This window comes from Megascapheus bottae, chromosome Y, assembly GCF_031878675.1.
Source record: "Megascapheus bottae isolate mThoBot1 chromosome Y, mThoBot2.hap1, whole genome shotgun sequence".
Classification (NCBI taxonomy): Eukaryota; Metazoa; Chordata; class Mammalia; order Rodentia; family Geomyidae; genus Megascapheus; species Megascapheus bottae.
Genome location: NC_143548.1, coordinates 1,499,079 through 1,571,167, shown reverse-complemented (window position 1 = coordinate 1,571,167; position 72,089 = coordinate 1,499,079).

The following is a 72,089-nucleotide window of genomic DNA, read 5'->3' as shown; positions in this document are numbered from 1 at the left end:
TTGGCCAAGCATTGACTCCTTGCGTACCTCTCTTAAGGTATCTCTGTGTACGTGACTTGTTTGAGCCCCTCGCGGTTTTTCGGGTCTTGCAACAGCGCAGATCTTGCAGGCTTTCCTGCACCTGCCTCACCCTGTACCAGAAAGCGCCACCCAGACCCTTAGTGATAGCATGGTGGCCCTCTCCCTATTGGCTAGCTTCCCGGTTCCCACCTTCTCTCTCCCCAACAGTATATAACTAATGGCCTGATGCAATAAAGAGAGATTTGCTGCACTTTCATAGCTGACACAATTCCTGACTCAGCGTTTTTTTTCTTTCCTGGTAATTGGGGGAGGGCTGGGTCATCCATACTTAACATCTTGCTCGGCTCCGGGGAACTACAGGCTGGTCTTGTGTGTCCCTCCCCATTCCTGAGTTGCTCCCCAGAGAAGCAACAGCTGGTGCCCCATGTGAGGAAATTTTGCCGCCTGTGTGAGGACTCCACGTGCTCAAGAACTCACTGCTGACCAGCCAATTGGACTGCAGGTAAGTATACGCCCATAAAATATGGGAAAGATCCTTTCTAAGAATGACCCTTCCCTTGACTCTCTTAAGCTTTTCCTTAAAAATCAAGGGTTAGAGATTTTAGCTACACAGACATCTAAAGGATACTCCAGTTAAAATCGCCCTGGGGCTGCCAAGTAGCAACTTATTATACTGGGATACTTGGGACAAAATTGAGCATCTAATCAGAAAAGCCCAGATTAATCAAGGGGAGAATCCTCCACTAGGAGTTTATCCAGTCTTGTATGCTCTAAAGACTAGATTTTTTCCTGGGCATTCCAAGCAGAGGGCTGAGTCCCCCGGGGACATAATTGACAGAGAGGCCAGATGCCTCCCTTACTCCCTACAGGGATAGTAATCTCTCATTATCTACAGAAAATCCAAGTTCCTGTCAGAGATGTGAAGGAGCCACCCTCGGCTCCTCCCCCATCATACTCAGACCCTGAGGCCTCCGCAGTCTCATAGGAGGGTCTGGGCCTGGGCTGCCCTGCTAGTTTCCCAACCCCCATGGCACCAGGGCTCCATCCACCAAGTGGCACAGTGTCCTGCCAGCTTTTCTCAGTTAATATTGACCTGGGTGATAACTGCCCTGCAGCCAGATATCCCTAAGAGCCTGGTGACCTTAAGAAACTCAAAAAGGCTGTCTTAGAAGTTGGCCCTAATGCTCCTTGGATGGAAACAATCCTCCAAGGCCTTGCTCATCAACCATGTACTGTGGACAATTGGATGGCTCTGGCCAAAGCAGTTCTTCCAGGACCACTTTTCATTAAGTGGTATTCCCCGTATAAAGAAGAATGCCTCCAACAGGTGGAGAGGAACCAACATGCCCAACCTGTGATCCCCATTACTTTGGGGATGCTTGCAGGGACTTCTGATCAGTACTCAATGGGGGTCCAGCAGGCAGCCATTCCCCCTCCCTATCAGGATCAGATTAAAGCTTTGGGCCTAGTGGCCTGGAGAAAACTTGAGGGTCCCTCTGAGTCTTATCTCTTCTTAACGAGGAGGCAGGCTCACTTTTCTATGTATATATGGATGATATCATTATAGAAACCCCGGACACTCAGCATTTGGATTGTCTTTTTAATAAATGTCTCCAACTGTTAAAAGATAATGGCTTCCAAATTGCCCCAGAAAAAATCCAAAAGATACCCCCCTTTTAAACTCCTGGGATTTGTCCTAAAACTGGATGTTGTGTCTCCTTTAAAACACCAATTATCTATCCAAGACACTTACCCCTGCCCCAACTTCAAAAACTTCTTGGTGAAATTAATTGGATGAGACCATGGATCCCCTTAACCACTGCAACCCTTACACCTCTTTTTGATCTCTTAAAGGGTTTGGATCTGACCTCCATAGTAATGTTGTCAGCTAATCATAAAGAGGTTCTAAATAAAATTCTATTAGCTTTAATGAAGCAGCCGTAAAGAGGTATGATCCTGCTATGCCCCTAACACTCTATGTCCTATCAGGACAGACCCTTGTTTCTGCCCATTTAGGACAGGAAGGGGAACCTCCTCACTGGATTCACCTGTCAGGTGAAGGAACACCTAGAGCTTACTCCATTATTGACCAAATGGCAGATTGTATTGTCAAAGGACAAGATTTATCCACTCGTCTTTTTGGAAGTGAACCCCACTCTCTTATTGTCCCCTTTGGATTAATGATTTCTCTTGGCTACAAAGAAATAATGCTAGCAATAGCCATGGAAGACTTTCCAGGTAATGTGGATTGTCATTATGGTCCCCATAAATGGATGAGCTCCTTTAGTCAGCTGGAGTGGCGAACTCCAAAACTTTTCCTAAGTGAAGCTTATCCCTCCTTCCCCACCATATTCACAGATGAAGGCAAGAAGGGGGCTTCTGTTGTTATTTTCTCCCCAGGTAAAGGCAGTGACCCTGTCTCATGAAATACAGGGCTCAGCCCAATTTAAGGAACTTTATGCTGTGGTCTTAGCACTATCTGAGGTTACTGGTCCTCTTAACCTATTCTCAGATAGCCTTTATGTGATCAATTTGTTACCTAACCTCATAGAAGTTCATATTAAACTTGATAGTAATCTCATCACTCCTTTGATGATTCAAGCTAGATATTTGCTCAAACAAAGGATTTCTCTTACGTTTATTCAACATCTGAGGGGACTGTAGAGAGCCATTGCAATCGCCATTACAAGATGGCGCTGACATCCGCCTCTGTGGTTGTTTTTCTGAGTTGTTTATCTAAAAGTGTCCAGGAAGAGATTTGACTGTTCATGCCTTTAATGCGTGATCGGAAGTATGCATGTAGCCATATTGCTGTGTGTCCGGAGTGTGCTGGAGACATGCTTGTAGTTGATTGGATGTTAGTGTTAAGGAAATAACTGTGATTGGTTAATAAGCCTATTTAAGGTCTATGTTTGAGGAAGTTGGGGTCGACCCAGCATGGCTGTACTAGCTTGCTGGATAAACTGCTGCTCGAGAAGAAGTTATCTTTGTCGTGTCCTTCCTTGCCGGCCGAGGGAGTCGCGACAGCTGGTGGCTCGTACGGGGACGCCCGTACGCCAAGACCTTCATTTCCAGCAGACTTCAGAACTCGAGGTGGTGCACCGGTAAGTTTCCCAGGTAAGGGAAACCAATTCAAGTCCCGGTAAGGGGGACCAATTCAAGTCCTGGGTGAGCAGGACCAATTCAAGTCCTGGGTGAGCAGGACCAATTCAAGTCCCGGGTAAGGGGACCAATTCAAGTCCCGGGTAAGGGGACCAATTACTTCTGCTCTTTTCTGTAGATAAAGAAAGAGTGGGGAGAAGCTCCAGTTTTAAGATGGGAGCCTCAGAGTCATCTCAATTAGTTACAGCCTTGGACGCATTATTGCGTGCTAAGAATTTAAAAGTGAAACAAAGTACTTTGAGACTGTTCTTGTCAAATGTGGAGGAGGTAGCTCCTTGGTTTTCAGTCTCAGGAAATCTATCTTTGCCAGCTTGGGATAAATTAGGAAACGATTTAGGTAGCACTGACGAAAAGAGTAGACTGGGGCCTGGAGTGAAACCTATATGGAGGTTAGTCAGGAGTTGTCTGGCCGATGAGCGCTGCTCCGGCGCTCTAGTGGAAGGAAAAATAGCGCTGGAGGAATTTAAAGAAGAGAGAACGGCATCCAGGCAGAGTAGTGTGAAAAGTGAAAGGCATATACCCTCTATCTATCCACCACTGCCAAGAGACGGAGACTTGGCGGAGTCTGACCTTGAAGAGTTTCCCGCAGACCCAGGGCCATTGCCTCCATCAAGGTCGAAAAGGGAGGAACTTGGAGAAATGCCCAGTTTTTCAAGGAGCCTGTTTGGGTTCCTCAGTGGCCCCTCCCATCCGAGAAATTGGCAGCTGCCCATAATTTAGTAAAAGAACAGTTAAAATTAGGACATGTACGCCCCTCAGTGTCGCCTTGTAATACTCCTATATTTGTTATTAAAAAGAAATCTGGGAAATGGCTACTATTACATGATTTGCGAGCAATTAATAGTCAAATGCAAATCATGGGGCCTGTTCAGCGAGGACTGCCTTTACTTTCTACTTTGCCTCAAGAATGGCCCATAATTGTTCTGGATATAAAAAATTGCTTTTTTTCTATTCCTTTAAATAATAAAGATACTTGTAGGTTTGCATTTACCCTGCCCTCCATTAATCAAGAGAGCCCTGATAAGCGATTTGAATGGGTTGTGTTACCTCAGGGAATGGCCAATAGCCCCACTTTGTGTCAATTGTATGTACATGCAGCTTTAATTCCTGTGCGGGAAAAGTTTTCATCAGTACGGTGTTTACACTATATGGATGATATTTTGTTGACTTTCAAAGATCAAAGGGTATTGAATGAGGCTTTTATTTTATTAATAAAGTGTCTGGAAAATAAAGGATTATTTATAGCCCCAGAAAAGGTACAGAAGAACAATATTGTACATTATTTGGGAAGTAGAATAACAGCCCAAAAAATTATTCCATTAAATTGGCAGTTGCGAAAAGACAATTTAAAGACCTTGAATGATTTCCAAAAACTTTTGGGAGATATAAATTGGATTCGAACCTCCCTGCCTATGAGTAATCAGGAGTTGCAACCTTTGTATGAGTTATTGCAAGGCCCATCAGGTTTGGATTCGCCTAGGGAATTAACCCCTGCAGCAAGAAAAGTTTTAGAAACTTTAGAAGAAAAGTTACAACTGGCCTTTCAAAAAAGAATAGAGTTGGAAAAAGAAATTTCTTTAGTTATTTTGGCTTCATCTCAACAGCCTACAGGGGTGTTGTGGCAGGATGGTCCCTTAGCATGGATTCATCCGAAATTATCTCCTGCAAAATCTATCGAGTATTATCCCACTGCTGTTGCCAATCTAGCTATTTTGGGAATAAAATTTAGCGTGCAGCATTTTGGCACTCAGCCCAATTTTCTTATAATTCCATATAACAGTCAGCAAATACAAGTTTTAAGCTCCACCTTTACTGAGTGGGCTGTTTTAATTTGTTCATTTACAGGAAAAATTGATAATCATTATCCAAAAAGTCCAATTTTGCAGTTTTTTAAGGAACACCCTATTATTTTCCCAACTATTACTGCCAGACAACCTATACCTGGAGCCATCAATATTTTTACGGATGGTTCCAAGAATGGAATGGGAGCATATTTGGTTGAAGGCCAAGAGCCAGTTTTATGCCAGTTTCAGCCTGGATCAGCACAGAGAATAGAATTGCAGGTTGTAATTTCTGTTTTTAAAAATTGTCATTTTCCTTTTAATCTTATTTCTGATTCTGCATTTGTAGTTAATACTTTGAAGTTCTTAGAAGCTGCAGGACCCATAAATAAAAATAGCACTGTATGTAATTTGTTTATTCAGTTGCAGGAATTAATTTGCGCTCGTAGAGCCCCCTTTTTTCCATTGCATATTCGTGCTCATACTGGTTTACCTGGGCCCTTAAGTTTGGGCAATGATGTAGTGGATAAATGTACACGTATGCAAATGGCCTTTGTTGCTCTTACCCCAGAAATGCAGGCACAAGAATTTCATCATCAATTTCATGTTAATGCTCGCACCTTACAATCTCAATTTAAGCTGTCTCGACAGACAGCCAGACAAATTATTTTAAATTGCCCAAAATGTGTTACCCATCTTCCAGTTGTGCCATTAGGTGTTAATCCCCGTGGTTTACTTCCACTAAAAATTTGGCAAATGGATGTTACCCATGTTATGGAATTTGGAAAGTTAAAATATTTACACGTATCAACTGATACATGTTCTGGAATTATTCATGCTACCCCTTTGGGTGGAGAAACAGCTCATCATGTAATTACTCATTGCTTGGAAGCCTGGGCTTCCTGGGGAATGCCCTACTTATTAAAAACTGATAATGGCCCTGCCTACACTAGTAAACAATTTCTTGCCTTCTGCCAAACCATGGGAGTACAGATTTCTCATGGATTACCATATAATCCTCAAGGGCAAGGCGTTGTGGAACGTGCTCATCGCACCTTAAAAATTTATTTACAAAAACAAAAAGAGGGAATTGGGCAGAATAGGATACCAAAAGAAAGAATTTCCTTAGCCCTTTTTACCATAAATTTTTTAAATTTGGACACTCAAGGCCACTCTGCTGCAGAGCGGCATACTATTCCAATTGTGGGACTATATAAAGGAATGGTAAAATGGAAAGATATATTAACAGGCCAATGGAATGGGCCAGACCCCGTGCTCTCCTGGGCACGAGGAGCTGTTTGTGTGTTTCCACAGAATTCACAAGATCCCATTTGGGTGCCGGAACGCCTGGTGAGAAAAGCGCAAGAAGATGGATGCAAAGAAGATATTACTGATAATACTACTTTGTCCGCTGGTGGAGCCTCGCCTACTATGGGCAGTAATGAAGACCTTCCCGCTTCCAATGCCTGTGACTAATACCTCCAGAGTGTTTCCATACCTTTTTACCAGTAGTAACTTCTTGAAATTGCCATTTTTACCTTATAGTTATGAGAAAGGAAATTATTCGTTATCTGTAATGTTATCTTCATCCTTGTGTTTCACCCTGAATCAATTTTATAGTGATATTTGTATATACTTACAAGAGCATAAGGTAGGAAAGTTTAATAGTACAGAATATCCTAGTGTTAAGAATGGGAATGTGACCAAAACTGTAGTGGTAGGATTTAGTGCTAGAATCCCTATATTTTCTTATAAAACTTGGAACCCTCCTCCTCCCTTAGTGTATCTGAAATGTGTTAGTCCATTGAATTGGCCCTGGGAATGGACAGGGTGTCAAAGCCCGCGATATTCCTCGATAGGATATGGATTTACCTTTTCTCCTAAAATTCATACTGCTGGAAATACTACTTTTATTCATGAGTCTAAATTTAATTTTCAAGGTACTCGGGAAGATGCCGAAAATCCTTTTAATGCTTGGCTGTTATGTGGACAATTTGCCTGTACTACAGCAAATGCTTTGGGATTTATTCAAGAGGGAGAAATTTGGTACTGTAACTGCTCCGTTACAGTGAGTAATTTGGTTATACAGAAAGGAGCTGCCCTAGTAGGAGAAAGCTTAAATGTTACTTTGGAAGATAATTGTAAATTAAAGACTAAGTATAAAGCTAGTCCTGTGTGTGTTTGGCCCCCCTTTATGTTTTTAGTTTTTGAAAGTAATTGTATTGGAAATAATTCTTTATTGAATTGTTCTAGTTGTCCCTGTTTTTTAAGTCAGTGTTGGAATGCTAGTGAGTTTAATTCTGTTGTAGTTATGCATTTGCCAACATTTATTCCTGTTCCTGTAGAAGTGTCTGAGAAGGATTTAATTGTGCGGTTGAAGAGACCTCGTCGTGATCTTGGAATCACTGCTTTGGTGGTCCTGGTTTCTTCATTACTCGCCACCGCCGCAGCCAGTGCCGCCGCGTTAGTCACCACAGTTCAGACCGCAACTACCGTGAATACCCTGTCCGAGGCGGTATCTCAAACTATGGACACGCAGTTACAGATTAACCAGCATTTGGCACACGGTGTCATGTTATTGAATCAAAGAGTGGACTTACTTCAGGAACAAGTTGATTTGATGTTTTCCTATGCTCAATTGTCTTGTGTGGGTATAGGCACTGGGTTGTGTATTACTTCTTTACCCTATTATAATTATTCTCGAGCAGCGAATTTGTCCAGACAATTAGGAAATATGTTGAGAGAATCTTGGTCCAAGGATTTTGAGAATTTAACCACCCAACTTCGCTATGAAATTATGATTGTAAATTCTACCCGTGTTAATATTGCTACAGTTGAAGATTTTGTAAATTGGATTTCCAACTCCTTTAATTGGATCAAGGAGTGGGCTGGATTTGTGTCTTTAATTGTAATATTATGTGTGAGTTTTGTTTTATTTTGTTGGTTTGTTGTAATCATGTATAGACAACTTCAGGCACAGAGGAGACGTGATAAGTATATTGTGAAGCAAGCTCTTATTGCTCTGGAATCGAATCTCTCCCCCCAGGTTTGGCTGGGTATGCTGGATCAGTAGTCAAGGACGGGTAAGTGTAGAGATTGATCTTGGTATCAACCTAAGACAGACTCCGATACTTAAGCATCGGATGTTGATGACGGGTAAGAACCAAGAGGCATCTCTCCAACCTAAGACAGGCATGATCCCTTACCTTCTTAAGAGCAAGAGGGACGTCCGAAGGTTCGGCCGGCCTCCGGATTTCCACTCTGCTTTTGTTTTATTTTGGCCAAAAGAATAAAGGGGGAGATGTAGAGAGCCATTGCAATCTCCATTACAAGATGGCGCTGACATCCGCCTCTGTGGTTGTTTTTCTGAGTTGTTTATCTAAAAGTGTCCAGGAAGAGATTTGACTGTTCATGCCTTTAATGCGTGATCGGAAGTATGCATGTAGCCATATTGCTGTGTGTCCGGAGTGTGCTGGAGACATGCTTGTAGTTGATTGGATGTTAGTGTTAAGGAAATAACTGTGATTGGTTAATAAGCCTATTTAAGGTCTATGTTTGAGGAAGTTGGGGTCGACCCAGCATGGCTGTACTAGCTTGCTGAATAAACTGCTGCTCAAGAAGAAGTTATCTTTGTCGTGTCCTTCCTTGCCGGCCGAGGGAGTCGCGACAGGGGACATCAAAGCCTTCCAAGTATTTTGACCAAAGGCAATGCCTTCGCTGACCAGTTAGCCTCTAATCCTGAATGTTACACTTTACAGGAGGTTATCTCTTTCCATCAGCTCACACATATCAACTGGAGGGGACTACACCACCGAGTTCCCCAAGTTGCTATTGAAGACCTAAAAAAGATTATTAGAACGTGTAAGTCATGCTACCATTTCTTACAGGTTCCACCACTCCAAATGGGTGGTGTTAACCCTCGAGGCCTTAGGACTAATAATCTGTGGCAAACAGATATTACACATTTTGCCTTTTTTGGAAAACTTAAATACATTTTTTTAACAATAAACACCTTCTCCCATGCCTGTTGGGCTACACCCCATTCCGGGGAGAGAGCTAAATATGCTATCAGTCATTTTCTTCAATATTTTGCTACTCTCGGATTGCAAGACCAAATAAAAACTAATAACGATCCATGTTTGTAAGCAAGTCTCTTGATGACTTCTTTAAACAATGGCAAATTGCCCATACTATTGGCATTCCTCATAATCCCAGAGGACAGGCAATAGTAGAAAAATACAACCATGTCCTTAAATTGCAATTAACAAAACAAAAAGGGGGAACACTCCCCCCATTGATCAGCTAAAGATGGCCTTGTTTACTCTCAATATTTTAAATTTTGCCAAAGCAGAACATCTCTCACCCTTCCAGAAACACTGGACAACCTCTTCCCTATCGAGCTGTCTAGGTTCGATGGAAGGATCCCCTTAATGTGGAGTGGATGGGCCTCGATCTTCTCATTACAGCTGGAAGAGGATTTGGTTGTGTTTTCCCCACTGATGAAACAAAGCCAATCTGGGTCCCTGCAAGGGATCTTAAATATTGTCCCCAAATGGGAAAGGACCTTAATAATATTGATGAGGACTCAGAAGGCTCTTGGCCTCCTGAGGATATCTCTCTCTTTTTTTTCAGAATAAATAATGCACCTTACAGTACTGTAAGGTTCTTCTTGGAGTCAAGATACCCATCAACTTCCTCTGGACCGGACTGCACAGATGGCTACCCTATTTCCTTCCATTTCTTGATCCTATACTCCTCTTGTTCTTACTTTTAACTTTTGCCCCTATGTTATCAATAAGGTCATACAATTCATTCAAAGCAGGACAGAATCCATTCAGTTGATGAACGTACAGATGCATTACCAGAGGCTTGTTACCGATGCCAATGACCCCTATGGCCAATGAGAGCACTATGATGAGGAGGGATCCCTCGACTCCCCTTAGATGTCCTCCCGAGAGCCAATGACAGTTAAGATCTCTGGAGCAGTGCCAACCTAAGACAAGCCCGGGGGTGATCCGTACCATGGGACAGAAGGCCGCAGAGCACTCAATGACAGGTAAGATCCCCGGAAGGGGATGACTTAACATGGGGCTTTGCACACTTGTCCCCCCTATTCTAATAAACAAAAAGGGGGAATTGTTGGGGCCTGACCTCCATCATAGTTTTTTATATCTATATAGTTATTTTTATATTTCCATTACCATGTCCATAGCTTTGGGTACACAGTTATTGAGTACTCGCTCTTGTACACTTTTGATTTATAGCCACATATTAAGGATACCATGCGCCTTTTGTTCCGTAGGCCTTGACTTGTCTCACTCAACATGATTTACTCTAGATTCATCCACTTCCCTGCGAATGCCATTATTTTATCTTGGCTATGTAGAATTCCCATTGTGTATATATAGCACATTTTCTGTATCCATTCATCTGCAATAGGGCATCTGGATTGTTTCCATCGCCTGGCTATTATGAATAATGTAGAGATGAACATAGCTTACCTGGTGTCATTATAATATCTTGGGTCATGATGTTCAGGATAGATGCCCAGAAGTGGTATGGCAGGATGATAGGGAAGGTCTATTTTCAGTTCTTTAAGAAACCTCCACACTGATTTCCAGAGTGGCTGAACTAGTCTGCATTCCCACTAGCAGTGTGGTAGGGTTCCTTTTTTCTCCACAACCCCTCCAGCAACTGTCATTGTCTGAGTTCAAAATCTTGGCCATTCTTGTTGGGGTAAGGTGGTATCTTAGGGTTGTTTTTCTTTGCATTTCCTTTATGAACATAGATGATGAACATTTTCTCATATGCTTTTCTGCCATTTTAATCTCTTTTTCTGATAGGTCTCTCTTTAGTTCCTTTGCCCATTTAGTGAATGGTTTATTTAGTTTGGGGCGGGGATTAGTTTCTTGAGTTCCCTGTAGATACTGGATATTAAGCATTTGTCAGATATATTGTTGGTGAATATGTTTTCCCAGTTGGTTGGCTATCTTTCTACTTTTGTGACTATGTTTTAATCCGTACAGAAATTTTTATTTTTAGGTGGCCCATTTATCAAGTCTCTCTCCAATCTGTTGTGACCCTGGAATTCTGTTCAGGAATCTTTTGCCTGTGCCTATGAGTTCCAGTGTCTCTCCTACTTAATCATGTAGCTGTTTCACAGTTTCTGGTCTGACGTTGAGGTCTTTGATCCACTTTGAGTTAATGCTTGTGCATGGCAAAAGGCTAGGGTCAATTTTTAGTTTTCTGCATGTGGCTGCCCAGTTTTGCCAGCACCAATAATTGAATACACTGTATTTGTTCCACTGTATATCTTTGACACTTTTGTCAAATACAAGTTGCCTATAGGTATGTGGCTCTATTTCTGGGTCTTCTTTTCTGTTCCACTGAACTTCTGGTCTGTTTTTGTGCCAGTACCAAGCAGTATTTGTTATTATGGCTCTATAGTAGAGTTTGAAGTCTGGTATTGTAATACCCCCAGCATTGCTCTTTTTCCTAGAATTGTTTTGGCTATTCTAGGTCTTTTCTTGTTCAATATGAATCTTTGGATTATATCTCCTATTTCTGCAAAGAACGTCTTTGGGATTTTGATGTGGATTGCATTGAATTTATATATCAATTTTGGCAGTATAGCCATTTTCACTATGTTGGTTCCCCCTAGCCATGAGCATGGGATGTCTTTCCATTTCCTAGTGTCCTCTTTAATTTCTTTCATTAGCCTTTTATAGTTTTGATTGAATAATTCCTTTACATCTTTGGTTAAGTATATTCCTAAGTATTTTTTTTTCTTTTGGGGCTATTCTGAAGGGTATCATTTTCTTGATTTGGCCTTTTGTTTGAGTATTGTTGGTGTACAATAAGGCTACTGACTTCTGAAGGTTAATTTTGTATCCTGCCACTTTTCAAAAGTAGAAGTTTGGGATTGGAGTTTGTGGGTCACTCAAGTAGAGGATCAAATCATTTGTAAATAGGAATAGTTCAATTTCTTCTTTCACTATGTGGTTCCCTTTGATGTCCTTTTTTGGCTTTTTGCTCTGGCTAAGGGTTCCAACACTATATTGAAGAGAAGTGGAGAGAGTGGATATCCCTGTCTAGTTCCTGATTTTAAGGTGAATGGTTCCAGTCTTTCACTATTTAGTATAATACTTGCTATAGGATTTTCATATATGGCTTTCACTATTTTGAGGAATGTACCTCTTATTCCTATTTTTTCTAGTGTTTTCATCATGAATGGATGTTGTATTTTGTCAAATGCATTCTCTGCATCCAGTGTAATTATCATATGATCCTTATCCTTAACTCTATTGATGTGATGTTTTACATTTTCCGAATGTTAAACCAGCCTTGCATCTGTGGGATGAAGCCTACTTGATTATAGTGTATGATTTTTTAAATTTGTTTCTGGATTCTGCTGGCTAATATTTTATTGAGGAGTTTTGCATCTGTGTTCATTAGAGAGATAGATCTGTAGTTTTCTTTCTGTGTTGGGTCATACACTGGTTTGATGATGAGAGTAATATTAGCCTCATAAAATTAGTTTGGTATTGCTCTTTCTGTTTCTTTTTCTTGGAAGAGTTTCAAGAGTATATATGTTATTTCATCTTTAAATGTCTTGTAGATTTCTGCAGTGAATCCATCTGGACCTGGGCCCTTTTTGGTTGCATTTCCCTGATTGCTTCCACAATTTCTTTGTAAGAGATAGGTTTGTTCATTTTGTTTACTTCATTTTTGTTCAGTGTGGGTAGCCTATATTTATTTAAGAAATCATCCACTTCTACTAGATTTTCTTGTTTCTTTGAATATAGGCCCAGGTAGGACCTATTCATTATGGACTGAATTTCTTTTGAATCAGTTGTGATTGTTCCCGTGGGGTCTCTAATCTTATTTATTTGTCTCCCCGTTCCTTTTTTTGATTAATCTTGCCAGGGTTCTGTCTAATTTTTTGACTCTTTCAAAGAACCAAATTTTCATTTATCAATTTTGTGTATAGTAGATCTTATTTCAATCTCTGATATTTCTGATTTCATTTTTGCTATTTCTGTCCTTCTAGTTGTTTTAAAATTAACTTTTTCTTGATACTCTAGGTGTTTGTTTTTTTTAGGTTATTTACATCCTCTTCTTCTGTCTTTAATATGCACTCCTAGTGCAATAAATTTGCCTCTTAAAAATGTCTTTGCGGTGTCCTATAAGTTCCTTTGTGATGTTTCTTGATTTTCATTACATTCAAGGAAGTTTTTAATTTCATTTCTGATCTGATCTGTTACCCAGGAGTTATTCAGAAGTGTGTTGTTAAGTTGCCAAGGGATTGAATGTCTTTTGACTTTGACTGCATTGTTCAGAATTAGTCTGACGCCACTGTGTCTGATAGGATGCATGGGATTATATCAGTCCCTTTGTATCTGCTTAAGTTTTCTGTGTGAACTATTATATGTTCTATTTTGGAGTGTGTTCCATGTTCTTATGAGAAAAATGTAAAATGTTTCATCGTTGGGTGGAAGGCTCTATGTATATGCCAGCTGGGCTATGGTGTCTTTAAGTCGATGGTGTCTTTGTTTAATTTTTGTTGAGTTGATCTGTCATTTGTTGAGAGTGGCATATTGAGGTCTCCCGCTAGGATTGTGTGTGAGTCTATCTTGTTCTGTAATTCTAAGAGATTTTGACAAATTTATGTGCTCCCATATTAGTGGAGTAAATGTTTAAATCTGTAATATTATGGGTATGCATTATACCCTTTACTAATATGTAATGGCCATATCTATCTTTATGTATTGATTCTACTGAGAAGTTATTTTTGTCAGAGATTAAAATTGCTACTCCTGCTTTTTTGCATGGTGCATTGGAGTGGAAAATTTGTTTCCATCCTTTCACTTGGAATTTTTCTCTGTGTTTGGCAGTGGGTCTCTTGGAGGCAACATATGGATAGGTGGTTTTTCTTAATCCAGCTTGCTGTTCTGTGTCTTTGGACTGGATTGTTCAGCATGCTTATATTTAGGGAAATTATGAGGAAGTGGTCTGTGTCAATTGTCATTATTTATTTTTACTTCTAAGTTTCTTTCTATCTCTTTTTCCCCCTGTTGTGTTTAGTGAATTATAGATGTTTCCTTCTTGATGGGGGTTCTTGATGTTCTACAATTTGTTCTCGATTAATTAATATTTTTGTAATGCCGGTTTAGTGTGCACATATTCATAATGCTTCTCTTTGGAGTGAAATATTCTTGTTTCTCCCTCAAATGTAAATGGTAGTTTTCTGGATATATCAGCCTGGTTTGGCAGTTGTTGGTCTTCAGGACATGAATACTGTTTTTCTATGCTTTTCTTGCATTTAGGGTTTGCGTGTAGTGATCTGATGTAATTCAAAATTTTGCAGTATTTAAGATCAATTTCTTGGTATTCAAGTATCCTGTCTTTACTATGATATGTCTAGACGAGTTCCTTATAGGATCTTGCCTGTTTGGAGTTCTGAAACCTTCAATAATGTGTATTTTCCCTTTAGAGATTGGGGAAGTTCTCTGCTATGATTTTGGTGAATAAGGTTTGCATTCCTTTGCTCATGGTAATTGGCACTGTCCTTTTTTAAAATTGTAGGTATGTCTACAAACCTATGAAACTACTTATTAGTATTAGGAAGGAAACAGTAATGTGTATTAGTTTCCTTTTTACAAAAATAACTAACAGTGTTATTACTTATTTCCTTGCAAAAGAGATTCATCAAGCAAAGCACATGTGTAGAAATTATTTCTCCATTTCTTATGCATTAAAATAATAAATATATTGTGACTCTCAAAGAAATAAATGAATTTTTATTTATGCTATCAACCCTTACTAATTTCATTGGAAAACATATTGTTCACACTGAATCCTTCAAGGAGCCCAGGTGTGTTTGTATTTTTAATGAGTCTCCCATTTCCGTCTGCATGGCAAGCCAGAAATGAGGAAACTTTGGTAATGAAATTGAAATTGAAAATTGCCTAGGTTTCTCTGTGGATGTTGCATCACTGTATTCTTTTAATTTACTTAAGTTTGTCTTTCAATGTCAAATGGTATCTTATTTTTTACTCATTAACTATATAACAAAGTGTAATGATATTAAAACTCATATACAAATTTCATATCAAGTCCTTGTTTGGAAAGTTTACTAGTGTCTAAAAACCATATAGAACTGGGTAAATTTTCTCACTCTACAACATTATCAGTCATAAGGATTTGCATGAGTAAATGATTCTCCCTCCAAAAGTCTGTGACTTTTTCTGAATAGTCCTTGCAGTTAAAAATCAAGACATTTTTGAATACACAAAATATATCTGAAATTCATTCAGTATATGGAAACTTGAACTTCCAGACAAGGAAGTGTGACAGTGAGACAAATGATCAGCATTGATGGGACAAGGTAAGGTGTGTTTTTTAGTATTTACAGGTGTAGTTCCAAAATGTTGAAGGTAGAATGGACTCACATTAATTGGGAGTCTTTAACGAATTATTTTATGCTGAGTTTAATTTTATTATCAACTTCTACATTTGTTTTCCATAGTTAGTTGATTTGGGATCTTATGCACACTGTTTTTACTACTAGAAAGGATAATCCTTCAATATGTTCTAGGATGTTCAAAGATATCAGAAAATTGATAGATTTTAAATTTGATAAATTTACCAGTTATCATTATTGGTGAATTATTGTAATACAGATAAATATAGGAGAGTCCTTTTCACATTGATAATTCGTGTTAAAATGCAGTTGTTTCCTTGTAAGACAATTCTTGGTCAGCAACATTTTTTGGTTGCTCAGTATTCAAGGACTTTTGCAGTCTCTCATACTGTCTGATCCCCTGTGATAGATTAAGGGGATCAGTGCTTGATCCCCTAGTGCTTGAATGATGCCTTTGATCCAGTAGCCTATAGGAATATTCATAGCAGAACAATAAAAACACATCTGACATAGAATCAATGTTAAATTTTGGAGAAATTAAAATGTTTATATTGACAATTCTCTTTGTTCTTTAGGGCAGTATCCAACTCATAGATGTATCATTTCACACAATATATTACAGGTTGAATGCTGCATGTTCATAATGAAAATACTATCAACAAGAAAAATCCTCTGACCTTGCTTCAGCATTTAAATGACATCAATATGAGATGAAGAATTGGAATCCTCTTCCTAAACCGAAGTTGAATTCTTCCACAATTGAGAAGGAATACACTTTCTCAATCTTCATAAAAATATTTCTTCAGAACAAAATAGGAAATTTGGCAGGTAATTTTGGGTTCTACTTAATGCAGGTCAATTTCTTTCCCACTTTTCTATTGTTCTGATGTCGATGTCTTCTCGTACTATCCTCAAAATATCAGGCTGACATGTTACCTTACACTCTCAGTACAAATTGATTAAATGTCAGATAATAACAAACACCTTTCAATTCAAACCCACATTATCAATAGACTCAACCCTTCATTCAAATAATACAGACTGCTTATCTGAATCAAAAATTGACATCATTTTGCTTCACTCAAGAGACCCATTTGTTCCCCTCCCCTGAAAAACAATCTTAAAAGTTAAAGGGTGGAATCTATCAAGAAATAGCTCCCATAAACACAGTAGAATTGCCATCCTTATATTAGATGAAATAGACTTCAAATGCAAATTAGTGAGAAAACGCAAGCACAGTTTTTAAATACTAATAAAGGAGAATATGAACATTTTAAACATCTAGAAAAAGAATGGCAGAGCACCAAAATTGATCAGATATTAATACAGTAAAAACAAAATCAGAGAGATCCAAACACAGTGATCATTGATGACTTTAACACACCACTATCACCTTTGGATATCTAACAATGCACGAACTCCACAGAGTAACCTCAGAAATGCACAACTGCATAGAACAATTACACCTAGGAGGCATTTGCAGATCAGTTCACTGCACGCCACCAAAAGTTTCATCCTTCTCAGCAGCACATAGACCATTTTGTAAAAACGATCATATTTTAGGACAGAAAGAAAATCTGTGTAAATGCAGGAATTCTAACATTTCTCAGACCACAGTGGTATAAAATTGGAACTCAGCACCAAATGACAACATAGAACATCCATTAACTCATGCACTTTGAACAATACATTGTTGATTCACCAGTGCAGCAATGAGGAGCTAAAAACAGAAATTCAAAACTTCATGGTATGATGTTGAAAGGATGCTTTGCAGACGCAGCTGTTGTTTTTGGTAATCAGCTACCTGCCCTGGTTAATCCATCATGTTCTTTGACATTGGCGCTACAGCACATCTGCTTTGAGATATTTCAGATGTTGTTCTGAAGACCACAGAAAATTTTAGTGCTCTAAGCACTGGAGATAAAGAATTTGGTTATAAGTGGTGCTGGCTTCCACAGGATAATCCCAGGATTCATGTGCCAGTATGTGATTCACATGCCATAATGGCACTCATGGTAAGTCCATCTATGGAGAGAAAGTTGAAGATGATAATTTAATCCTGAAGGATAAAATCCTGTCCTCTTCTCCCCAGTGAATTCTGGACCAAACACAAATGGTTCCTAGTTTGTCATGTGCATTGTCCAGATTGGATGTCAAGCATGTGTTTTTTGGGATGATGGAAGAGGACAGGGAAGTAGTGTGTCCACTCAGGGCTTTGCTTCTTGGAATGGCAAGACAGCAAGGAGGTCATTATTATTCACTGCAGAAAATCTAAAACACTTGACTTGGTTTATCTTCACCATCAGATCCTTCCTGTGTAGCTCAGGAGAACACCCTTACACCAAATTCTCTGTAATCTTTGTGTTCTCACTGCAGTTCTTTGGCTTCCATAATTTTCTTGATCTTCTCCTATTTGAACTGGATGGCAGAACAAAAAATTAAATTTTAAAAGAACATACAATAGAAAAGTTCATTTGGGACACAGCAAAGGTAGTAGTCAAAGGAAATTTTATTACTCTGAGTGGCTACATCATGTAATTGTACAATTCTTAAACCAAAATTTACTGATGTACTTTAATGTCCTGCAAATAACTATGTACAATAATTCTGAAGTAAGTGAATTACAATCCAAAAAGTACAGTATCAACAAAACAGTTGGTTCTTTGCATAAATTAATAAAATTGACAGAAACTTAGCTAACATATAAGAAAAGAAGAGAACACTCCCAAATTAACACAATCAGACACAACCAATGAAAGTATCAGGACACAACACAGCAAGAACCAGAACATAATAAAGAAGTACTTTTCAAGCCATTGTGCCAACAAATTTGAGAATGTGGAAGAAATGGAAATATCCCTAGCAAATACTGATAAACTTAAATAAAACTAAAAAGTTCTAAATTAACTTACTATATGCTTTTCAAATAAGGAAATAGAATTGCCTGCAAAAGATCTTGCATTTAAGAAAGGCTCAGGGTGTGAGGATTCACAGCCTAATTGTATAAGTCCTTCAAGGCAGAACTCACACCGATACTCCTCAATCCATTCAATGAATTTGAATCTGAAAGTTCTACACCAAACTCTTTCTTGGAAGGTTGTATAATCCTCAATCCAAAACCAGAAAAAGAGCCATCCAAAAAAGAGAAGTGTAGATTCACTACTATAATGTACATGGACACAAAACTTCACATCAAAATCTAGGAAAACCAATATCTACCACGTATCAAAAATGCAGGGAACAGGGGCTGAGTGTTTGGTCTAGTGGTAGAGTGCATTTCCAGAATGCACGAAGATCCAGGTTTGATTCCTAGGTACCACATATATAGAAATATGTTGCAAGGTGTGATTTGGCTAAAGTGATAGAGCTCAAGCCTTGAGAAAAGTTCAATGACTGTGTTCAGGCCCTGAGTTCAAGGACCACGACTGAACAAAAATGAAATGCATGGAAGATCCCTTTGTATAGTAAGGGCCATATAGGCCAAACCTAGAACTATTGTTGTAATTAATGATGAATAGTCAAAGCCATCGCCTCCAAAATCAAGAAAGAGACACAGTTTTCCACTTTCTCCATCCCTCTTCAATGTAGCACCACAATTTCTAACTAGGACAATATGGCAAGAAGGAAGTGTAAATGGATTAAATATTGGGAAAAAGAAGTTACATGTTTCCTATTTGTGGAGGACATGATTCTGTAGTTAAAGGGCCCTCGAGTCTCCATTCCTAAATTAGTTGAATTGATGTTAAATGTTAGTAAAATAACAGAGTATGAAATTAATAATCAAACCAATGTCTTTTCTAGATGCCAACAATGAGAAGGGAGAAAATAAAACCAGAAAAACCACTTCATTTGCATTATTTTCCAAAAGATACTGATGAAATAACTTTCTTTTAAAAGAGAAGGACCTGTATGATGAAAATATTAAAAACCAAAAGGAGCCAAGCTAAGTGGAAAAATCTAATGTTTCTGGATTGGAAAGATTAGCATGTTTGAAAAGCATATGTACAAAGGTGTTGCAATACCCATAAATGATGCAATACCAATCTTTAGATAGATTAAGTCATCCAAAATGATTATATTTAATCATTTAAAAGTGAAACTCTTTAGGAAAAGCAATCTCAAGAAGAATTGGGCTGGAAGAATATCACCACCAATCTTCAAAGTGTAGGCAAAGGTATACTACAAAAAGCCACTTAGTATTGGCACAAGAACAAGCCTAAAGACAAATGAAATAGAACTGAATATCCAGATATGAACTCACAGAACTATGACCAACTAAATTTGACAAGAATGCCAAACATTGGATGGAAGAAAGAGAGCTTCTTCAACAAATGGCTTTGGAAGAATTGGATAAGCAACTTTAGGAAATTACAGTTGAATTGTGCTTTGTCACCTTGCACCAGAATCTACTCAATTTTGGAGAAAACAAAAGCAGGAAGGAATAAGTTCTTAGTGCAAGTCCTAACTTCTTTAAAAGGGGCAGAAACAGAACAAATCAAAAGAAAGTATGGAGTAATGCTACTGCATTAAACTGAGGAGATCCTGTATGGCAAGAACAAAGCTAACAAGATGAAGAGAAAGGCATAATCTCGTTAGCCATACAACAGAAGGGAGCCTCGTTTATAAATATACATGCAGCACAAAAAATTGGTTCTTTCCAAAACAGGTCCATAAAGTACTAATTAGCCTATGACAAGCTGTACTAAAGATTTAAAGAGAGGTGCCAGACTTTGGACCAGGGGGAGAATGCATGCCTGGCATATACAAAGGCCCAAGTTCCTTTCCTACATACCACATACATCAAAAACAATCAAGACATGGTGCTAAGTGATGATGTGGTTCAAGCTGTAGAGCTCAAGTTTTCATAGAATTTTAACTCTGATTTGAGCAAACCAAGTGAAGAGAGGTATTTCTTTCACTGACATTTCGGAATGGATTCTTCCTTCTCATAAGAGATAAGTAACAATAAGTAACTTTTTATTTTCTCACACATTTTTATTGTAATGTATGCAGAGATCACAGTTACATTCGCTAGAGTGTACATCACTTTTCACACACTGATATGCCTCATGTTTTGTCACGATTTCCCTTCCCCCATGCATCCCAATTATCATGTTTCCCCCATCCTTTGCTATTTCAAATAAATAATATACCTATATATAAATTTCTAAGTATAAAAAATAAGCAATATGAGATTAACCAAAGGAAAACAAAAGAGAAGAGAAAAAATAGTGGAATAAGAAACAGTGATCATGGGATAGAAAGCTCTTGTTTCCATGTCTTGGAGGTACATTCATTTAGGTTTACCATATAAAGCCTTAAGTTTCTAGATTTTGCACTATTGTAATCCTCCACTACAAGAGTCCTAGGTGTGTACTAATTATTAACAAGGAGGGAAACCAGTAAGCCTATGTTCCTTTGGGTCTGGCTTATTCACTTAATATGATTTTTACCAAGTCTTTCCATTTCCTTACAAATAGGGCTAATTTTTTCTGATGGTAGCATAGAATTCCATTATGTACAAATATGACATCTTCATGACCCAATCATATGGAGGGGCATCTGGTCTGTCAAGACACATTACAAGGGAATTCATGTGACACAGCAAAGGCAGGTCTGAAAGGCAAATTTAATGCACTAGGAGCCCATATTAAAAAGAAAGAAGAAGATCATTTAAATAACCTAAAGAAGAAATTGAAACAACTAGAGGAGCCAAAAAAGTTAATTCTAAAACAAGTACAAGGACAGAAAAAACAAAAATAATATCAGAAATATCAGAGATTGAAAAATGATCCACTATAATAAAAATTAATAAATCAAAAAGTTGGTTCTCTGAAACAGCCAAGAAAATTGAGAGACTCCTCGCAAGATTAATCAGAAAAAGGAAAGGGGAGACTCAAATAAAAAAGATAGAAGCACTAAGGGAAAAATAATGACCAATATTCAAGAAATTCAGTCCATTATGAATAAGTAATACCAGCTTGTATATGCAAAGAAATAAGAAATTGTATTAAAAAATGAATAGCATATTAAAAAAGTATGGGATACCCACAATGAACAATGAAGAGATAAACAAATTGAACAAACCACTTTTACATAATGAAATTGCAGAAGCAATCAGGGAAATGCCAATCAAAAAGAGCCCAGATGAGTTTCTTTGCACAATTCTACAACATTTTTAAAGATGAAGAAATACCTATACTCTTGAAACTCTTCACGAGATATAGAAGCAGAAGGAGCAATGCCAAACTCATTTTATGAAGCTAATATTACATTCATCCCCAAATCTGGAAAACACACAACAAAAAATAAGAACTACAAACTTATCTATCTAACGAACCTAGATGCAAAACTCCTCAATAAAGTACTAGCCAGCAGAATCCAGAAACAAATAGAAAAAAAATGTATTCTGGAAATATTTATTTAAAAGAATGATTCTCAAATGAAGTGTCTCAGCCCTCTACTCAAAATCATTTGGTCATAATTGTAATATTATTTTATCCATCTTCTGTCTCTTTGTGTGATTATAACCTACTATCTTGGTAACCAGGACATCATAATAAATTTAAAACTTAAAAAAATTTATACACTCCAATTGAGTAGTCTTCATCCCACAAATGCAAGGCTGATTTAACATTTATCAATCAATATAATACATCACATCAATAGAGCTAAGAATTAGAATTATCATATGATAGTTTCTACACATGTGGAGAAGGAATTTGAAAAATACAACATCCATTCATGTTGAAAACACTAGAAAAAAATAGGAATAAGAGCTATATTCCTTAAAATAATTAAAGCCATATATGACAAACCTACAGCCATTATTATACAAATGGTGAAAGACTAGAATTATTTACCTTAAAATCAGGAAATAGACAGGGATGCCCACTCTCTCCACATATCTTGAATATAGTGCTGGAACCTTTAGTCAGAGCAATAAGGCAGGAGAAGGACATCAAAGGGATCCACATAGGAAAAGAAGAAATTAAACTATCCCTATTCTAAGATGATATGCTCCTCTACCTCAGTGACACAAGAAACTCCACTTGTAGAATTAATAAACCACATTAACAAGGTGGCAGGATAAAAACTTAACCAACAATACACAAACAGAAGGCCAAATTGAGAAAATGATCACATTTGCAATAAACCCCAAAAGAATAAAATACTTAATAATTAACTAAACCAAAGATTTAAAGGCATTACCTAATGAAAACTATAAAAGCCTAATGAAAGAAATTAAAGAGAACACAAGGAAATGGAAAGACATCCCATTCTCATGGGTAGGGAGAACCAATATAGTGAAAATAGGCATACTACCAAAATTGATATATAAATTCAATGCAATCCCCTTCAAAATCCCAAAGACCTTCTTTTTTTTTCAATTTCTTTTTTTATTTATAATTTTTTATTGTAATTAATAAAAGGGTTACATGATATTTGCCAGATAAAAGGTGCCTTAATTCACATACATTGATATCCTTTCACATGTCTTGCTACCCATCACCCTCCCCTCCACCCACCATCCACCCCCCGCCAAAGAACTTCTTTAAGGAAATAGAAGATATAATCCAAAGATTCATATGGAACAAGAAATGACCTAGAAGAGCCAACACAATTCTGGGCAAAAAGAGCAATGCAGATGGCATTACAATACCAGACTTCAAACTCTACTATAGAGCCATAATCACAAAAACAGCTTGGTATTACCACAAAAATAGATCAGAAGATCAATTAAACAGAACAGAAGATCCAGAAATAGACCACCTACAAATAGTCAACTTGTATTTGACAAAGGAGCCAAAGAAACACAGTGGAACAAACACAGCCTATCAATTATTGGTGCTGGCAAAACTGGGCAGCCACATGCATAAAATTAAAAATTGTACCTAGCCTCTCACCATGGACAAGCATTAACTCAAAGTGGTTCAAAGACCTCAATGTCAGACAGGAAAACTTGAAACTGCTACACGATAAAGTTGGAGAGACAAAGGAACTCAGGTACAGGCAAAAATTCCTGAATTGAATCCCAGAGTCACAACAGATTGGAGAGAGACTCAATAAAAGGGAGTACCTAAAAATACAAAGTTTCTGCACATATAAAAGCATAGCTATTAAACTAGAAAGACAGCCAACCAACTGAGAAAATATATTTACCAAAATATATCAGACAAATGCTTAATATCCAATATCTACAGGGAACTCAAGAAACTAATCCCACACAAACCCAACAAAGTATTCACTAAATGGCAAGGGAAGTAAAGAGAGACTTTTCAAAAGAACAGGTTTAAATCACAGAAAAGCATATGAGAAACTGCTCACCATCATGGTCATAAAGGAAATGCAACTCTAAAATACCACCTTACCCCAACTAGAATGAACAAGATTTTGAACACAGACAATAATGGATGCTGGTGAGATTGTGGAGGAATCTGGAATATATATACAATGTAATTCTACATAGCCAAAAGACAAGATAAAATAATGGCTTTTGCAGGGATGTGGATGAATCTACAGAGAATCATGTTGATTGAGACAAGTCACGTTCAAAGGAACAAAAGGTGCGTGGTATCATTATTATGTAGCAATTAAATCCAAATAGTACAAGATGGAGGACTCAATATTTGAGTAGCTAATGCTTTGGACATGGTACTAGAAATATAAACACAACTACATAAATATAAAACTATATGACTCTATACATATGTGTTATTACATGTATAATGTTTATTACTATGTATCTATAACATTCAAACCCTCAGCCTAATTTTAATTATGTTCTCAAATCTAAATGCCAGTGATTGTATATACAGATCCCCTTCTTGAATACTTGTTTGGTAACAATGTGATTTGATATATGATGTAAAAATCAATGTTAATACATTCTTTAATTAAAAATGAAAAAAAGAATAATCATAGAGCTCCCCTATAATACAGCAATTTCATTGCTTGTATTAACTGAAATATAAAGAAGCAAGGATATACTAAAGCAACTAGCATTATTTACCATAGCAAAGATATGGAACCAATCCAGATGCCCCTCATTAGATGATTAGATCAAGATGATATGATATTTATACAAATGCTGCCACAGAACTCAATAGAAAGCATAACATCACCCCATTTGTAAGGAAATGAAAGACTTGGAAAAAATCATATTAAGTGAATAAGCCAGACTCAAAGGAACAGAGGTTCGATGGTTTTCCTCATGTGTAATAGTTATTACACATCTAGGACTATCCTGGCAGAGGATTTCAATAGTGCAAACCTAGGTACATAGGTTATATAGGATGAGTCTAAATGAATGGATCTCTAGGATATGGAAATAAGATCTTTATCTTTTGTTAATTTTGTACTTAAGGCACTGTTATTTCTCTTCACAGTTTTGCCATTTCCTTAATCTCCTATTGTTAATGTATCTGACTTTGTTATGTGGTATATTATATATGTTTATCTTTTTAAAATAGGAAAATGAATGGACCAAAACAAGACTATTAGGAGTTGATGGGGAGAGAGAAAAAATATGGACAAAAGCAAGAGAAAATGTAACCATATGTAAGAAGAAACGCACCTACTACCTGGTGAATGTAAACTTTAACTCCTCTCTAATTACCCTGACCATAAAGAATAAAAGAAAAAATGGAGCCAAAAATACAAGTTTAATTCTATGGGTATGTTGCTGCTCAGAATGTCTCCTAATTTATACCTAATGACATCTGTTTAAGCTGTCATGCACATTACACAAAATCCATTTTTGCACCTTAATAAAGAAAGAGGATTCTTTTTATATATTTTATGGTAATTGATAAAAGGGTTACATTAAATTCACCAGATAGATTGTGAATTAATTCACAGACATTGGTACCCTTTCTCATATTTTGGTCCCCATTTTCCTCCTCTCCACCCTCACCCCTCAACTTGTTTCCCTGCCTTCCCTATACAATTTCAAATAACCAAATACAAATATATCCAATATATCAGATAACTAAGTGAGATACTGTAACAATATGAGATAACTAAGGGACAGCAAAAGAGATAAGAGATAATGTAGTACCTTAAGAACAACAATCACTCATTTTGTGGCTTTGTTTCTATATCCTAGAGGTCCTTTCATTTAGCGTCATACTATATGGCCTTTGATATCAAGGTTTTTGCTCTATTGCAAATCTCTGCTAGGAGAGCCCAAGGTTTCTATTGATTATGACAAATGAGGGACACCATTGATCCTATGTTTCTTTGAGTCTGGCTTACTTGAATTAATACGATTTTTTCTAAGTCTTTCCATTTCCTAACGTATGGGGCAATGTCATTCTTTCTGACAGCAGAATAGAATTCCATTGTGTACAGTACTATATCTTGTTGATCCATTCATCAACTGAGGGACATCTGGATTGGTTCCATATCTTTGCTATGGTAAATAGTGCTGCAAGGAACATTGTTGCGCTGGTAGATTTACTATGCCTTTATGGATGATTAGGTAAATGCCAAGTAGTGGAATTGCTGGGTCATAGGGGAGTTCTATGTTTAGTCTTTTGAGGAACTGTCATACTGCTTTCCATAGTGGTTGAATGAGTTTGCACTCCCACCAACAGTGTAGTAGTGATTCCTCCTGGTCACATCCCCTCCAGCATCTGTTGTTATCAGTTTTCTTGATCCTGGCCATTCTAACTGGAGTAAGGTGGAATCTTAGAATTGTTTTGATTTGCATTTCTTTTATGACCAGAGATGTTGAGCATTTCTTCAAGTGTCTATAGGCCATTTTTGTTTCTTCTTCAGAGAAGACTGACTTTAGGTCTTTGACCCATCTTTTAATGGGATGCTTGTTCCTTTGGAGATTAGTTTTGGATTGATTCAATTTATTGATCTGTTTATGTATTTTAGATATGAGGCCTTTGTCCATTGTATGATTGGTGAAGTTTTCTCCCATTCTGTAGGCTTCCTAATTAGTTTACTAGCTATGTCCTTTGTCAGATAGTAGGTGCATTAATTCACATATATTGATAGCCTTTCTAATGTCTTGGTCACTATTTTCCTTCCCTCCACCCCCACCTCTCATCTTGTTTTCCTCCTTCCCTGTCCAATTTCCAATAACCAAATACAAATATATCCAATATATCAGATAACAAAGTGAGATAATGTAACAACGTGAAATAACCAAGGGCCAGCAAAGGAGATGAGAGATAACATAGTACATTAAGGACAACAATAATTCATTTTATGGCTTTTGTTTCTGTATCCTAGAGGTCCTTTCGTTTAGAGTCATACTTTATGGCCTTATGTAGTAACAATGGATCCCTTGGCTTCAACATTATAGACTATACCTGTAAATGATCAAACAGCACATTTTTACTTGTCATGTCAATGATGTTTACTTACCAGTTTCTCAGCATGTAAGTGTAACATTTTCAGCCAGTTCAAGTTTCCCCACACTGAATAAATTTTGCATGATATTTTGTGCATATATAAAGTGTCTGGTGTTTGCGTTCAAGTAACATTCAGAAGTAGTCACAGAGTTCTTCAGCAGAATCAAGAACACATATAAATCCTAGGGACTGGTCAGAATCTTGTAGAGTAAGAAAATTATGGCATAACTATACAGATTTCAAACACTTCTAATCTGTCCAAGAATAGAACAGATATCGGATTTGTATGAGTTTATATTTTGTCATGTGCTAAAGGTTTAAAAAATCAAAATACAATTTCATATCCACAAATAACCTAACTAAAATAACAATACAATGGTTAGTACTTCACAAATAAATCTAGGCAGATTTTGATTTCCTCACAAAAACTTCCCACTTCTATTTACCAATGCAAAACTGCAATGTGTGATTTATTATAAATGCACACATCACTGGTTCAAAAAAAGTCATTGTCAGCGAGTATTTACCAATGAAATTGATGAGGATTGATAGTGCCGAACAGATATCCCACTCATTTATTTGAGACTCATAATGTACGTAATATTTTAAGTGATAGCAACAGTTCAAAAGATTTGGACCCATATGCTATGCCCCATGAATATTTTCTGCATGGAAATAAGAAACAACACTAGTAATCATTTCCATGAGAAGGAAACTAAATTAAACTTTTGTGTATTGACTAGTACTATCAAAAGCTTCATTAGTTGTAGATATATGTGTATACATATAAAATTTTCAAATACAATAATATAAATTATCTTGAGGAAAAATAAATGTTTTCTTAACATTCCACTCCATGGAAATTTTTAACTGTATCAACAATGTCTTAGGAATTGTACTTGGACACTCTTTGGATATCTTCAAAATTAGGTGAATATGTTAAATTTGACCGTAATCAAAAAAATCTGCTATTTTAACATTTTCTGCTAAATTCTTCAAAGTATACTCAACTGAAATCCAATAATGCTCACCATAATATTCTGGGTATTCTCTAAAGTCTCTAAGATACAGAAACATCATATTTGTAAAACATCACAAAAAAGTGAAATTAATCTGACACTCTATAACAAATATAATAGATATTATCACCTGATCGCAGAATTTATTTCTTTCAATTTGAAACTTCTATGATAAATTTCGTACTCGAATTCTAAGGCATGGAAAGTATAAGGAATGCAGAAAGATTGGTGATTCAACAAGAAGTAGCACCCAAATTGTTATAAAGCAATAAAGAGACGACAAATGAGTTTAGAAGGGATTGATTACCAAAAGGGCAAGACTGAATTATAAGAAATTGGCAATGACTTCAGGGTCCACCCATAGGAAAAAAATCAACTCCTGTTCCACTTGTACGTGTGAGAATCAAAAAGGTTATGAGGAAATATCATTTGCAGCTTGAAGGGATGGCAGAGTAGTACGTTCAATTGTGTGGAAAAATAAAGCATCAAAAATGCATAACTAATGAAAGAATAAATACTAATACATGAATACAAATAAATATGAATGCATAATTATCTTTGTCCTGATACAAACAAAATTAGACTATAATGCAGAGAAGTAGTGCATCACTATTCATAAGAAATATTTGAGTAAGGCTCTGTTTAATTAACTAACCATAAATAACGTGGAGGTTTCAAAATTCCTGTCAAGAATGACAAACTTTTGATAAGTGATTGAATAAACTTTAGACAAATGATTAAATAAACTTTGATAATTTTAAACATGATTACAGCACTTAATACTATTTAGTGCAAAATATAACTAATGATTGTAACTGCAAATAATGGATATTCTCTAATCACATAGAAAAATTTACTGACAAATGTTTAATTGTAATATTGGCTAATTCTCAAATAAAACAGACAAAATTAAAAATAACAGTATTGTAGTCTCCTAAGTGTTCCCATTTTCTCGACATTCTATTAACTTTTCCTGTTTCTATTGCAGAATAAACGTGACTCAACATGTGACTGACAGCACAAGGAATATGATTATTATGATCATGGTAACTTAATTTGCATAAACCAATAGATGATGTTCTGAAGGCACTCGTGGGTTTCCATACAAAGAACACCATGGTAGGTTATTTTTGACTAAGGTGAAATTCACAAATGAACACCAAAAGATAAAATGCCAATTTAACTGATTTATAATGCATAATGCCCAATTCACTCTACACATTATAGCAAAAGCCAGAATACTCATTCTGTGCAAATACGTATATGAAGAAGAGTTCCAGTTCCTTCTCTGCACAAAATAAATTTCAAAGTTATTATTTGTGGTCGTTGGGGTCTTTCTCCGATGTCTGGGAGAGGGTGTGAAGTGGCAATGAAGCCCGCGAATAATCCCAGGAACACAGACTCAAGATCAGTCTCCATATGCAGATTTAAGTTTAAAAAAATGTGACGCCATCTCCTACCAAAAGAAAATAGGGATCTTTCTAATGCAACCATAAGCCAATTGTGTTCTGAGACACTGGGAGTTTCTAGGAGCTCCTGCTCATGGTGGACGCAGCCAGGACCCTCAAGTTCAGGACTGCTCATGTCACTAGGTGTGCCCAGAAGTGCATGTGCCTTTCAGCACAGAGAAATATAATAAATCTAAGTTCTTCATAGCTTTCACAGTATAAATGAGGTGACGTTTCCTGTGTTATTCAAGGAAAGTAGGGTTACCTTAGAATATTAAATATTTAAAAGTAAAATAGAAACAAATCCTTATAAACAAAGCCACTTGCAGCTTCACGTGCTTTTATTTTTTCTGTCCAATCAAGCAAACTGATCAGAAAAACTGCAAAGCCAAATTGGAAGTGTTTGACTCCCGAATTTAGTTGAGATACAAGCTTCTTATCTTGTCTTCTACCAAAAAAATGAAGTAAAATATACCCCTTCTTGTTAAATCTTTTTTTTCTACATTTTTTCATTTGCATTGTTTTTATTTTATTTTATTTTTGCCATTTTGCCTCAACCTTTTTTTATGTTATGATTTTGCCTTTTTTCCACTCACCCCCGCTTTCCTTCTCTCATTGTAGTTGTTCCTAGAAACATAGTGAAAGCACTGGGTAAAGACTGAAGGCAAATGATATTTTTATTGATACAGTCACCTGCTTTTTAATCTCTGGATTCTTAGCTCTAGTATTTATTGTCTAAGAACTCACAATTGTGTGGGATTTCCCCACAGCCTTTCTCTGGTTTTATTTTTCGTTTGAAAAAAATTTTATCATTGAATTCTCCTATATAAACCTTCTTCTTTACATATTCTTACTACTCTTCTTATTTTCATAGGCTTTATCTTATTTTTTTGTAAATTTTGTACACAATTATTTTACATTTCTCCCACTTTGGGTTAGTTATCCTTATGCTATACCTTTCCTTCATTACTGTATTAATCTTACACTCCTACATTACACTTTTCTTACCATCTCTCTTGTCTTTCATACTATTTTTCTATCTCTGGTCCTCTGTTCATCCTTCAAATTTTATAATGCATCGATCTACAGTATATCGTTGTTGAGCAATATTGTATATCTAGGTGTTCATTGTACTAAGTAGGTCCAGAGGGACTTAAATACAATATAGATTAGATTGTGGGGGGTTTTTTGGTTATAAAATGGAATCAGTGGTGCTAATAGATTCGTCTGTAAGTGCACAAAAAGAGAGAGAGAGTGATAATACCCACCTAAAATTGTGAGCTTCTATTGTCTGGCCAGTTAAAGTACTCTTAAAATTATAAAATTATATAAAGTGCTCTTAAAAATCATAATCTTGTGTCACACATGGACAATTTTCCAAAATAGACCACAGTTTAGGGCATAAAGCACATCTATGCAGATTCAGAAACACTGAAATTATTCCCTGAACTGTCTCAGACCACAAGAGCATCAAATTCGAATTGAACACCAATCTTTACCAATGAAAACCCTGTAACACATGGAGACTGAAAACACATTGTTGAATCACCAATGGGTCATCATGGAGATCAGAACAGAAATTCAACAGTTTATGAAATTTAACAAAAAGCATACAAAATATCAGCTCCTTTAGACACAGCAAAGGCAGTACTCAGAGGAAAATTTATAGCTCAGTTTGTTTATATTAACAAATTGGAAAAATTACAAATCAAGAATTTAATGACTCATATTAAGTTCTTGGGAAAAGAGAAACAAATCGACCCTAATTCCTGCAGAAGGACGCAAATTATTAAAAATCAAAGGAGAACAAAATGAATTGTGGTAAAAAAAACTATAGAATCAACAAAACAGGGAGTTGTTTCTTTGAGAAATTCACAAAATTGACAGACACTTAGCAAATCTTACCAAAAAAAAAGAAGGGAGCACACTCAAGTAAACAAAATCACAGATGGGAATAGTAATATCAAGACAGAAATTACCAATATCCAGAGCATCATGAGGGAATACTTTTCAAAACTTTAGGCCAACAAATTTGAGAACTAGAAAAAATGGATGAATTTCTAGCCAATATTAACATACCCACACTAAACCAAGAAGACCTAATCCAACTAAACAGGCCTATTTCAAGCATTGAAATAGAAATGTCAATAAGAGACCTTCCATTCAACAAAACCCCAGGGCCAGACAGTCTGCAAAGCAGAACTCACAACAATACTCCTCAACCTCTTTAACAAAATTGAAAACAAGGGTGCTTTGCCAAACTCATTCTATGAAGCCACTAAAACCCTCATCCCCAATCCAGACAGAGATTCATCAAAAAAAAAGAAGAAGGACCAGGAGTTTGGCCTAGTGGTTAAAGTGCTTGCCTAGCATGCATGAAGACCCGGGTTCGATTCCTCGGTACCACATACATACAAAAAACCTGGAAGTGGTGCTGAGGCTCAAGTGGTAGAGCTCTAGCCTTGAGAAAGTCCAAGGACAGTGCTCAGGTGTGAGCTCAAGCCCAGGACTGGCAAAAAAAAGAATTATACACCTATTTCTTTGATGAATATTGATGCAAAACTTCTCAACAAAATACTGGCCAAACATCTTCAAAAACTCATAAAAAAATCATACGCTATGATCAAACTGGATTCATCACAGGGATGCCAAGCTGGTTCAACATACACAAATCAAATAATATAATTAACACATCAACAGGAGCAAGGAAAAAAAAACACGTGATTGTCTCAATAGATGTGGAAAAGGCATTTGAAAAGATCCAACACCCTTTTATGTTAAAAGCTCTGTAGAACCTAGGAATCCATGGAATTTTCCTAAACATAATAAAGGCTGTGTATGACAAACCCACTGATAGTATTCCACTTAATGGTGAAAAGCTAAAGCCATTCCCTCTAAAATCAGGAATGAGACAAGGATGCCCACTCTCTCCACTCCTCTTTAACATAGTATTAACATAGCCCGTGCAATAAGGCAAGAATCAAGCATCAAGGGGATCAAAGTAGAGAAAGAGGAAGTAAAAATATTTCTCTTTGCAGATGACATGATTCTGTATTTAAAGAATCCTATAGACTTCCTTCCCAAGCTGCTTGAGCTGATTCAAAATGATAGCAAAGTAGCAGGATATTAAATTAAACCTCAAAAACAAACTGCCTTCCTGTAGGCCAACAATGAGAGGAATGAGGCAACAATCAGGAATGCAATTCCTATTGCAATAGCCTCAAAGAAAATAAAGTACCTAGGAATTAACTTAACTAAGAATGTAAATGACGTTTTTGATGAAAACTTTAAAACGCTGAAAAAGAAAATTAAAACAGCACTGAGGAAATGGAAAAACTCCCATGCTCCTGGATTGGAAGAAGTATCATTGTGAAAATGGTTATCTTGCCAAGGGCTATCTACAAATTCAATGCAAAACCCATCAATATCCCAATGCCATTCTTTAAAGAAATAGAAGAGACAATCCAAAAACAATTCTTAGCAGAAAGAACAGTGCACCAGGAATTTTAATACCAAACTTTATACTCTATTACAGAGCTATAGTAACCAAAACTCCTTGGTACTGGCACAAGAACAGGCATGAGGACCATGGAATAGAACTGAGGACCCAGATATTAATCCACACATCGATGGCCACCTAATCTTTGATAAGGGAGCCAACCTAATAGAATGGAAGAAAGACAGCCTCTTCAACAAGTGATGCTGGCACAATTGGTTAAGCATTTGCAGATAACTGAAGTTGGATCCTTCTTTGTCCCCCTGAACCAGGATTAACTCCAATGCACCAAAAACCTCCAGGTAAAACAGATACCATGAAAACAAATCAGAGATAGGCTGGATAAGTGGGACTTCATTAAATTTCAGAGATTTTGTTTGGCAATGGACATAGCCAACAAATTAAATAGAAAACCTATAGATTGGCAGAAGATTTCATTCACCATACAACAAAGGCATATATCAACAGCTCAAAAAATTGAATCACTCCAAAACTAGTCTGCAAACAACCATCGCATTAAAGGATGGGCAAAGACTTAGCGTCTTCTCTGAAGAAGAAACAAAAATGGCCTATAGACACATGAAGAAATGCTCAACATCTCTGGTCCTAAAAGAAATGCAAATCAAAACAACTCTAACTCTCACTCCAGTGAGAATGGCCATGATCAAGCTATCTAATAACAAAAGATGCTGGAGGGGATATGGCCAGGCGGGATCACTACTACACTGTTGGTGGGAGTGCAAACTCATTCAACCACTATGGAAAACTGTATGGCAGTTCCTCAAAAGACAATATATACAACTTCCCTATGACCCAGCAATTCCACGACTTGGCATTTACCCATATGTCCATAAAAATGAATATACTAAAGCCACCAGCACATCAGTGTTTATTGTATCACTATTTACCATAGCAAAGATAGGGAACCAACTCAGATGCCCCTCAGTGGATGAGTGGATCAACAAGATGTGGTATTTGTACACAATGGAATTCTATGCTGCTGTCAGAAAAAAATGTCATCGCCCCATTTGTAAGGAAATGGAAAGACTTAGAAAAAATCATATTAAGTGAAGTAAGCCAGAGTCACAGGAACATAGACTCATGGTTTCCTTCATTTGTCATAATCCATAGAACCCTTTGATGTTCCTAGCAGAGATTCACAATGTAACAAATCCTAGATATAGTATGATGCTAAATGAAATGACCTCCAGGATATAGAAATAAAAGCCATATAACTGGTGATTTTTGTCCTCAATGTACTTTGTTATCGCTCATCTCTTGCTGTCCCTAGATTTTCTCATATTGGTTCAGTATTTCACTCTGTTATCTGATATTTTGGATATATGAATATTTGGTTTTATGAAATCAGTTATGGAAGGGGGAAGACAAGATGAGACGTGGGTGTTGGGGGAGGGAAATAGGATCAAGACATGAGAAAGGTTATCAATGTATGTGAAGTAATGCACCCTCTATCTGGTGAATACAATGTAACCCTTCTATTAATTGCAATTAAATATTTGTGAACAATGCTATGTTCATCTATATCAACTTTGGAAGTTCCATTTCAAAATTAGTTCCTGTTTCATTCTGTAGTGTATGGTTTCTATTCATTTCATGAATATGAAAATCAGTTATGTGGAAGAAAATTTACATTAATTTGAGTCCTGGTTTCTTTGGGAGTTCAACAATATTCAAACTCATATCATTTCTCAAATATGAGAAAATGGAAAGAATTCCTCTGCAATCACTTACATGTGTTTTTCCAGATTAGAAATCATGTGGTTCTAACATGATGACTGTCTGTCCTGAATACAATTCAAAACTGAGTTCATCAGTCCTGGTGATTTCAGGACTGACCTTAGAAGAAAATATTTGAAAATAAAAATAAATTTAGCATGAAGAAGGATTAGGACTGATGTTGTGGTCAAAGAATCTGAATATTCTGAATATCATGCAAAAATACCTAGTAAGCTTAGTTAAGTCCTAATCACTTGTTATATTTACAAACATGAGATTACAATGTTCAATCCTTTATAATGTGCAAATATCTATGAAACATTTCGTATTATAGAGAAAGTTAATATAAGTACTGAAAAACACACTCATAAATTTTCTTGGCAAACAGATATAATACTATTTCCAATACTAAATATCACATTTGTGTTTTCTGTATCCCTTGTATCATATGTGTTTTTCAAAATTCAATACCATGAAATAGAAAATTATGTATATTACATTTTAGATGGGTATATTAAGTCCCTTCAAAAAGTTCATGAATAACTTACATAAAAATGATTATAGGATCCAGTAATGAAGAAGTTACAATTAATTTCATAATGTTCTATTTCTTACTAATATTGTGAATGGAGATGCTCCATAAGACCTATATATTTATGCTGTTAAATAATACTTGGTCCATTCATATTTTCAGTTTAAAAATTAGTGCAATGAGTTTAGAAATATTGGCTTACTTCTAAAATCCAATCTATGTCGGACCTTGAAATAGGAGGATCATTGGTTAAAGCCACCCAGACAGAAAAGAACAATTAAGCCCCACAAATCTAGAAGGGGCTCTGCAACTCAAATCGTAGGTCTTGTTCAGAGGACCTAAGGTACAGCAACCATGCCCAGAGTTGAATCCAAAATCTTTCCACAACAACAACTGCAAAACTCTATTCAATCACTGCATAATTAGAAGATAGAAACTTAAAGAACAAACAGTATATCTGAAAGAATGAACATTATCCAATATTTTCCTCATCTCCAATTGAGCAGTACATAAAGAAATTAACCTTTTGTGCTGAAAAGTCTAGTTTTCTTTTTTGGATGATGTTCCTTAGTGGATATTGTGCATCATTTAACTAGTCACACTGTGAGAGAGCAGGAAAAATCATGACTTATACATAGAAAATTTTATGTATATTGAATAACGGATGTTCCACGTTCATTGTCCTGTGTTTTATTTTATTTTTGATAAAATAACTGTGTAAGATGAAGTCAAGGATTCTCTACCTCTTTTGGCTTTCATTGTGACCCAAATAAAACTTGAGCTATGTTGTTCAAGCAGTTTAACAAATGGAACCATGTATATTTTTTGAAGATTAGAAAAGATTAAGTCACTGTTTTATATTTATTTATATATAAAGAAATCAAAATGTAAGATAAACACATCCATGTTATATTCACCATCTTAAGACACTTAAATTAAATTCCACTTTGATTGGAAAATGAACATAAACGTTTCCTGAGTATTGAAAGTTTTATTTTAAAATGTCATTTTTGACATGTATTTTCAGTTATTTCAACCCGTCATTTCTTCCTAGGAAAGGATAAATATACTTTTGTACACATTACCACACAGGACATAAATTATATTTGTCAAAACAGTTCATCTGTTACTCCTCTAGGAAAGGACACATTGCTTTATTCCTCATTCAATTTGGAATATGGCATGGCAAAATAAATATAGAAAAACAATTCACCTTCATCCATTTTTTCTCAAAGGAAATAAATTTCCCTATATTCTCAGATGACTAGTCATGACCCTCAGAATGATTGATTTTTCTCAACAGAAAATAAGACATATTGTATTCAAACTCTATTAAAGGCTTACTAACACAAGCTGATTTGAATTATGTTTTAGATATTAGTTTAGCTAATATCTAAAGTAGTAGTGATATGATTAGTGAGTTTACCTTATAGAAATTGGTGACCAGCATTGAAGGGATTCATAGAAAGTTTTCCATTAATATCGATATGATTCTGTGTAACCATGATTAAATACACAAAATTACCATCAGCTTTTATTTATATGATCTGGACAGTTTGACCATGGATTCAAGTATCAGTGACAAACAAGAGATGAATTCATACAGCACCGAAGGTAAAAGATATATGAAGACTTTCACATAATGGAGTGTCTTCTCATATTTGGATCTTCCTTAAAAAGGAAACGGGATAAGATGTGTCTCTTAAAGACAGGAGAACTATGGCTCTTGCTTTTTGATCCAACTAGACAGCCTATGCCGTTTAATTGGAGAGTTAAGTCCATTCATATTGAGAGTTAGGATTGAGAGATATTTATTAGTTCCTACCATTTTTAAAAGCTTTTATTTGGGCCTGTGTCTTGACAGTTCATGTGGTCCTTAGATGGTATGCCATTTCTTTCCCTATAGTGCATTAATTTTGGTTTTCTATTTATAGAACATCTTTCAGAATTCTCTGTAGTGTTGGTTTTGTTGTGACATATTGTTGCAGCTTTTCCCTGGAATGGAATGTTTTTATTGTTCCCTCAGTTATGAATGAGAGCTTAGCTGGGTACAGTATTCTTGGTTGGTAGTTATTTGACTTCAGGGCATGACATATACGCTTCCAGTCACTTCTTGCTTGTATGGTCTCTGCTGAGTAATCTGGGGTTATTCTGATTGGTTTTCCTTTATAGGTTACTGAACCATTTTCCTTGGCTCCCTTTAGGATCCTTTTTTTGGTTTCTATTGATCCAGTTCGGATTACGATGTGGCGGTGGGATGTTCTTTTCTGGTCAGGTCTGTTTGGGGTTCTAAAAGCTTCTTGTATCTGGATGGGTCTGCCCTTCTGGATATTTGGGAAATTCTCTGAGATGATTCCCTGAAGTATATTTCCAATACCATTGACCTCTTTCTCCACGCCCTCCTCAACACCAATAAGCCTTAAATTAGGCTTCCTAATTGTATCTTGTACCTCCTGAAGTGCTCTCTCATTTTTACTAGATTTGGATTGACTAATTTTCTGTTCTTTATAATAACTAAATTATCTTCAGCCCCGGAAATTCTCTCCTCTGCATTGTCTAAACTGCTATCAAAGCTATCTACTTTATTTTTCATCTCCCTTGCTACTAATTGCTCATTTTTGATGCCTTGCATCTCTTCTTTTAGATCATGTATGGATTTCTTTAGCTCCTTGAATTCCATTTGAGTGGTTAGCTCAGTAGCTTTATTGTCTTTGAACATTTGCTTGAGTTCAGTCACCATCCTCATATCAGATAAAATAGACTTCAAACTAAAATGAGTAAGAAAAGACAAAGAAGGTTACTACATACTACTAAAGGGATCTTTCCTCCAGGAAGACATAACGATCCTAAATATTTACACACCGGAGCTCCAAACTTCATCAAGCAAACTTTACTTACACTGAAACCATACATAGATCAAAACACAGTGATTGTTGGTGCCTTTAACACACCACTCTCACCTATGGACAGATCAACAAGGCAAAAACTCAACAGAGAAACCTTAGAACTGAACAACTATATAGACCAACTAGATCTAACAGACATCTGCAGAATATTCCACCCAGCAACAACACAATATACATTTTTCTCAGCAACACATGGAACATTTTCCAAAATAGATTACATCTTAGGCCATAAAACAAACCTGGACAGATTCAGAAACACTGAAATTATTCCATGCACACTCTCAGACCACAAAGGCATCAAACTGAAACTGAACACACATCTCCACCAAAGAAAACCCTTTAACTCATGGAGAGTGAACAACACATTGTTGAATCACCAATGGGTCATCGAAGAGATCAGAACAGAAATCCAACAGTTTATGAAATTTAACAGTAAGGAGCACACAAAATACCAACTGCTTTGGGACACAGCAAAGGCAGTACTCAGAGGAAAATTTATAGCGCTGAGTGCCTACATCAACAAGTTGGAAAAATTGCAAACCAACAAGTTAATGTCTCATCTTAGTCTCTTAGAAAATGAGCAACAAACCAATCCTAATCCCAGTAGAAGAAAGCAAATTATTAAAATCAAAGCAGAATTAAATGATTTGGAATCCAAAAAAACTATAGAAAGAATCAACAAAACAAGGAGTTGGTTCTTTGAAAGAATTAACAAAATTGACAAGTCCTTAGCAAATCTCACCAAAAAAAGAAGAGAACATACTGAAATAAACAAAATCGCAGATGAAAATGATAATATCACGACAGAAATTACCAAGATCCAGAATATCATGAGGGAATACTTCTCAAACCTTTATGCCAACAAATTTGAGAATCTAGATGAAATGGATGAATTCCTAGCCAATATTAACATACCCACACTGAACAAAGAAGAACAAGTAAGAAAACAAAGAACCCAAGAAAGCAGGCCTATTTCAAGCTCTGAAACAGAAATGGCAATAAAAGACCTTCCACCTAAGAAAAGCCCAGGGCCAGATGGATTCACAGCTGAATTCTATAAGGTCTTCAAAGCAGAGCTCACACCAATACTCCTCAAGCTCTTCAACGAAATTGAAAATGAAGGTTCCTTAACAAACTCATTCTATGAAGCCAGTATAACCCTCATCCCCAAACCAGACACAGATTCATCAAAGAAAAAGAACTATAGACCTATTTCTTTGATGAACATCGATGCAAAACTTCTCAACAAAATATTGGCCAACCGTGTACAACAACTCATCAAAAAACTTATACACTATGATCAAACTCGATTCATCACAGGGAGGCAAAGCTGGTTCAACATACACAAATCAATTAATATAATTCAACACATCAACAGGAGCAAGGACAAAAATCACAAGATTGTCTCAATAGACGCGGAAAAGGCATTTGTCAAGATCCAACCCCCCTTTATGTTAAAAGCTCTGGAGAAACTAGGAATACATGGAACATTCCTCAATGTAATAAAGGCTGTGTATGAGAAACCTACTGCTAGTATTACACTTAATGGTGAAAATCTAAAGCCATTTCCTCTAAAATCAGGAAAGAGGCAAGGATGCCCACTCTCTCCACTCCTCTTTAACATAGTACTAGAATTCCTAGCCAGTGCAATAAGGCAAGAAGCAAGCATAAAGGGGATTCAAGTAGGGAAAGAGGAAATAAAACTATCCCTCTTTGCCGATGACATGATTCTGTATTTAAAGAATCCTATAGACTCTACTCCCAAGCTTCTTGAGCTGATTCAAACCTTTGTAAGTGTAGCAGGCTATAAAATCAACTCTCAAAAATTAAGTGCCTTCCTTTATGCCAACAGTGAGAGGAACAAGGCAATAATCAGGAAAGAAACTCCTTTCACAATAGCCTCAAAGAAAATAAAGTACCTAGGAATTAGCTTAAATAAGAATGTAAAGGACCTTTTTGATGAAAACTTTAAAACCCTAAAAAAGGAAATTAAAGCAGAACTAAGGAAATGGAAAAACCTCCCATGCTCCTGGATTCGAAGAATCAACATTGTGAAAATGACAATCTTGCCAAGAGCTATCTACAAATTCAATGCAATACCCATCAATATCCCAATGTCTTTCTTTAAAGAAATAGAAGAGGCAATCCAAAATTTCATATGGAATAATAAAAGACCCCGTATAGCAAAAACACTTCTTAGCAGAAAGAACAGCACTGGAGGAATTTCAATTCCAAACTTTATACTCTATTACAGAGCTATAATTCTCAAAACAGCTTGGTACTGGCACAGGAACAGGCCTGAAGACCAATGGAATAGAACTGAGGACCCAGATATTAAACCACAGACCTATGGCCACCTAATCTTTGACAAGGGACCCAAAAGAAACAAAAATGGCCTATAGACACATGAAGAAATGCTCAACATCTCTGGTCATAAAAGAAATGCAAATCAAAACAACTCTAAGATTCCACCTCACTCCAGCTAGAATGGCCAACGAATGACAACAGATGCTGGAGGGGATGTGTCCAGGAGGGATCACTACTACACTGTTGGTGGGAGTGCAAACTCATTCAACCTCTGTGGAAAGCAGTGTGGCAGTGCCTCAAAAGGCTAAACATAGAACTCCCCTGTGACCCAGCAATTCCACTACTTGGCATTTACCCAACCACCTAGAAACAAGGACATACTAAACCCACTAGCACAAAAATGTTCATTGCAGCACTATTCACCACAGCAAAGATATGGAACCAACCTAGATGTCCCTCAGTTGATGAGTGGATCAACAAGTTGTGGTATTTGTACACAATGGAATTCTATGCTGCTGTCAGAAAGAATGACATCGCCCCATTTGTTAGGAAATGGAAAGACTTAGAAAAAATCATATTAAGTGAAGTAAGCCAGACTCAAAGGAACTTAGGCTCAATGGTTTCCCTCATTCATCATAATCAGTAGAAACCTTGGGCTCTACTAGCAGAGATCTGCAATAGAGCAAAGTCTTGATACATAAGGCCATATAGTATGAAGCTAATTGAAAGGACCTCCAGGATATGGAAACTAAAGCCATATAATGAATGATTGTCGTCCTTAATGTACTATGTTGTCTCTCATCTCCTTTGCTGTCTCGTGGTGACCTCATATTGGTATAGTGTCTCACTTTGTTATCTGATATATTGAATTTATTTGTATTTGGATATTTGAAATTTGATAGGGAAGGGGGGAAAACCAAGACGTGTGGGGGGTGTGGGGGGGGAGAGATATGGGTACCAAGACATGTGAAAGGGTATCAATGTATGTGAATTAATGAACCTTCTATCTGGCAAATATCATGTAACCCTTTTACTAATTGCAATAAAAAAATTTAAAAAAAAGAAAAAGGAAAAAAAAGGGGAAAACCAAGACAGGTAGGGGGTGGGGGGGAGGGTAATGGGTACCAAGACATGTGAAAGGGTATTAATGTATGTGAATTAATGCACCTTCTATCTGGAAAATATCATGTAACCCTTTTATTAATTACAATAAAAAATTAAAAAAAAAGGAAACGGGAGTTGGGCAGAAGATGGCACTGAGAAAATAGGGACACTGCCTAGCTCTCTCTCAGAAAAAGAGAGAATGAGGGATTCCCACAACCCAATTACCTTAAGAAATCCACAACAACAAACTCAAGAAGCAATAGAGAAGGACTCAAACCAGAAAAGAAATCCAGATAAAGCCTATATCCAACTTTCTCAAAGAATTTGGAATGCAAGGACTCCTCTTCCACCCCTTGCTGCTGGCCCCAAGCCCTGAAAAGCTGTGGCAGAAGGCACCAGGCCGGCCAGCCCCGACCGCTGCAGAAACCAGCATAGGACTGGGCCAGTGAGCTGCAGAAGCAGTGGAACCCAGACGCAGAACCAGAACAGCAAGCAGCAGAACCCAGACGTGGACCACAGGCAGCGGCAGAGACCCAAGGGAAGTGAATGGTTCTCCAACACCATGCAGTACCCACACAGGAACGCAGAGGCATGAGTAGTGCAGAGGGTCCCCAAACCTATCAGGAAAGGAGAGCTGGTGCCAAGAAATAGAACTTAAATCAGATCCCTCCACCCTGCCTGAGAAAGTCTGGCACAAGCAGGGGGGCAAGGAATTTAGAATCTGTTCCTTCCCTTAACAGCCCCTTCCCCCAGGCCATTGACTGGCGACTGACAGGCGGGAGGTGCTAAAACCCAGCACCCCACCAAGAGAGGCAGAGGTGTCCCAGCCTCCACCGCCCATTAGGTTCCTCTCCCTGGCCTCTGACTGGAGACTGACAGGCAGGCTACAGCTAGTCCCAGCATGCCACCAAGGGAGGCAGTGGTGTCCCAGCTCTCACCGGGCTACCAGGTTCCTCTCCCAGGCCTCTGAGTGGAGACTGAGAGGCGGGTGGACGCTAGGACCCAGGACCTCACCAGGGGAGGCAGAGGTGTCCCAGCCCACCAGCTTCCTCTCCCAGGCCACTGGGTCTAGAGAGTGGGGGGCGCTGATACCCTGCCTTACAAGAGCAGGTGGGGTGTGCAGGAAAATAGGAGCCAGCATCTGTCCCCCTCAAATCTTGACCCAGGCATCCTCCAGCTGGGAATCCTGAGAAAGACAGCCCGAGGGGCCCCCCACAGTTACAGACTTTCTGACAAAGCAGCAGGGAACTGAAGGGCTGACCAGCAGCCATGCTCACCTTCTGAGAATCAGAAAGGCACGACTCCGCTCTTGGAGCCCATGTCCTCAGCTGGACGCTGCCCCTGGGAACAGAGTGGACAGCTGCTGGCCCTGCTGAGTGCCCCTGGAAACTCCCAAACCCCAGACCCTTGGCCAGGGGCAGGCCCCTAGAACCAGCACAGGAAAACCAACAATCCACCCAGAACACTGAAACTGAAGCTCACAAATCCATCCCATGGCCCACTGTGAGGCCACTGGTTGGACTGAGCAGCAGCACACAGCCTCTGGGAACAGACCAGAACACCTGCAAAAATTGCAAACTCTGACCTAGTCAGCAGAGGAATCAATTTGGCCGAGAACCACAGGTATTCACATATTCCCAAACCACTGGTCCCAATCCAAGTAAAGACCGCTACCTACTGACCACAGAGTGAACTACAACAACAGTTCTTGATATCGAGGAGAGTGCAAAGATGAATTACGACATACATAAATAATCAAAGTCCCATGCAAAGCCCAAAAGGTAACAAGAGCAAAGGGACGAGAGAGATGTCACCATCCCAAGAAATGACACCTGAAGAGACACAAAACATGACCCTATTCAAGGAGATGATCGTGAACATGACTAAAGAGATCAAGACAGAACTCCAAAAACAATTCCAGGAACATAAGCAGGAAATCTTCAAAGAGCTCCTCGAATTCAAAAGAGAAATGGAAGAAAAGATTAATACCCTCAGGGTAGACATGATCAGCTCAGTGTCCACACTTCAAGCAAAAATGGAGGCATTAAGCAGCAGATTGACGGAGATGGAATATAGAACATCAAAAACGTAAGATAAAATACAAGAGCTGGAAAGAGAATCGCCACCTTGGAAAAATCAGTCAGAATCTACCAGAGAGAGCTCCAGGGACTGGCAGATGCAGCAAAGAAGTCTAATCTTCGTTTAATAGGGATTGAGGAAAGGGTCCAATTTCAGGACAAAGGTATGCAACCTTTATTCACCAAAATCATAGCAGAGAACTTCTCCAACTTCAAAATGGAAAATACTCACGTTATTGAACGTTTCAAGGCCCTAAACAGGCAAGATCCTAGAAGGATCTCATCTAGACATATCATACTAAAGACACTAGACCCAAATACCAAGGAACTGATCTTAAATGCTGCAAAAACAAAGAAGGAGCTATATTATAATGGAAAGAAAATTCAACTTACAGCAGATCTCTCTATGCAAACCCTAAATGCAAGAAAAGCTTGGAAAAACATCATTGATGTCCTGAAGACCAACAACTGCCAAACCAGACTGATATATCCAGCATAATTAGCATTTACATTTGAGGGAGAAACAAGAATATTTCACTCCAAAGAGAAGCTTTATGAATACGTGCACACTAAACCAGCATTACAAAGAATACTAATTAATTGAGAACAAATTGTAGAACATCAAGAACCCCTATCAAGAAGCAAACATCTATAAGTCACTAAAAACAAAAGGGGAAAAAAGAGACAGAAAGAAACCTGGAAGTAAAAATAAATAATGACAGTGGACACTGACTATTTCTCCATAACCTCCCTAAATGTGAATGGGCTGAACAATCCAAGCAAAAGATACAGAGCAGCAGACTGGATTAAGAAACACCACCTATCCATATGTTGCCTCCAAGAGACCCACCTCACTGCCAAAGACAGAAAAAAATTCCAAGTGAAAGGATGGAAATGGATTTTCCACCCCAATGCACAATGCAAAAAAGCAGGAGTAGCAATCTTAATCTCTGACAAAATTAACTTCTCAGTAAAATCAGTACACAAAAGATAGAGACGGCCATTATATATTAGTAAAGGGTACAATCCATGCCCATAATATTACAGTTACAAACATCTACTCCCCCAACACGGGAGCACCCAAATTCATCAAATGAACTCTTTTGAAATTACAGAACAAGATAGACCCAAACACAATCATTGTGGGAGACCTCAATACAGCACTCCCAACAAATGACAGGTCAACTCAACAAAAGTTAAGCAAAGACACCATCGACTTAAATGACATCATAGCAGATATACACAGACTTTTCCAACCAATGATGAAACTTTTTATATTTTTCTCAGCAGCACATGGAACACACTCCAAAATAGATCATATAATAGTTCATACAGAAAATTTAAGCAGATACAAGAGTTCTGATATAATCCCATGCATCCTATCAGACCACAGTGGCATCAGACTAATTCTGAACAATGCAGTCAAAGTCAAAAAACATTCAATCACATGGAAACTGAACAACACACTTCTGAATAACTCCTGGGTAACAGATCAGATCAGAAATGAAATTAAAAACTTCCTTGAATGTAATGACAATCAAGAAACATCACAAAGGAACTTATGGGACCCAGCAAAGGCAGTTCTAAGAGGCAAATTTATCACACTAGGAGCACAAAATGAAAAGACAGAAGAAGAGCACGTAAATAACCTTAAAGAAAACCTGAAACACCTAGAGTATCAAGAAAAAGTTAATTCTAAAACAGCTAGAAGGACATAAATAACAAAAATAAAATCAGAAATTTGAGAGATTGAAATAAGATCTACTATACAAAAAATTGATAAATCAAAAATTTGGTTCTTTGAAAGAGTCAACAAAATAGACAGGCCCTTGGCAAGATTAATCAAAAAAAGGAAAGGGGAGACAAATAAACAAGATTAGAGACCCCACGGGAAAAATCACAACTGATTCAAAAGAAATCCAGTCCATAATGAATAGGTACTACCAGGGCCTATATTCAAAGAAACAAGAAAATCTAATAGAAGTGGATGATTCCTTAAATAAATATAGGCTACCCACACTGAACAACAATGAAGTAAACAAATTGAACAAACCTATCTCTTACAAAGAAATTGGGGAAACAATCAGGGAAATGCCAACCAAAAAAAGCCCAGGTCCAGATGGATTCACTGCGGAATTCTACAAGACGTTTAAAGATGAAATAACACCTATACTCTTGAAACTCTTCTGAGAAATAGAAACAGAAGGAAAAACACCAAACTTATTTTATGAAGCTAATATTACTCTCATCCCCAAACCAGGGAAAGACCCAACAAAAAAAGAAAACTACAGACCTATCTCTCTAATGAACACAGACACAAAACTCCTCAATAAAATATTAGCCAACAGAATCCAGAAACAAATTTAAAAAATCATACACTATGATCAAGTGGGCTTCATCCCACTGATGCAAGGCTGGTTTAACATTTGCAAATCAATCAATGTAATACATTGTATCAATAGAGTTAAGGATAAGAAGCATATGATAATTTCTCTGGACGCAGAAAAGACATTTGACAAAATACAAAATCCATGTATGTTGAAAGCACTAGAAAAGGTAGGATTAAGAGGTACATTCCTCCAAATAGTGAAAGCCATATATAAAAACCTACAGCCAGTATTATACTAAATGGTGAAAGACTGGAACCATTCACCTTAAAATCAGGAACTAGACACGGTTGTCCACTCTCTCCACTTCTCAATATAGTGCTGGAAACCTTAGCCAGAGCAAAAAGGCAAGAAAAGGACATCAAAGGGATCCACATAGTGAAAAAAGAAATGAAACTGTCCTTATTCGCAGACAACATGATCCTCTACTCGAGTGACCCAACAAACTCCACTCCCAAACTCCTAGAATTAATAAACTACTTTAGCAAAGTGGCAGGATACAAAATCAATCTTCAGAAGTCAGTAGCCTTCTTGTACACCAACAATACACCATCAGAAGGCCAAATCAAGAAAATGATCCCCTTCAGAATAGCCCCCAAAAGAAAAAAAATACTTAGGAATATACTTAACCAAAGATGTAAAGGAATTATTCAATCAAAACTATAAAAGGCTAATGAAAGAAATTAAAGAGGACACTAGGAAATGGAAAGACATCCCATGCTCATGGCTAGGGGGAACCAACATAGTGAAAATGGCTATACTGCCAAAATTGATATATAAATTCAATGCAATCCACATCAAAATCCCAAAGACATTCTTTGCAGAAATAGGAGATATAATCCAAAGATTCATATGGAACAAGAGAAGACCTAGAATAGCTAAAACAATTCTAGGAAAAAGAGCAATGCTGGGGGTATTACAATACCAGACTTCAAACTCTACTATAGAACCATAATCAAAAAAACTGCTTTGTATTGGCACAAAAACAGACGAGAAGTTCAGTGGAACAGAAAAGAAGACCCAGAAATAGAACCGCATACCTATAGGCAACTTGTATTTGACAAAAGTGTCAAAGATATACAGTGGAACAAATACAGTGTATTCAATTATTGGTGCTGGCAAAACTGGGCAGCCACATGCAGAAAACTAAAAATTGACCCTAGCCTTTTGCCATGCACAAGCATTAACTCAAAGTGGATCAAAGACCTCAATGTCAGACTGGAAACCGTGATAATGTAGGAGAGAAAATGGAACTCATAGGCACAGGCAACAGATTCCTGAACAGAATCTCAGGGTCACAACAGATCGGAGAGAGACTCCATAAATGGTACTACCTAAAAATAAAAAGTTTCTGTACAGATAAAAACATAGTTGCAAAAGTAGAGAGACAGCCAACCAACTGGGAAAAGATATTCACCAACAATACATCTGACAAATGCTTAATATCCAGTATCTACAGGGAACTCAAGAAACTAATCCCCTGAAAACCCAATAAACCATTCACTAAATGGGCAAAGGAACTAAAGAGAGACCTATCAGAAAAAGAGATTAAAATGGCAGAAAAGCATATGAGAAAATGTTCATCATCTATGTTCATAAAGGAAATGCAAAGAAAAACAACCCTAAGATACCACCTTACCCCAATAAGAATGGCCAAGATTTTGAACTCAGACAATGACAGTTGCTGGTGGGGTTGTGGAGAAAAAGGAACCCTACTGCACTGCTGGTGGGATTGTAAACTAATTCAGCCACTCTGGAAAGCAGTGTGGAGGTTCCTTAAAGAACTGAAAATAGACCTTCCCTATGATCCCGCCATTCCACTTCTGGGCATCTGAACTGCATGACCCAGGATATTATAAAGACACCTGCTCAGCTGTCACTATCCCCTCGGCCGGCAAGGAAGACATAACAAGTGAGACTTCTTCTCAAGCAGCAGTTTATTCAGCAAGCTTACAGCTATGCCGGGTCGACCCCGACTTCCTCAAAAACTGGGGCTTATAAAGGCCCATTATCCAATCACATTTACTTCCTTACACTTCTATAGCCAATAATATATGCACACATCTATAACACCATCTAAGCATGCAGCAATATGGCATTATACATACTTCCGATCATGCATAAAGCTCGTGGACAATCAAATCTCTCCCTGGAAACTTTCAGACAAATAACTCAGTGGCGCAACCACAAAGGCGGATGCCGGCGCCATCTTGTAATGGCGATTGCAATAGCTCTCTACACTCAGCTATGTTCAATAGCCAGGCGATGGAAACAATCCAGATGCCCTACTGCAGATGAATGGATACAGAAAATGTGATATATATACACAATGGAATTCTACATCGCCAACAGACAAGATAAAATAATGGCATTCACAGGGAAGTTGATGAATCTAGAGCGAATCATGTTGAGTGAGATAAGTCAAGACCTAAGGAACAAAAGGCACATGGTATCCTTAATATGTGGCTATAAATCCAAAGTGTAGAAGAGCGAGGACTCAATGACTGCATACCCAAAGCTACTGACATGGTAATGGAAATACAAACATAACTATATAGACATAAAAAACTATGACTCTATAGACATAATGTTTTATTTCATAAATTGATGTTTCTATGACATACAAACCCTTAGCCTAATTTTGATTAAGTTCTAAATACTAAGTCCCAGAGATAGTAATTAGAGATTCCCTCCTTGAACACTTGGTTTTTAAACTTGTCATTTAAAATATGATGTAAACATAACCCATATAATGAATGATTGTTGTACTTAAGGTACTGTGCTCTCTCTCATCACTTTTGCTGTCCCTTGGTTATCTCATATTGTTACACTATCTCACTTTGTTACCTGATATATTGGATATATTTGTATTTGGTTACCTGAAATTGGATAGGGAACGGGGGAAAACAAGAGGAGGGGTGGGGGTTGGGGGGAGGGAAATGGCGACCAAGACATGTGAAAGGGTATCAATGTATGACAATTAATGCACCATCTATCTGGCAAATATCATGTAACCCTTCTATTAATTACAATAAAAATATATGGACAAAAAGCCAGAAGTGGTTCTGAGGCTCAAGTGTTAGAGGTCTAGCCTGAGAAAGTCCAAGGACAGTGCTCATGCCCTGAGTTTAAAGCCAGGACAGGCAAATAAAAGAATAGCAGTTGAGCTACAGCTCTACTAGCTTTTTGAGTAATTTACTGGAGATCAGGGAGATTTTCTTGCCTGGGTTGGAATGGCATCCTCAGATTTCAGCTTCCTGATTAGCTAGCATTAGAGGTGTGAACCATCCTCACCCATGTCTCTGTTGTCTTTTGATAGCAAGCAGTATTTTTGACATGTTTTGCTATTGTGACTTTATATTTATTCTAGGGTTTTTGCCATTTTTATTTTGTACTTGTGTTTGAGTGCCTCAGCTGGGACTGGTAGGGAGACCAGGAACTCTCTCCTGTTCCTCATCTTACAGGAGTGCAGTAAATATTGTCTGTAGCCTCAAAAACCCACACACAATTGTGGTGAGTCATCCTAGGATCAGCTCACTCCTGAGCCCAAGTTCCCAGCCTGTCTCCCATCCCATCCATCTAAGGACTCAGGGTGCTGTGATTGTGGTTCTTGACTTGAAACTAACCATGGCATATGACTGGCTTTCCAACTGTCTCACTGCCATTGAGGTACTGTTTGTGTTACACTGCAGCACAAGCTCCCCCCCATCCCCCCGTGCCTCCCCATGGGGTTGGCGTCTGCCAGGTCAGCAAGACCCCAGGAAGAACAAGGACTAAGCATGAATACCTAACTTTTCCAGAATGACTTGTTTCAGCATGCAGTCTTGTTTCAGCCTGCAGTGATCACTTTTGGCCATTAAGTGGCACTCTCATTCAGTTTTCTGCACCAGATCTAGAGCCATGTGAATTAGGATCTTTCCAGATAGGGGAAAGGACAGTTTCTGGCTTTGCAGAGACTCCAGGTGACCAGAGTTTGAGAGGGCTTTGTTCAGTACAGTCCCAACAATTATCTACTGCTCGAGCTGGACCCCTGATAAAACTCATTCTATTCATTTCAGGTTGGAGTTAAGTCATTTCATGGGTCATGAGTGCCATCCAGTTTGGAGAAACATTGTTCTCCTAGGACTCCCTATAGAATTAATGGAACACATACTACACTGTTGATGGGAGTATAAACTTGTTCAACCATTCTGAAACAAGTGTAGTGGTTCCTCAAAAGACTAAGCTTAGAGTTCCCCTATGACACAGCAATCGCATTTCTAGGCATTTATCCAAATGCCCAGAAACAAGGCCATATTATACCTACCAGCACAATCATGTTCATTGCAACATTATTCATCATAGTGAAGATATGGAACTAACCCAGATGCTGCCCAGTAGATGAATGGATCAAGAAGACGTATATATACACACAATGGAATTCAATGCTGCCATCAGAATGATATTGCCCCATTTGTAAGAAATTGGAAAAAGTTGGAAAAATATATTATTGAAGTAATCCAGACCCAAAGGAACATAGGCTCTATAGTTTCCCTCATTTGTAACAATTACTATACGTCTAGGATTCTCCTACAGAGAATCACAGTAGCTCAAAAGCTATGTCCATATGGCCATATAGGATGAAGCTAAAGGAAATGAACTCCAGGATATGTAAACAAGAAGTTTATCTTTGTGATTGTTGTTCTTAATGTACTATGTTAAGTTATTTCTTTTCTCTTTTTTTTCTCCTTATGTTTTATCTTTTGCTGGTATATTGTATGTATGTTTATTTGAAAAGGGGAGGATAAGGAAAAAACAAGATGAATAGGAGGGGGTAGGAGAAAAGCATGGAAAGGGGTAATGTACCCACTCCCTAATGAATGTAACTATAACCCCTTTATATATCACTCCCGACAATAAAATAAAAAAATAAAAAAACAAAAAAAAGGAAAAGGGAGATTTTATATGGCCCATAAACCCAGAGTTCACTGTAGCAAGGTTTATTTAAGGAAAGATAATGTAATTCTAATACTCTGATAACTTTCAAATATTATATAGTTTTTAATGAAATAAAAATAGCTACTATAAAAATCAATGCCTTGAATATACAAAAGAGATACATGTAATTTTTCTTCCCCCCCTTCATTTTGGGACTATTTAGTGAAATCAAAATGTTCTACTTAGAATGGGCATGTCATAGGAAAATTGAGAAGATAAGCAAATTCATTTCTTTAACTTTCAAAAATATTTTACTTTTCTTTTTGGGAGACTAGGCAATAAGGATAATACGACAATACAAATAGTACTTTGAAATATGAAATTATTTTCCAAAATAACATCTTGAAGACTAAACATAGAATTCCCCTATGACCCAGCAATTCCACTACTTGGCATTTAACAACTATCCAAAAATGAGGACAGACTAAATCCACTAGCACAAGGATGTTCCTTGCAGCACTATTTACCATTGCAAAGATGTCCCTCAGTCAATGAGTGGATCAACAAGATGTGGTATTTACACACAATGGAATTCTAGGCTGCTGTTAGAAAGAATGATATTGCCCTATTTGTGAGGAAATGGAAAGACTTAGAAAAAAAATCATGTTAAGTGAAGGAAGCCAGACTCAAAGGAACATAGGCTCAATGGTTTCCCTCATTTGTCCTAATCATTAGAAACCTTGGGCTCTCATAGCAGAGATTCACAATAGAACAAAATCAAGAAACATAAATCTATACAGTATGACACTAAATGTAAGGACCTCCAGGATACAGAAACAAAAGCCATATAATGAGTGATTGTTGTCCTTAATGTATTATGTTATTGCTCATCTCTTTTCTTGTCCTTTGGTTATCTCATATTGTTACAATATTTCTCCTTGTTATCTGATATATTTTATATGTGCTTAATTGGTTATTTGAAATTGGATAGGAAAGGGGGGAATCAAGATGAGCAGGGGGAGATGGGGAAGGAAATGGGGACCATGTCATGAGAGAGTGTATCATTGTGAAGTAATGCACATTTTATCTGGTGAATATAATGTAATCCTTCTATTAATTGCAATAAAAAAGAAAAAAATAATGTGCATGTGTTCTGTTATGAGGAACTCTATTTAAACACAAGGTGGATTATAAAACTCACAGCTGAGGTCCAACAATCAACAGAAAAGAATTCTATCTTTGTGGTTTCTCCCTGGACATTTTTTAGCATTATTTCATTCACATTTGCTGCAACATTTACTTAAAAACAATATGTCACTTCCACTAAATACTTAAGAAATTAGGACACCTGAACATTTTAGATGACATATTACTTTGTATTTCACCAGATGGTATGGAAATGTGCAGGAGCTGATCTTGTGACTTTTATCATAAGGGGAAATAAAATTACTTTTCAGGATCTACAGATTAATCAGAAAATATTTGGATCTAACAAAATAGAAAAAGTATTTGGGAAATGCAATCCTTCACTATCATTCCACTTTAAATTTTGTTATTACTTACAAATTCCTATAATGAAAAGAATCTAACCAAGACAAGAATATTACTGACAATTATGAGATACCCCTTTTCAAAGTGATGATAAATACATAGTTTAATATTTTAGAATATTCCTTCTCTCAATTTACCTTAATATGATCATAAAGACTGACTGTTAACTTGAATTTGTAAGTTTCCAAAGTCACATATGATTTGGAATCAAATTGAATCAAATACTTTACCAAACTTAACTTTCAGACACTGTCCCCATAAAACCTACTTTCTTGGGAGCTCTTGACAACTTGCATTATGTTTCTGAAAAGGAAAAACAGTCAATTGTACAAACTTAAGTGCTTTCTATAAATGAAACTGTAAAAAAATGTGTACCCTTTTCATTTTGACAGGCAACAACTCCTGTAGAGGGAAAATTCTCTCAGTTAAAGAATTATTAGATACTTCAAATCCAGTTGTTAGAAATATTTTCACTTTAATAATCCAAGATGCAAACATTTTCTGAAGGTAGCCACTGGAAATGACTGATTTCAATTGTTAGGCACTGTCATTGAACATGGTGAAAGCAAGAGTTCTCATGTCTAAACCATAACACCACTTCTGGCTTTATCTGGTTAAAGGCTTCAAAACAGTGGAACCTAGGGCTTCATGCATGTATTGCTATCACTCTATCACCAGGTCACACCCTTGGCCATAGTGCACAGTCCTCAAATACTTTCATTTCTCTACTTCACAAACACCAGTGTCCTTTTCATAGTGAATAATAGGAACTTGCTGCCGCGACTCCCTCGGCCGGCAAGGAAGGACACGACAAAGATAACTTCTTCTCGAGCAGCAGTTTATTCAGCAAGCTAGTACAGCCATGCTGGGTCGACCCCAACTTCCTCAAACATAGACCTTAAATAGGCCTATCAACCAATCACAATTATTTCCTTAACACTAACATCCAATCAACTACAAGCATGTCTCCAGCACACTCCGAACATACACCAATATGGCTACATGCATACTTCCGATCACGCATTAAGGGCATGAACAGTCAAATCTCTTCCTGGACACTTTTAGATAAACAACTCAGAAAAGCAACCACGGAGGCGGATGTCAGCGCCATCTTGTAATGGCGATTGCAATGGCTCTCTACAACTTAGTAAATCTTATTTCACCACAACCTTCAAAAGATGAAGGATTCACATTTCCCAAGTGATATAAGGAAAGTAGGAATAGCTTCAAATTATTACAAAAAATGTAATAATTTTGTAAGTAAAAGGGAAACAACACACAAAAGTGGTATGGGTGGTTCAATATAGAAGTATCCGTATTAAATTTGACATTGGTCAGAAAGCGTGAATTAATTTGAATATTTCTTTAGTCATGATTAAAGAAGTTCACAAATACTTTATTTTCAAGTGGATATTAAGAGTTTTTCAAAGTGACTGGGTAGAACATTTCAGCATGATGTGTCTTTTGTGCATGAACCCATCGTGAACATATAAGCATTGTGTTTACTGTGAGCCATATAATCAAGTCAGAAGTAGTTATATCAGGAATGGTGGAAACATTAATTTTTAAGTGCTGTCTAATTTTTTTATTGTACTGTGTTGAATATTTCTACAATGAAAGTCAGATGTTTCCTTTATAGTCATCACTGAAGCATCAGGGTGTAATCAATTAATCCAGAACAGTTGATCAGACATTCTAAGGGATAGCTGAAGTACTTGAAATCACAGAAACATTGCAAACCAAATACGAACATTAAAAAGAAAAATTACATTTTAACAAGTCAATTTATCAAGGAATCTCATTCGTTTTCTGAAATCTAATAATTCACCAATAATGATTACAGGTGGATTTATCAAATTAAAAATTTAACAATTTTCTAACATCTGAAACTTCCTAAAACCTCTTTAGCAATATAAATGGTGTGTAAAAGAATCCCAGATCAGCCAAATATAGAAAAATATGTGGGGCAATTTAAAGTTGAAAATAAAGTCAGCATACAAAGAATCTTGAATGATTCTTGAGTCTATTATTCCACCCGATCTTGAACATTTTTGGACTCTACCTGTAAATTATCAAACAACCCACCTTCCCTTCTCCCATCAATGCTGTTTACTTGTCAGACTGCCCCCACATATGTGTAACCTTCTCAAGATATGTGAATTTCCACACCATGAATGAATTTTAGATGGTAATTTGTATATGCATAAAATGTTTGATGTTTCCTGCAACTACTATTCAATAGAGGTCACAGACTTTTGTGGGAGAATCTATAACTCATGCAAATCCTATGGATTGGTCAGAATCTTGAAGTGCAAGAATAATTTTAGGCTCTTGTAAACTTCCAAAGCAAGCAATTGATATGAAATTTGTGTTTGACTTGAAGTATCAATATATTTTGTTAATATCCTATGCGAGTAAAATGTAGATGCCTTTTGATATTCAAAGACAAACCTAACTGAAATGGAAAGAATAGGATGGTTTGTTCTCTACAGAAAAACCTAAGAAGATTTTCATTTCATTATCAAAGTTTCCTCATTTCTGGTTTGCCTTGAAAACTGAAATGGGTAAATCATTTTAAGTAAAATGGGTTCCTTTAAGAATTTTGTTACAGTATCTTGCTTTGTTACCTGATATATTGGATATATTTGTATTTGGTTATTTGAAATTGGATAAGGAAGGGAGGAAAACAAGATGAGGGGTGGGGGTAGGGGGAGGGAAATGGGGACCAAGACATGCGAAAGGGTATCAATGTATGGGAATTAATGCACCATCTATCAGGCAAATATCCTGTAACCCTTCTAGTAATTACAATAATAAATATATGAAAAAAAGAATTCGTTGTGAGCAATGTAATTTCCAATGAAATTAGTGAGGATTTATAGTGTAAACAAAAATCCACTTATTTCTTTGAGAGTCACAATATATTGATTGCTCTAACTCATAATAAGAGCAGAAAAATTGAGTACTTGCATTTTGCATGGTGAAACATTGCTGCAAATGAATAAGAAAAAACACATTCATTTGTATGAAAAGGAAACTAAAACCTATCGTTTTACTTCCTAATTCTAGTAAGTAGATTCATTTCTGATTGTAGATACACTTGCAGTTTTAAAATAAGACAATGAGAAATTTTTAATATTCTCTTGAACTTCCATTTCAAGTAACTTTGTTAACTGTGTGGACAGCTTCTCAGGAATTATACTTGGATACTCTCACAATGGAAATATTCATGTGAAATTTGACTGCAATGAAAAAATCCTTAATGTTAACAGTTTTTGTTCAATTACTCAAAGTTTATGCAGTTAAACGGACAAGGCAATTCATCATACAATTGACATTTTCTGAAGTATCTTAGAAAATCTTTACTGATGGAGAATGCATCAAAAGAATAGTAAAAACATGAGTTTGTAACAAGTAGTATAAACATTAATGCCATGTTGCTGAACGTATTTACTTTGATTTTAAATATACAATCAAGTGTGTATTCCAATTAGAAGGGATGCAAAGTATAAACAAAGGGTGGATGATTTATCAATAAGTATTTTGCAAATTATTATAAAACATAATGAAATAAAAGCATCCATAATTAGAAGGGAAGCAATACAAAAGCATCCACAAAAATATACAAGGCATTTTTGATAATTACCAGACATTTAAAAAAATTCATCTACTGTTCCATATGTATGTTTGAAAATCACAAAGGATATAAGGAAGTGATAATCACAGTTTCAACAGATTTCAGGGGAATAAGTGCACTTATGTGGAAAAAATTACCATGTCAGATACACATACATCATGAAAATATAAATATGAGTATATACATACAAATGAATGAATAGAAATATGTGATTATTTCTTATCTTAGTGGACTCATAACAAGATCCTAATGCAGAGAAATACCACATTACTATTGTTACATTCTAGTATGGTTCCATGATGGCTACCACTCAAGTATAAGAAACAAAATTTATTTGTGATATCAAATTATTTATTACAAGGCAAGGGCTGAAGAAATTGTCTTCGAAGAGTAGATGGTATCAATTGAAAGGACTGCAGAGTTCCTATATGTTTTTCCCTTTATTTTATTAAACACCTTATTAAAGTATGAAGCCCATTCTCAGCACACTGACAATAAGAGACAAAATTTTCTCTTCATATATTTTATTGTAATTAATAGAAGGATTACATTATATTCTTCAGATAGAAGGTGCATTACTTCACAAACATTGATACCCTTTCTCATGTATTGGTCCCCATTTCCACCCCCCCATCTTGATTTCATCCCTTCCCTATCTTATTTCAATAACTAATTAAATATATATATAATATATGAGATAACAAGGAGAAATATTGTAACAATATGAGATAACCAAGGGACAGTAAAAGAGATGATAACAGAGTACATTAAGGACAACAATATGACTTTTGTTTCTATATCCTGGAGTTCCTTACATTTAGCGAAGAGACAAAATTTTTAAAAATACTAATACAGTATTCTCCTAAATGTTCACAGGTGCTCTCTTTGGTTCATAGGCACTATATTACTTTTTTTCTGCATATATTGCAGGATAATTATGATTAAAAATGTGATGGAATCAAAATACCCTGTGTTAATTAATAGAGTTTTTCTGGAGAAGAAATGTGGCACAAATATGATGTCTGTCTGTCCTGTATCCAATTTACAATTGAGTTAATTTGTCTTGGAGATTTCAGGACTGACAACACAAGAAAATATGTGAAAGTATCAGTAGATCTCATATACAGATTTAACATAGAGAGGGATGAGGACTTCTGTGAGCAGTCAATATAATATTCATTACTCTGAATAGGTTAATGTCTTATGCAGAATTCCTTACAAGCAAAATAAGGGCTACTCAATTGATATATACACAAACTTGCAGTGCCATTAGAAGTGGCTCACTCCTTTAAGGTTTTATAATCGACAAGTGCCTATGATCATTTTTCTATTGTTTCACAAGCTCATTTATTTATTTAAAAGCATACTCATAAGTTTTATTTTCATGGAAAGATAAAATGCCATAATGCTAATAATTGCTTTTATGTTTTTTATATTCTTCATATCATACAGATTTTTCACACAACTCAATATCATGAACTAAGAAATGCAGGTACGTATTTAAAGACTTCTTAAAGTCTTCCCAATCGCTCTCGTGGAGCACTTTCATGAAAATTCAGACAGGATCCACTATTGAAGAACTTACAACACAACCCATTTGGTTAAATTTCCTTAAATACTTCTTAGACTTGTGCCATTGGCTCTAATGGGCCATGGTATTTACCAGTACTTGCTGGCATTCCATCTTCACTTTAAATCCATTGCAATAAGTTTGGCAATAGTGGCTCACTCCTGTACTCCTAGCTATGCAGAGTGCTGAAAAATGAGGATTATGGATTAAACCAGCCTTGGGAGGAACATTTACTGAATTCCTTTCTTCAATTTAGCACAAGAAAATTGAAAGGGCTACATGGCTCAAACGATACAGCCCTGGACTCGGACTGAGTTCCTTAGGTACATGGACCATACCAATAGTTGAAGCCAAAGAGGATGAAAAACAGGAAAAAATTGTGTGGACAAAAACTGAAAAAACCAACCACTATATCCAATAATTTCCTGAATTCCAGTTGAGCAATAGACAATAAAAAGGACTTTGGTCCTTCCTTTGATGATGGTAGTTTTAGTAGCCATTGTGAATGCACAAGTGTACCAATTCACTCATCACAGTGTAAGAGAGCAAGAAACCCTAGCATTTTTGAGAGCATAGTTTATGGTTATTTAGAAAAGGTAGTTTAGGTACATTTGGCTTCTTACTTTTACTAATTTCTTTTTTATTGTCAGGATACTATACAGGGAGTTACAGTTACATTCATCAGGTTAAGTGCATTACTTCTCAAACATTGATACACATCATGTTTTTATCCCTGTTTCACTCCCTCACCTGCTCTCAATCAACTTTTCCCACATTTCCTTTTTATTTTTATTATTTTTTTGCCAGTCTTGGGCTTGAGCTCAGTGCCTGGGCACTGTTCTTGGACTGTCTCAAGACCAGAGCTCTACCACTTGAGCCTCAGCACCACATCCGGCTACTTTTTTCCTATGTATGGGATAGGATCAACCTTGGGTCTTTATGCATGCTAGGCAAGCATTCTATCTCTAGGCCAAAATCCCAGCCCCCATATTTCCTTTATTATTTGAAATAAATAACATAATATACAATATAATAGGTTATAAAATCAGATACAATAACCTTGTGAGATTAACCATAAGGGCAAAAAAAAGAGAAGAGAAATTACATAGTTCATATTATTGTTGTTTTTAAAACAACAATAAGAATAGAGAAAACTCTTATTTCATATCCTAGAGTTCTTTCCTGTAGTCTTATGCTGTATGACCTTATATACCTAGGTTTTACACAATTGTAATCCTCCACAAGAAGAGTCCTAGATGTATACTAATTATTACAAATGAGGGAAAGCATGGAACCTATGTTCCTTGGGGTCTTTCTTAAATTATAACTGGTGGAGTCACATTCTTTATTGTTCATCCTGAAGGATTACATTGTGTCCCCAAGGAAACTTGGACTTAGGATGCTCCAAGCATTATACCAAATAAGAAAATATATATTCAGTTGAGGTTCAAGAAGAGATTCACTTTATGAATTTAAGAGAAAAACTCACATGTAATATACACCACCTCAACACACTGACAGCAAATAAAACTTTGAAAAATGAACATAAAAAATGCTGTCTACAACTGAGAGAAAAATATATAATTATGACATGTATTGTTACTTCATTGATAGTCTTCATATTTAATGATGAATTTACTTCCCTATGACTGAACAGAAAAAATACTTATCAAAATACTTTTTGTTATGTCTCTAGATGAAAATACAGTATTTTAATCCTAGTTCAACTAGGTCTGTGGCAGGGGAAAAAGTTTAAATCAAACTATTTAGTTTTATTCCTTCTTCCTCAGAAGAAAGAAACTGGCAAGTATTTTCAGGTGATTTTTTCACATCTCTGACCATGTGATGTTTGCTATTAGAAAGAACATATATCACATCAATAGTAGCTGAGAAGTCTCAGTGGCCCACACTGATCTAAATTAGATGTTCTACAGGCAGATTACCTAGGTCATACAAGTTATGATACCTGGTGGGACTTTAGGGATAGAAAGAGAAAAGCTAAATCAGGAGAGAAATATCAAGGGATTTCCTTGTGCCAAGCAGTTATCATACACAGCATGGGGACGGAAGAAGCCCAAGAAGGGAAGGGGTAGTTAGAGATCTCTGAGAGCTCACTGGACTCACCAACGAAGTCGAGAACCCTTCTTCGCTGCCAAGGCAGAAGACCCAGAAGGACGCTTTCCCCTAGCAACCTTTCCTTCTCTATTTTGCCGCCTCTTGTTGGGGTCACCGTGATTATGACACAGCTCATCATCCTCACTTCCAGTGCGCCCAGCCCGGAAGTTCGGGCAGACAATCCCATAACGCCATGGACAGACTTATTTCCACTGTGAAAGTGGAAAACAAGGTCCTTCTTCATTTGACTCTGTTCTTGGGAACAATTTAGTAGACATGTGCCAGAATTCAGTGGAGGAATGCTGTGAATGGTTTTCACAGTGTGCAACCCTAGTGCATTCCGTAAACCACCCATTATATCTAATTGCTTCTGCCCACACCTCTCTATGCTTTCTTTGCACACACCTGGTCATTGATTCAATGCTTAGTCCTATTTTCCTGTCTTCAATTTTAAAAGCAGTATATCTAGGGAAACATGGAAATTCCATATTTTAGTAAGTTTGTGTCGTAATAAATTGTTCATTATTAAATTCCTCTAGACCATGAAAAGTGCCTACTTCACAATGATATTAATACAAGGCCACAATCAATCTTACCATGAAAGTGTCAGTTGGAGTAACTTTTGCATTTAAAGATAAGCATTTCATGTAAACAGTGCAGTAAAACTTTGTGTTGTTTTGACTGCATATTTCCATGGTATTTGTGTACATCTTCTTAAAACATATCTTGGAATCACCGTCATGTAAAGTAATATGCAAACTGATTAGGATTTTTCCAAATAAATATTGTCAGTCTGTTTCTATAATAAGAGTAAGAAAACGAGAAGGTCATGCAACGATTCAATTCTGAAAACTTCACATGTATTTATATATATATATATATATATATATATGCAAATATATACACATTCCTATCCCATTTTAAGCATTAATCACTATTGTGCCAATGATAATGGAAAAGTATATGGCAAGGTATCTTTTCAATTGTTTAAGATGATGTGAATAATGCAAATTGATTATTCAAAATATTCTCCAAACATGAAACAGTTACTTAGAAATATGTAGCAGGAGTTGTCCTGTATGTTATTTTTGTAGTGTTAATTATATTTTCTAAAATGATAATCCATCAAATCAAATAAAATCAATAAAATGGTAATATCTAATAAAGTGATAAATTTCTTTCAAATTCTTTTAGTTAAATAAATGGAAATTGGAAATGGAAAATGCATCTGTAGGTATTGGGTCTAGGTTTTGCCTACTTTTAGTTTCTACATTTATGTGCTTCATATATGTATACAAACTAATCTTGAAAGCTGTGGGAAATATGTATGTTGGTACCCCAATAAGCAGAAAAATGAATAGGATTTCAACATCTCTGCTCGCTAAATTTTGTGTTTTTTTTAAATTAACTGAAGCATGGAGACATTTCAATAACAATATATTTTGAATATATATGAACATAAGAATATATTCTCAAGAGGAAAAGCAGGGCCACACTGGTAAAGAAGTAACCCTTCCTTCAATAGGAATCAGCTTCTAAGAAAGAATGATCACAACTTGTGTCTGTTCTGCCTGTGTTCATGCTTTCTTTGGCACACACATGGTCAGTGATTCAGTGCTTAGTCATATTTTCCTCTCTTCAGTTCAAAGAACGGTATCTAGGAAAACATGGAAATTGGATGTGAGATTAATGTGAGATTGAAAATAAAGCTTATTTCTTCTTTAGAGTAGCAGGATTTCAGGGCCTGCCTTGTTTTGGTCATTAAAATACATCCTTCTTGAATCTATTGGAAGATAAAGTCAAATTTCTTGATATGATGCAATCTTTTATACTGGAATTCATAACGCTGTGCTACATTTCAGGAGATTTCTTCTTTGGCAGGAATTTCTCTTTTCCACTAAACTGGCAACTTGACCTAATCAATATCTCTCATTACTCTTGCTTAGGAATCAGTGATTTCCTTTCTTCCATTGATTCACAAACAGCTGTCATTGAGTACCATTTGTGACCAGCACTTGCATGGTAAGAAACACAGTTTCTTTCAAAATTTATATTTGTAAGCATGAAATAGTTTGTCCTAATAGAGTAGGCCTAGTACCATTTTAAAGTGGTAAACAGTCAACATCAAGCATAAATGAAATCAATGTAGACCACTTGACAGGAAAAATGGTAGTCATATGCAGTGTTTTGAATCTGAATGCGTCCTACCCATTATATTCTATATTGGGTTTTTCCTTTGCACATTCTCTTCTTTTTTGGGGGATGGGGATAAAGTTATTTTTTCTCCAGGTAGCAAAGTGAGATACATTAACCACCTGATTTTAAATATATGGGGGGGAAATCAGAAAAGAATAAACTTCATATCAGATATTGAGACCAACAACACTGTTGGAGACATTGCTTTCAGCCTCCTGAGGAACTAAGATTATAACATGGTGCCTGGCAGCTCACCAAAGAGGATGAGTCAGTACTTGCTGACCAGGAAATTTCTTTCCATTGGTTGATTTGTTTGTTCCATGCTCGAGGCTAGAGCATGATCTCTAGATTTTTCCATGTATGTTTGTGGCATTCGCAGATGGGAGTGATTGGCTGTTGTATGATATAAATGGTGGAGGATTTCCAGGGTAGGAAGGAAGAGAGAGAGAAAGGCAGAGAAAGAGGAAAGAAGAGAGAAATAAAAAGACCTCTGCTTACAGCTATTTGAATCTGTGATCATTCCCAGTCTTCCTCTTAAGTGACATGTTGTTGTGGCAGGCAGTTACAAATTCTAGAGTTCATTTCAATTAGTCTCAGCCTATATGAATTTTGTACATAGGTTTTGAGCTATTGTAATCCTCTGGTAGGAGAGTCCTAGATGTGTACTAATTATTTCAAATCAGGTAAAACATAGAGCCTATGTTCCTTTGGGTCTGCTTAAGTTTCTTAATATTATTTTTTCCAAGTCTTTTCATTTCCATTGTTTTCCTTTATGTATAAGTTCTACATCTTCTTGATCACTTCATGTACTGAGGGACATCTGGGTTTCTTCCATACCTCAACTGAACTTCATGTTGCTAGTATTTGCATAGCATTTTTATAATTATGATTTCAAAAAGAAATATTCACTGAAGTAAATTTTCTGATGAGATTCATTCAATTAGTAAAATTTTCAAGGTAACTGTGCTTCAGAATTGCAGAATATTTGCTTCTCAGAATTAACATGAACTCCAGTCGCATCGGGATATTTTTGTCCTCATACCTTGGCAGCTCAACTGAATTTGAATTATAAGAAGTGTGATACTGTTAGTTAATAATATACCATTGAAACATTTTTACATGTGCTAGATAAATATTTACAGTCTGCTGAAATATATATCCTGTATCACCCACAGTGAGGAGGTCAAGTAAAGCCTCAAATCTTCTCTAACATGGGTCCACATTCCTCAACTTCAGAATGGATTATGTTCCCTCATCTGAGATTTTCAGACAGTGATAACTGATCATCACCTGCTGTATCTTATGCTCTTTTCCTTGTCTATAATTGTTATTGCATTTTCTGACTCCAATTTCCAAGACATAATACTAGCATAAAAGATATGCAAAAGAAACCCTCATAAATTATATGTGACTTATTTAAAAATGAAGCTGAGAAATGTGTTTCCTTTAAGTCTGTCCTACTAATATAGCATATATGGGAAGAGATAGAAGCGGTGCTGTGCCTCAATTGGTAGAGTACTTATCATGAGAGCATTCAGGGGCTCTGTCTTGGCTCTGATTGATAGGCCAGTATATTGACCAACAACAGCAACAAAAACAAAAACAAAGGCAGGAGGAGCATGGCCCTGCAACGTCAGTCAGAGAAAAGGTTCTCTGTTGAGCTTCGCTCCACAGCGAACGCAGATGCCCCCCCTCACTGCCATGATGCAGAAGAGGAAGGCCAGCTCTGCCAAAGACACAGTGAAGGAAAAGCCCTAGAGATGGTTAGTCAGACCCTGGCCAAAGCCTGCTCCAGCCAAGGTGGAAGCTAATCCCAAAAGCTCATAGGAAAGGACTAATCTTTGGACAAGAATGGGCAAACAAAAGAAAAACGAGGTGCAGCAGGAAAACAGGTAGAGGTCAGCAGCCAGGAGACAATAGGTTTGCCTTCAGAAAGGGGGAGAAAAAGACAGAGGAAAGTGTAGTCTCTGAGGAAGCAATGAAGGTATAAGCCAAATCTGACTAACCATAAAACATGTCTTACCAACCATACCGTGACTCCTGTCTTTTACACTCTAGAGGAATATTTTATCAACTCTTTCATAGATGCCAGTTTTCCAGTAACTCTAGAAACACTTTTTAAAAGAAGGAAACCACACTTCATCCTATTTTTAAAGTATAAATGATTTTTTTGAGAAGTGAAATCATTTTCTGGTGGTTTATTTTTGCTACAATCAGAAAACAATGGGTTGTTTAATTCTGGGAAGCCTCAGCTGTCTTCAGTACCAGCTTAACAAAACATTCCATTGATTGGACATTTTCTATCATGTAATACAAATGATAGTAAAGAGAAATTTTGGAGTGACAGTTGGACATTTTATATCTTGAATATTTGAAATTATAGTTCCGTGTTTATAGAACTGTTTCCTTAAAATCACTAGTTGATCTTTCTGTGAATTGTATGCACTTTCACACCTCCACTTGTAGAAGTCCCATTTTCCCAATTGTTGCTGTGCTGTGAATGATGTTGAAATGTGGTGTGTCCCGCACAAACTGACGCTGTGATATGGAAGTTATATAATGGGAACAACATTTGGAATATGGGTTGCTTCCTGTTACAGAAAGTTTACATCCAGGTCTGAAGTTGGAATGTCACTGGAATATTTTCAAAACAGTTCATGGGTTTCGATGTTTCATACATGTGCTAAGAATTTTCTTCAAGTTGAAATGTCTGTGTTCTGATGCTTGAAATATCCAATAAAATTATAAAAATTATGAAAAAACGAAAGAAGGAAGTCAGGTGCTGTGGCTCATGCTTGTATTCCTAGCTACTCAGGAGGCTGACATCTGTGATGGCGGTTCAGTGCCAGCCCTGGAAATACAAACTAGCTTACAATCCACCAACAGTGCAGTAGAGTTCCTTCTTCTCCATAAATCTACCAAAATAATAGTACAAGAGCAAGGACTCAATATTTGCATACCCAATGTTATGGACATGGTATTGGAAATATAAACACAACTATATAGACATAAAAAATCTATGACTCTATAAACATAATATTTTATTACAGAGATTAATATGTATCTATGACATATAAACCTTCAGTCTAATTTTAATTATGTTCTAAAATTTATGTGCCAGGGATTGTATATAGAGATTCCCTTCTTGAATATTTGTTTGATACATATGTCATTTGAAATATAATGTAAAAATCAATGATAATAAATTCTTTAATAAAGAGTAAATAAAAAATGGTTGTATGGAAGAGTCAACAAAATTGACCGACCTTTTGCCAATTTAATCAAAAAATTAAAAAGGAGAGAGGAGAATCAAATAAAAAATATTAAAGATGCCACATGAGCAATCAAAACCAAAACGCACAGTATGAAGACATTCCGGAATAAGTATTTCCATGGCTTAATGTCTCTGCCTTCCGCAACACCGCAGTGCTTCGGAGACAGACTGGGAATAATCACAGACTCAAATAGCTGTAAGCAGAAGTTTTATTTATTTCTATTTTCTTTCTTCTCTCTCTCTCCTTACTCAGAAATCCTCCACCATTTTTATCATACAGCAGAAAATCACAATAAAGGTCATCCACATGTGCAGCAAGCATCCATGGAAAAAATCTAGAGATTATGCTCTTTCCATGGGCACAGAATAAACAAATCAACCAATGCAAAAAAACTTCCTGGTCAGCAAGTACTGACTCATCCTCTTTGTCAAGCTTCCTGGATCAGTCTTACAATCTTACTGCCTCAGGAGGCTGAAAGCAATGTCTCCAACAGCTTATACTCAATGAATCAGGATAATTTAATAAAAATGGATTCTTTGTACATAAATATAAGCTGTCCAATTTTACTAAGAAGAGATAAGTAAAGTAAACCAATTTCACACTATGATACAGAGGAAGTTCTGCCAATTCAGAAAAGCCCTGCCCAGATTGTTTTATTGTGGAATTCAATGAGATTTTCACAGGTCAGTTAATACCTATATTCTTGAAGCTCTTCCAAGAAATAGAAGGAGAATGAGCCATCTCAAACTCATTTTATGAAATCCTATCACACTTATTTCTAAATAGGGGAAGGACCCAACAAAAAGAGAGAATTAAAGTATATCACTATGATGAACAGACTCAAAGCTCCTCAATAAAATACTTAGCCAAGGGAATCCAGAGACAAATTACACACTATGATTAATTAATGATTTATCATTCCCAAATCAATAAAGGCAATATATGATATTGGTAGAGTTAAATTTAAGAATCGTATAATAGTTTATCTGGATGTTGAAAAGGCATTTGACAAATGCAGCATCCATTAATGTTGAAAACAGTAGAGAAGTTAGGAATACGATGTACATTCTTTAAAATAATTAAAACCATATATGACAGACCATCAAGCCAGATTCTGACTAACTGGAAAAAACCTAGAATCCTCTACCTTAATTTCAGAAATGAGACAGAGATGCCCACTCTAACCACTTTTCTTCAATATAGTGTTGGAAACATTAGCCAGATTAGTAAGGCAAGAGAAGGACGTAAATAGTCTTGCATTAGAAAAGAGTTAAACTATCCCTATTTGCTGATAACATCATCTGTTACCAGAAAAACACAATGGATTCCATTCCCACACTCTTAGAACAAATAAAAATGTTTGGCAAAATGGCAGGATACAAAACAACCTACAAAAGTCAGCAGCCTTTCTGTATACCAACAATACAAAACGAAAGGAGGAATTAAGATGATCCCATTTGCAATAGCCCCTAAAGAATAAAACATTTAGGAATTAACCTAACCAAATATTTAAAGGAGTTAATTTAATGAAAAATACAAAAACCTAAATAAAAAATTGAACATGATATTACGATATTGAGAGATATCTCATACTTAAGTCTATGAAGAATCAGTATGGTGAAAATATTCACACGGACAAAATTTCAATGCAATCTCTATCCAAATCTAAAGGACTTTTTTCACTGACATAGAGGATGTATTCTGGAAATACATATGGAACAAGAAAGCAACTAGAATACCAAAAGCAATTCTAGACAAAAAGAGCAATGTTGGTGATAATACAAACCAGACTTCAAAGTCTATATGGAGCCATAATAATAACAACAGCATGATGTTGACACAAAAATACACTAGAAGACCCATGGAACAGAATGGAATATCCAGAAATGAAACCATACATATAGTCAACTTACGTTCACCAAACGAGGTAAATATATACAGTGGAATAAACTCTGCTTCTTCAATTATTGGGGCTGAGGAAAGTCAGCAACCACATGCGGAAAACTAAAAATTTATCCCTGTCACCATGCACCAACCTACACTGAAAATAGATCAAAGATCTCAATATCAGACCCAAAAGACTGAAACTGCTACACTACTGCCTAGGAGAATCTCTGGAACTCAGGAACAGGCAGAAACTTTTTGAATAAAGTTTCAGGGTCACAACAGTTTGGAGACAGACTTGACAAATGGGATTACTTAAACATAAAAAAATGTCTTCTAAAGTAGAAAGACAGCCAGCTAACTGGTGAAAGATATTTATCTTCAAGGCACCAGACAAAGGCTTAATGTCAATACCTACAGGGAACTTAAGAAACTGATTCACCCCCCCAAAAAACCCAGCAAAAAAATCACTAAATCAGCAAGACAAGTAAAGCAATACTTACCAAAGGAAGAGATTTAAAGTGGCAAGATGTGAGAAAATGTTCATCATCCATGGTCACTTACCTGCAGCTCAGATCTCACAGAACAGCATTGGAAAGGTAGCCCATTACCTAATGGCTGAGAAAAGCATCACCTTGGCTACTGAGAAAGAGCCTTCTAGACTAATTAGCAGATAACTAGAGTTTGAGAATTTGTGTCATGAGTTCTGTTTCTTAAAAAGGAAAAGGGATAGGATTAGTATCAACTTGGCTTGGCAAATTCCCTGTCCTGGAGGAAGCAATTCATCCACAGGGCATGTTTCCTCCCCCTGTAAATGAAGCCAGAGGTGGCCCCACACTTGGACCAGTGGCAGCTGAACTGGCAAAGCAATAGGGGCTCCGGGATGGGACTGGGGGAATTCTGCAGCTCCCCATGGATTCCAGATACAATACAACTCATTTCAAATATAAGCTACTGAAAGCAGCCAGCTTTCTCCTTCAGGACACATAAAGTTCCTCCCCCATCCAGTAAATTAGCATGGGTTGGCAGTCACAAAGATCCCAAATCTGTAAAGAAGAACTTTCTCAAACAAACTGATTGGAGCTAGGTCCCCTGGCTCATATCTGCCCATATTCCTAGCTACTCAGGATTCTTATATCTGAGAATCACAGTTCAAGATGAGCCAGGCACTAAAGAACTCGAGGCTCTAATCGCCAGGTAACTACCGAAAAACAGGAAGTGGGCCTGTGGCTCAAAGGATATGGTTATAACCTTGAGATCAAGGTCTTATAGACAATGCGCAGGCCCAGAGTACAGATCCATTGCTACCACGAACAAAATGATTGATAAAACAACTAACACAAAGTAAACAAACAATAATGAAATGAGAGATTTCAAAAAGAGAATCCTGAATTTAGTGGAGACCCAAATTTCTCCAAAAAAGGAATAATTTTTTTCTAATCCTCCTTTTTAAAATTTTATTTCCATTTTTTATTTTTTTGCCAGTTCTGAGCTTGAACTCAGGGCTTGAGCATTGTCCTTGGAATTTCTCAAGCAAGAGCTTTATTACTTGAGCCTCAGAATCACTTTTGACTTTTTTCTATTTATGTGCACTGGGTCTTTGTGCATGCTAGGTAAGCACTAAGCCACCATTTCAAACTTCTGGCCAGGCCCCATTATTTTCAATTTTTACTGTTTCCTTTTATGGCAATTTTTTTCTCCATTCTACCCCACACTTTTTTTCTTTTCATTGGAGATTGGCTCACACCAAGAAATAAGGAGACTTAATCCTTTGTGTACATACTTTACTGAAATTATGTTTTTATTGATTTAATCCCCTACTTTTCCATCTTACTGTTTTTAATCTTAGGTATTTCATAATTTCTTTAAGTATTCATAATTGTGAGGTGCTGTTTATTGTTCTCATATACATACATATATATAGTCTGCTTTCCCTCCCTACAATAATCTCATTTTCCCCCCTCTCCTATCCAAATAATCATTCAAAGAATGAAGAAAACAAGGAGATGGTCCTATGAAAATACTAAAAAATTGACAGACCCTTTGCAAAACTTATGAATAAAAATAGCTCAACTATTAACCAAATTATGGGTAAGAATAGAAATATCAGCATATAAATTATGAACATTCAGAGCATCATAAGGGAATACATCTTTAACCTTTTGCCATCATTTTTGAGAAATTAGAAGACTTAGACAAAATTCTCAACAATATTTACATACACAAATTGAATCAAGAACTTGAAAACCAACTAAAAAAGACCTATTTAAAGTAATGAAATAGATGAAGGAACAAGAGAACCCCAATTCAAAAAAGACCAAGATCAGATGTATTAATAACTGAATTCCCTAAGGCCTTCAAAGGGGAATTCACATCAACAATCCTGAAAAACGTGAAATAGATAATGAAAGCGCTTTACAAAACTCATTCTAGGAAAATAGCATGACCCTATTTCTAAAACCTGATAGAAAGAGAAGTGTAGAGCCATTTCTCTGTTGAACATGGATGGAAAACTTTTTTCTATTTTAAATATTCTTTTTTATTTTAATTAACAAAAGAGTAATGTTTTATTTTCCAGATAGAAGGTGCATTACTGCACAAACATAAATACCCCTTTTCATTGTCCCCATTTCTCTCCCTTATCCCCTCCCCTTATTTTGTTTTCCCCCTCCCTATACAATTTCAAATGAATAAGTAAACATATATACAATATACCAGATACCAAGGTAAAATACTGTAACAATATGAGATATCCAAAGGAAAACAAAAGAGATATAACATAGTACATTAAGAATAAAAATCACACCTTATATGGCTCTTGTTTCTATACTTTGCAGGTCCTTTCATTTAGCCTCATTCTATATGGCCTTATGTATCTAGGTTTTTGCCCTATTGTAAACCTCTGCTAGAGGAGTCTAGGTTTATACTAACCATGACTTAATGAGGGCAACCATTGACCTTATGTTCCCTTGAGTCTGGCTTACTTCACTTAATATGAATTTTTACATTTCCTTATGAATGGGACTATGTCATTCTTTCTGAGTTCCATTATGTATAAATACCATATCTTGTTGATCCAATCATTAACTGTAGGGTATCTGAGTTGGTTCCTGTTGGGAGCCAGAGTGGAATCAAACTGTACCTTGACTTGCATCAGACGATGGCTATATTGTCTTATTGCTTTCTGGCCCTATTCTATGTAAATGACCTGAGAATTACCATATGAATGTAACACCTGGAGGTTCCCTGGGAGAGGAGGAGGGAAGAAGGGGGAGTGGAAAATAAACTCGGCAGTCTCGGCAGTCTTTGCCTGGACTGCGGACATCCCGGACCCGGTGTGTCTGTCTCTCTTCTTTTTCTTCCTAGTCCTTGTCCCCTATTTCAGGAACCCCAATCTGCGAACCCTGGTTTGCTGCCGGTTGGCCCCGGCATCTGGCGCCCGAACAGGGACCCTGAAAATCTGGGACGAAGGTGAAGGACCCCTCCCTGTGGTGAGTAACACATCGTAGGACTATTAAGAGAGTATAGTCAGGAGTAAAAATTATGGGTCAAGCTAATAGCCATGGGTTATTTCTACCGATCTTAACAGGCCTATTTGAAGCCCACGGAACGTGGGTGGAAGAGGGGGTGATTCAGAGCTTCCTACAGTTTCTCAAGGAGGCATGCCCGAGGTCTATAGAGGAGGAATTCCAAAAAGCCTGGCAGCGGATAGGAAAAAGAATTCAAGATTATTATGATGTATATGGCCCCGAAAAGACCCCAGTAGAGGCTACTACTGTATGGAATTTAGTAAGTAAATACATAGATCCTCTACATGAAGATGCTGAACTTAATCTTGAATTAAGGGAACTTTATGAGTTAAAGGACCCTTCTGAAGAACCTGAGGCTGAGCCATATGCCGCAGCCCAAGAGAGTCTAAGTGAGATTTTGAAAAGGGAACAACAACCAGTAGATATTGAGTATCAGAATTCAGGTTTGAATATCAAGGAGGAAAGTTATGATGAGTCAATGGAGGGCCGAATGGCTACGATGGAGAAGAAGTTAGAAGAAATCCTACATTTTCTATCGAAAATGGGGACAGAGCAGAGAGCCCCCCCCAGAAGTAGGAAAGAAATATGACCCTCAGGCCACTATGGTGTCTGATTCTAAACCTTACCCCTCACACCCACCGCCTCCGGCTGCAGCCTTAGGGCCTCAATCCCTTTCTCAACCTTTAGGCAAGCCTAAAGGCCCTAGCAACAAGTCCCTTTTAACAGGCACTACAACCAGGCACAGTGCATCGCAATTAAACCTGACTCAGGCTGCTAGAGAGAGGGAAGGTATTTCAGGGCCTCGATGCTTCCCTAGTTTAGTTGATCATGATGAACAAGTATACCATCAACCTGTTCCTGTTAAACTATTACAGGATTTAAAAAATGCCTGCTCCCAATATGGGCCAACTGCCCCTTTTACTCAAGTAATATTGGAGGCCGCGTGTGCTGGTATTGCATGCCCAAATGACTGGAAGCGGCTTGCCAGAGCATGCCTTAGTGCGGGAGAGTACTTATTATGGGAGACAGAGTTCACTGCACAGTGTCGGGCTAAAATTGAAACAAATAGGTCTAAGAACCTGCCTTACACTGTTGATCAGTTGTTAGGAGAGGGAACCTATAAAAACACCGAAGATCAATTGGGTTAGGCAAAGGAGGCCTATTTACAAATAAATGCTGCGGTGATAGAGGCTTGGAAAAAGTTACGCAATTCCAAACGTACAAAAAATCTAGTAGAAGTTAAACAGGGACCAAATGAGCCTTATCTAGAATTTTTGTCTCGATTAATGGAGACTGCAGACCGCCTAGTATAAGATGAGAATGCAAGGGAGATTATAGTTAGACACATAGCCTATGAAAATGCCAACGCCGCCTGTCAGGCAGCTATCAGACCCCATAGGAATAAGGGAGGAATCACGGACTTTATTTCACTGTGTGCTGATATTGGACCCTCCCATGTACAAGGCCTTACTTTAGCCGCTGCTCCTCAAGGAAAGACTGTTAGTGAGTCTCTAAAATATAGAGGTCAGCGGCATTCTCGGGATGCTAGACCCCCAGGGCGTTGTTTCTCTTGTGGACAAATAGGACATTGGATGACGCAATGCCCACGCCAGGCCAGGCAAAAGAGAGAAAAATCACCTGGCA